At 37.7% G+C, this 72,089-nt stretch overlaps 2 protein-coding genes across 2 annotated transcripts in view; one reads left to right on the forward strand and one right to left on the reverse strand.

Moving 5' to 3' along the window:
- Nucleotides 1-3,169: 3,169 nt before the first annotated feature.
- LOC121386831 (SID1 transmembrane family member 1-like) lies at nt 3,170-59,747 on the forward strand. Its single transcript, XM_041517845.1, has 23 exons — nt 3,170-3,551; nt 5,601-5,722; nt 9,673-9,834; nt 12,939-13,083; nt 17,335-17,418; nt 18,553-18,697; nt 22,448-22,541; nt 24,962-25,005; nt 28,441-28,503; nt 31,708-31,782; nt 33,585-33,733; nt 34,300-34,440; nt 35,203-35,351; nt 37,172-37,220; nt 38,138-38,255; nt 39,583-39,719; nt 40,443-40,545; nt 43,885-43,958; nt 45,684-45,730; nt 49,860-49,965; nt 54,426-54,536; nt 56,108-56,221; nt 59,255-59,747. The coding sequence occupies exons 1-23, from the start codon at nt 3,264-3,266 to the stop codon at nt 59,315-59,317; spliced, it is 2,583 nt and encodes an 860-aa protein (XP_041373779.1). The 5' UTR covers nt 3,170-3,263; the 3' UTR covers nt 59,318-59,747.
- Nucleotides 59,748-70,669: 10,922 nt separating this feature from the next.
- The window catches only part of LOC121386814 (carbohydrate sulfotransferase 5-like), a 5,313-nt gene continuing 3,893 nt past the window's right edge, over nt 70,670-72,089 (reverse strand). The window contains exon 3 of the mRNA XM_041517824.1: nt 70,670-71,491. Coding sequence (XP_041373758.1) covers nt 70,699-71,491 — 793 coding nt within the window. The 3' untranslated portion in view covers nt 70,670-70,698. The remainder of the gene's footprint in view (nt 71,492-72,089) is intronic.

The following is a 72,089-nucleotide window of genomic DNA, read 5'->3' on the forward strand; positions in this document are numbered from 1 at the left end:
CTTACTCTTTGTTCAAAAGTCTGTTGTATCTTCAGGGGCGTAGGCTGGGGGGTTCGGGGAGGGGGGGTTCGGGTGGTGGTGGTTCGGACGAACCCCCCCCCCCTTGCCGCTGAATCAAATGGTCCGCTTTCAGAACTAAAACATACAGGTTTATACATATGGAGTTTCTGGTGGTGCAAAAACAAAATAGAAAATATCCACTTGGTTCATATTCGACCCCCCCCCCCCCGCCTCCCCCAGGTCGAGCTCACGCTACGCCCCTGATCTTAATATATATACTAGTATCCGTGTTTATAATGTATAGGGAAAGGTCTAAGCAATGTTGACCAATCCCATTATGATTTTGCCAAATAAATATTGTCTAAACCAATCTCATTTTGACCCGTTTCACAAAATTTACGTAGGCCTAACGCAAACTAGCATTAAAAAAAGAAAAACCTGCTCCTAATAACGTTCGGACCACTCCCTCACCTCTCTAATAAAGATGATTTGATTTTCCTTTTGAATTAATATTTGCTTTGTTTGGAAATAAATGCTAGATAGAAAATAACCATGGCTGGCTTTATTTTACTTTATTAATACAAATGATCGAGACTCTAGGCCCGATTTCTCGTTGACCGCTCAAAGCAGCTAGGTTTAAACCTTCGGTCAAGATCAACTAAGCCTAGTTCATAATAAACCATGATTCATTTCAGATCCTATTTCACGTACGAAATCATTATCTCGCTCAACTAAACCAGGCTGTTCCATGAAGCGGACATTCCATGTACCCCTTCATATGTTCATGTTTTGTTTCTTTTTGCCAGTAATGACAGCCCGTAGTAACAATTATACCTTATATGAACGAGAAATACTTATTTCTATTATTAGTAAACATAGGGATGTTGTCGAGGATAAAAAAAAACCACCCAACAAACAGCAGAAGTAACAGGGAAATAGAACGTGCGTGGACGACAATAACCACTAAATTCAATGCAATTCAAGGCACCCGAAATCGTACAACTAAACAATTAAAAGGATGCTGGAAAAAAGTCGCCGAGTCTTGCGTCAAAATAGCAAAGATGTATAATATTGTTCTAAAGACTTTGCTAGAAAAGAGAACTGATTCATATTCTGCAGTTATAGTTGGATACTCTAGAAAACATACCGACTTTCAGACTTGCAGACAATCTGTATATTCAATATTGTCCAGATATATAAAAAAAATGTTTTGTTTAACAACACCACTAGAACACACTGATTAATTAATCATCGGCTGTTGGATGTCAAACGTTTGGTAATTCTAACATGTTTTCAGACGAAAGTCGATAGTTTCCATTAGTAGCAAGATATGTTTATATGCACTTTCCCACAAACAGGACAGCACATACCATGGCCTTTGTCTATACCAGTCGTGGGAGAGAAAAACACTAACATTTTAGTAACTCATTAAAGCATATTCAAGTAATAAAAAACACTTTATAACAAGATGTTAAAACATTTATGACCAATTTTCTAATTACGAATTGTTATAAACCTACATGTGACCTTGGGAGGGGTAAAAAATGATGCTAAACACATGTGTTATAGATCTTTGGAAAGGTATTCTAAAGCCTAACATGACAGGAATGGTTTCGTATTGAATTTCAAAATAATATTGTATCACCCCCACCCCCCTTACCCCCCCCCCCCCACACACACACACACTGCTGTTGAAAAATGTTTGTTTCGTAACATCTATCTCGTCTCCAGATAATGTATTCCCTGTGTTATGCTGCAATGACTAAAATGGTGTGACAGATAGCACGGTTTGTATTTGCTATACTCATAGAAGTCAAATCCGCACATACTATTTGCAATGATCCTGTTGCAAGAAACCTCAACGTGACCAATAGTTGTTGCATAAGTGTAATGTTATGGCCTCTCTTTATACGTTGTAATTGATTACGAAAGATAATTTCCAAGTTATGCACACCTTCTTTGGTAAAACGGAACCGCTGCAAAAATTCTTCGTCACTGTATACATCAAATGGGTTAAACTGTAATCCTAAAAACACGCGGTATGTTGAATATACGCCTATTTTCTAGCATTATTTCCATATCGTCAACGTCCGAGTCCGCCATATTTTCATGGATCAAGGCCTTAAACGCCCGATTTGGAGGTTTAACTTGAACGTGGTTCAAGAAGATTTTGATCCAAGATTCAAATTTGATTTGCAACGAGAAATGAGAATTTTAGTTAAGCCGAGTTTGAACCGAGTTTAAACCGCGAATCAGGTTTAAACCGGCGACGAGAAATCGGCCCTAAGTTAGTTTTAAAACCGGCCTCGGTGGCGTCGTGGTTATGCCATCGGTCTACAGGCTGGTAGGTACTGGGTTCGGATCCCAGTCGAGGCATGGAATTTTTAAATCCAGATACCGACTCCAGAGTGAGTGCTCTGCAAGGCTCAATGGGTAGGTGTAAACCACTTGTGCCGACCAGTGAACCATAACTGGTTCAACAAAGGCCATGGTTTGTGCTATCCTGCCTGTGGAAAGCGCAAATAAAAGATCCCTTGTTGCTAATCGGAAAGAGTAGCCCATGTAGTGGCGACGGCGGGTTTCCTCTCAAAATCTGTGTGGCCCTTAACCATATGTCTGACACCATATAACCGTAAATAAAATGTGTTGAGAGCGTCGTTAAATAAAAGATTTCTTTCTTTCTTTCTTAGTTTTAAAAGGTTACGTAACTCTTGACAAACACCGTCCCTCCCTCATAGGTTTGTGTAACGTATATAATATTATAATCCCTCGTCTTTAAAACACAATCTCGCTCGGTGGATCCATTCAGCTGATTGGGTTTTTCTCGTTCCAACCAGTGCACCACAACTGGACAAAGGCCGTAGTATGTGCTTTTCTGTATGTGGGAAAGTGCATATAAAAGAACCCTTTCTGCATTATGAAAAATGTAGCGGTTTTCCTCTGATGACTACGAGTCAGAATGACCAAATATTTGACATCTAATAGCTGATGATTAATTAATCAATGTGCTCTAGTGGTGTCGTTAAAAGAAAATAAACTTTTTTTTCTTTTTTTAAAGCGCAATGGCACATTTTTCATTACATGGGTTTTAGTATGATTACATATTTAGTTCATCATGTGCGCATGCGTTCGTTTCTTTTCCTATCAAAACGAAACAAGTCCACGTGACCACCAAGAAAAAATGACGCCTTACCTTGCAAGACAGCTAGAAAGTTAACAGCGGCTCGTTTGCCCAGTTACGCCTTAAACTGACTACAAATAGCATGATGGCCTCTACAAACAAAACATGCATTTTACAGTTGATCTGTGTTATTAGTTGTTTTATGCACAGAACTGAATCACGGAATGACATTGTTCCACTTCCTGATTCTAAAAATGGTGTTGCTACATGTTCGTCTGATAATGTGTTCGGTTTGTCGTCTGCTAACAACCGGGGTGTTGTTCTCAATACAACAGTTGTCGACGCGTCATTTGCTGTACATTACAACTGCTCTGTTGATGTCAAGTCACAGATTTTATTTATTTACACCTACAATGAAACGGAAAATGTGGTTAGTAGTAGTAGGCCTAGTTCCGATTCCGGGTCGTTTCATGCTATTTTATGCTATTCCGCAAATAGTAAATTTCGAAACAGAATAGTAAAACAATTCTTCCAATATTCTGTCATGAAAGTGAAAATCGCCTGCAACTATTCCGCTTACGCTTTTTCTTCAGACCGGCCTCAGTGGTATCGTGGTTAGGCCATTGGTCTACAGGCTGGTAGGTAATGGGTTCGGATCCCAGTCGAAGCATGGGATTTTTAATCCAGATACTGACTCCAAACCCTGAGTGAGTGCTCCGCAAGGCTCAATGGGTAGGTGTAAAACACTTGCACCGACCAGTGATCCATAACTGGTTAACAAAGGCCATGGTTTGTGCTATCCTGCCTGTGGGAAGCGCAAATAAAAGATCCCTTGCTGCTAATCGGAAAGAGTAGCCCATGTAGTGGCAACAGCGGGTTTCCTCTCAAAATCTGTGTGGTCCTTAACCATATGTCTGACGCCATATAACCGTAAATAAAATGTGTTGAGTGCGTCGTTAAATAAAACATTTCTTTTTTTCTTTCTTTTTCTTCAGCGAAATTTTTCTGCAGAATAAATCCTTGCGCTACTAAGACATTTCTCATGTACTTGCCGGTACAAAATAAATGTCTTTTTGATCGAGACTAATGTTTGGAGTGAGTTCGTTTGTAATTCCAGCTAGTACGCAGTAATGCATAGACTGATATACCATCGACGTCCCAAACTGCTTTCACCTAACGACAAAAACACGAATACGATATTTGCGGAAATACTATTCTACATTTTTCAGCTACAATACGTGAAACAAAATAAATTGCAATCAAGTAACGTAAAAAATCAACAGTGTGGAACACCCTCCGTTAAACAGGAAAGGGTGCAACGTTTCTAACTGCGTTCAGGCGCATGCGTTTTCAAAAACTATCGTACTGCACATGTGCGGTTCGTCATTTTCCATTTTTAAGGCAACTACATGAAAAAATATATGTTTCTTAATTATGCACAGTTGCTGAACACTTAATTTATTAATTTTTTAAAGGAAAAATTCAATTTATCAAGCGTTCTGGTCCGGTCCGCGTTTTATCAACACACATCACTCACACTTGATGTCAATACTGATAGGCATTACGTTCATACCTGCGAATAGTTCATAAAATATTAATTATAAGGAATAAACAAAAACAACTTAGTAAAATTAATGGTTTAAGGGGTTTGTAAAGTTTTGTATTTAGATACTTACTTTTCTCAAGTTTATTGTTTATAAAAATGTTCCTGAACTGTGAAGAAAAACCTCATAAATGAACGACATGCCGATGACAACAAATTGGATGTTGATTGCGCGAACCGTCATTTTTCAACAAAACACCAGTTATTACATGGAATTTTTTCGTCAAATGAAAATAAAATTTGCCAATTGATCCTAAAATTCGCAATTTGGCGAGTGGCAGAGCTATCCCTGCTTGACAGTTCATTGTAATTAATTATTGGATCTCCCCAATATAAAACCATTTTTATTAAGGGTCGTAATAGTGGATTTTCACTGTAATATTAATAAATAAAATGACACCAAAGTTGTAGATGTCCATTTTTAATTTTGTCACAATTATTTATGGACAAGTTGGTAGGGGGTGGGTTGCTTTTATGGCTAGTTGACCAGCATTTACTCAAGCTAAAAAATACACAATTTATAAATATGCTTTGAGTTTATAAATATCCTTTGTAAAACTTAATGGTATCTGCATGTTTATTACCATGTCAGTATAAATATTACCTAACTAGATTCAATAGTTTGCCTTATGCTAGACATCCACTAAACTACATCCTGCCTCTTGATTTGTTTGAAATTATTTTAAATAATTCTTCTTAGATCCCTTGCTGCCTGTTGTAAAAGAGTAGCCTATGTGGCAACAGCGAGTTTCCTCTAAAAACAGTGTCAGAATGACCATATGTTTGACTTCCAATAGCCGATGATAAGATAAAAAATCAATGTGCTCTAGTGGTGTCGTTAAATAAAACTATCTTTACTTTCTTCTTTGTTCACAGACGACAGCTGTACGTGTTTCCGTGACAACCCGATCACCAGACAAGGACTTTCCGCTGATGGTGGTCATTCGACAGCAGGAGGGATTGCTGTCATGGATGGTTCCGCTCTATATTGATTACTCGTATGTCGGATCACCTTCTATAGCTAGACTGAAAACATTTTTATTAATATATATATATAATAATTTTAATAATAATTCATCAATTACCATTGACATCAGGGCTAGCTCTGACACTTGCCAAATTCGCCATTTGGGTCATTCTGTGTCAAATCACCCCCAAAAAAAGGAAATTTAAACCCTACCTTCCCCAATTTCAATGAAATTCGGTATATAAAGTTATTGTGGCAAAAAACCCTGAAATTCCAAGTTTCAGCTCAATCGGACCAACAGTTTCTGAGTTATGGCCTTTTCTTTCTTTTAAATTTTGTCAAAAAAGGGTGTGGCTGCCCTTTTTTAAATTGCCATAACTCAGCAACCAATGGTCCAATTTTGACAAATGAGGTATCATTGGAAAGGGGGAATTACAAGGAATCCAAATCTGGCATTATTCCTGATATTTGGGTTACTTTTGGGCTGTTATCTACAACATATAAAAAAATTGGAGGTGGAAAATGTTTCATTAATATGTTTACCTGCTGCTGTTCTATGCTCTGTGTATAGACTGCACATGTATTTAAGCACTATTAAATGTACATGCATCAACACTGTAAATGTCATGAATGTTCTAACAATATAGTCCAGCATCCAACAGATTTAAGATTAATTTTTTGAAATATTGCCTAATTATCAAAAAAATCTTGTGACAACATCTCATATTGTTTAGAACAGGTTAAACTATAATACCATGGGGACTATATTGAAAGGAAGTTATGGTCCCTTGAATGGACTTTGGACCCCATGTGGAGGAAACTGCAGCCCCCCAACCCCAATTCAGAGCATGCTGCATGAGTATCTACAATCGAAGAAATTTATGTTTATCCATTAGATCTCGGATTTCCCTCCATTTCCAAGATCTATTAAGATGTAAGTATCAGAAAATCTCCAGTAGGTAACTGACAAACAAAAGAACTAATTGATCCTTATTACTTATATATGTAATTAGTATTGATAATTATTTTTAAGATTAATTACTATCTGTGGTCTGTAGGCCTACTGGCACACTTGTGTGTGTACATTTACATCCTTATTGATGAAGTGAAGAATGTTTATACTTTAAAATTTTGAGTCTACATCATGTCATTGAGCAAGTCATTATGGTAAGATTGCTAAATAATAATTTATTTATTCACAATTTGACACTTTATTTTCTAAGGTTTCAAGCATAGGCCTGTACCTTAAGCAGCAGAGAATCCAACTGAAAAAAGTTACTTATAGCACTTAGTGATAGGCCTACAATTTAGTACATGTATAAATAATGAATGGTAAAACACATTTTTTTAATGGATAAAGAATATAAAAAAAATGGAATTGTCACAATTCAGCAATAAATGGCAGAAAATAGTCATATATATGGAACTTTTTTAAAATGCCAAACAAATGCTATTTCATTGTACATAGTTAAATAGATGGCAGGGGCAGTGCATAGCCCTGTGGTAAAGCACTCGCTTGGTGCGCTGACAGTCTAGGAATGATCCCTGTCAGTGGGCTATGTTTTGCTCCATCCAGTGCACTACAACTGGTATATCAAAGGCCATGGTATGTGCTATCCTGTCTCTGGGATGGTGCATATAAAAGATCAATTGCTACTAATTGAAAAACGTAATGGGTTTCCTCTCTAAGACTATTATGTCAAAATTACAAAATGTTTGACGTCCAATAGCCAATGATTAATAAATCAATGAGCTCTAGTTAAACAAAACCCTGCAGTACCATCGTTTTGTCCCATTATCAGTCTACAATGCAGGTTTTCAAACTAAGTTTACAATCCAATCCACCCGAATTGGTACAAATTCAAGATACTAGCAATTTCGATGATAGTAATGACGATTCACAAATTCCACTAGAAATAAAGGCACAGAACTTTGTCGCAGCCTCTATGATGGTCTTCCTTGGATTGGTTTGGTGGATGAGGTTTCAGAGGAATTTGGAGACTATAACGTCAAGTTCATGCACCCTCATGCAGTTCCACTGGCCGTCAAAAGCAGACAGGTGTTGGATTCCAGAAAGGGATATACTTTGTGTTATAAACACCCCATCCTTGACATCATCTTAATCCAGGAATTACAGTATCTGCCAAAATGATCTCGTCAGAATTTCTAAAGTCTGTTCAACATGAATAGTTAAAGACTAGAAAGCTTGTGACTTCAATCAAGTAGTCAGACTCCTCAAATAAACAGAAATACAATAATATATAAAATTAACAAAAGATGAAGGAAACTACCAGTAGTGATTTATAGATTCTATTTTCCTTAATCAATTGGTTGCCTGGTTGCCACACTATATTGTATCATTAACATTCATGACATTTACAGTGTATACAGAGAGCATAGAACAACAGCAGGTAAACATATTTCAATCTGAAATTGCTGACTAATGAAACATTTTCCACCTCCAATTTTTTTATATGTTGTAGATAACATGTTGGGCTATAATTTTAATCAAAGGTCATCTCAAAGTCACGTGTCCCACAAGGTCAATTTCAAGGTCGAAATATAGGTCAAAAGGTCATCAACCCAAATGTCAGGAATAATGCCAGATTTGGATTCCTTGTAATTCCCCCTTTCCAATGATACCTCATTTGTCAAAATTGGACCATTGGTTGCCGAGTTATGGCAATTTAAAAAAGGGTGGCCACGTCCCTTTTTTGACCAAAAAAAAAGGCCATAACTCGGAAACTGTTGGTCTGATTGAGCTGAAACTTGGAATTTCAGGTTTTTTTGCCACAATAACCTTATATACCAAATTTCATTGAAATTGGAAAGGGTAGGGTTTAACCCATTGGGTGATTTGACATGGAATGACCCAATTGCGAATTTTAAATACAACTGGCGAATTTTATTTGAATTTGGCGAAAGAATTTCATGTAAAGATTGATATTTTCTTGAAAATAATGGTGGGTTTCTGCAATTTTTAGTGTTTAATGGATAAATTTGGCGAAATTTTCTACACACCCAGAGCTAGCTCTGATTGTTTAACGCCCTAGACATTTTTCATGCAGGAGTGTCATTCATTCATTCATTCATTGATGTATTTCCAACATTTTACCCCCATAATTAGTTGTAATCCATGTAAAAATGCATAATATGATTCATTGCTAACCCTATAGGTAGTACTAAACCAAATAACTTCCGACTGGGTCAAAGTTCGAGGTGCACCCAACTTTTGATAGAGAAGTGAACACCACAAGTCCTGTGATTGGTTATAAATGTGAGTGTGTTGGTTGTAAAAAATAATAGTTTCATCTGGGTAAAAAAAATGTGCAATTTTATTTCATCTAGTACCAATGTGTCAAGTAGTCTTGTGCTTGAAACATGTATGGGGTACCTGTAAAAAAAAGTACTCGAATTTTGTGCCAAACTAGGGTAGTCATAGACGCTACCCGTTATCTCAGAAACGAGCAGCTTGACCCCCATTTTTTTCTGATTCACTTTAAGTGTAAGGGGTGGTAGTATTTACATCCGTGGCGTTTATGTCGGTTGATATGTTGCAGGTAGGAGTTTTAGCCACATATGTTACTATTGTCGTATATGGGATTTGATTTGGTAGTATACACCCTATATAGCTGTTTGGTAGTAATGCTAATAAGAATAAATGTTATACAGATTCGGGCATTTTTGTTTAATTTGGGCAAAACTTAGTCTTCCCCACTACAAAAATAGGAGTCTGTATACCTATATCCATCCATCCATCTATCTATTCATCACTAACACGTTTATTTCCTTCCTTCTTTTCCTTCCTTCCTTCCTTCCTTCCTTCCTCCCTCCCTCCCTCCCTTCCTTCATTCATTCATCTCATCCATCCATTCATTCATTCACCACTGACACATTCATTCATTCATTGAGTTAATTTTACTCTTTTTTTTTTAAAAGACTTAAGAGTACATGTAAATACATTTTTTATTCTATTTTTAGATATCCGTACGATCTAGTGAGTCGTACACTGTGTCCAATGGAGAAGCAGCAGAGAAAAGTGTTGACCAGTCAGCAAACTATTTACGTGGAGCTGTCGACCATGAACAGAAATAAAACTTGGTTCGACTTTAGAGCCGAAAAATTGGAAGACTTCCAGTTAGGGTAAGCTTGTCAACCATGAACAGAAATAAAACTTGATACGACTTTAGAGCTGACATATTGCAAGACTTCCAGTTTGGGTAAGCTTGTCAACCATTAACAGAAATAAAACTTGGTATGACTTTAAAGCAGACAAGTTGGAAGACTTCCAATTAGGGTGAGCTTGTTATTCATGAATAGAAATAAAACTTGGTTCAACTTTAAAGCAGACAAGTTGGAAGACTTCCAGGTAGGGTTAGCTTGTTAACCATAAACAGAAATAAAACTTGGTACGACTTTAGAGCTGACATATTGCAAGACTTCCAGTTTGGGTAAGCTTGTTAACCATTAACAGAAATAAAACTTGGTATGACTTTAAAGCAGACAAGTTGGAAGACTTCCAATTAGGGTTAGCTTGTTATTCATGAACAGAAATAAAACTTGGTATGACTTTAAAGCAGACAAGTTGGAAGACTTCCAGTTGGGGTAAGCTTGTCAACCATTAACAGAAATAAAACTTGATTCAACTTTAAAGCAGACAAGTTGAAAGACTTCCAGGTAGGTTAGCTTGTCAACCATTAACAGAAATAAAACTTGGTATGACTTTAAAGCAGACAAGTTGGAAGACTTCCAATTAGGGTTAGCTTGTTATTCATGAATAGAAATAAAACTTGGTTCAACTTTAAAGCAGACAAGTTGGAAGACTTCTAGGTAGGGTTAGCTTGTTAACCATAAACAGAAATAAAACTTGGTACGACTTTAGAGCTGACATATTGCAAGACTTCCAGTTTGGGTAAGCTTGTTAACCATTAACAGAAATAAAACTTGGTATGACTTTAAAGCAGACAAGTTGGAAGACTTCCAATTAGGGTTAGCTTGTTATTCATGAACAGAAATAAAACTTGGTATGACTTTAAAGCAGACAAGTTGGAAGACTTCCAGTTGGGGTAAGCTTGTCAACCATTAACAGAAATAAAACTTGATTCAACTTTAAAGCAGACAAGTTGAAAGACTTCCAGGTAGGTTAGCTTGTCAACCATTAACAGAAATAAAACTTGGTATGACTTTAAAGCAGACAAGTTGGAAGACTTCCAATTAGGGTTAGCTTGTTATTCATGAATAGAAATAAAACTTGGTTCAACTTTAAAGCAGACAAGTTGGAAGACTTCCAGGTAGGGTTAGCTTGTTAACCATAAACAGAAATAAAACTTGGTACGACTTTAGAGCTGACATATTGCAAGACTTCCAGTTTGGGTAAGCTTGTTAATCATTAACAGAAATAAAACTTGGTATGACTTTAAAGCAGACAAGTTGGAAGACTTCCAATTAGGGTTAGCTTGTTATTCATGAACAGAAATAAAACTTGGTATGACTTTAAAGCAGACAAGTTGGAAGACTTCCAGTTGGGGTAAGCTTGTCAACCATTAACAGAAATAAAACTTGATTCAACTTTAAAGCAGACAAGTTGAAAGACTTCCAGGTAGGTTATCTTGTCAACCATGAACAGAAATAAAACTTGGTTTGACTTTAGAGAAGACATATTGCAAGACTTCCAGTTAGAGTTAGCTTGTTAACCATGAACAGAAATAAAACTTGGTTTGACTAATTTGGAGCACTCATATTGAAACACTTCCAGTTAGAGTAAGCTTGTCAACCATGAACACTGAGCTCGAACTTAAGAATTTGTCTCCCACAGCAATTTTTAAAGAATTGCCATGGGTGAAACAAGGACTATTTTCTTGTCCGGACCATATCTTGCATACAGAGGCATACAAGACCATCAAACCTCACATGTAGAAACAACTTGGGATGGCGGTGTGTCGCATACTATCACTAGGTCACTGTGACCTACTTATCACGGTCTACTGCACATAACAGTAAATCCTTGTCCGGACCATATCTTGCATACAGATGCACACAGTACCATCAAACCACACATGTAGGAACAACTTGGGATGACAGTGTATCACATCTGTTACTAATTCAATGTGACCTACTTTTCACGGTCTAGTGCACACAACAGTAAATCCTTGTCCAGACCATATCTTGCATACAGGACCATCAAACCTCACATGTAGGAACAACTTGGAATGGCGGGGTGACATTCTGTTACTATACCACTGTGACCTACTTTTCACGGTCTGCTGCATATAACAGTAAATCCTTGTCTGTACCATATCTTGCATACTAATACTACACCATCAAACCACATGTAGGAACAACTTGGGATGATGGTTGGTCTAAAACAAACTGATCATCCATCCCATTGCAAAAATTTCACATACCCATAACATATTCATTATATAGATCTGGTTTTCCATCAAACTCCTGATAGGCGAATTATGTACCACACCGGTACTGTTGTTTTAGAATGCCTTGAGATATTGAGCGGAAATTTTGTGTATCGCTTTATCATGTACTGTTACAGATCAAGTTTGAGTTTCATGGCAATTTAACCATTTTTGATGGAGTTATGGCCCTTGAACTTAGGAAATATGAAAATTTGTTTTCCGGACTTTTTTTCAGAAAGCCTTGAGATATTGAGCTGAAATTTTGTGTATATCTTTATCATGTACTGTTACAGATCAGATATGACTTTCATGGCAATTTAACCATTTTTGACAGTTATAGCCCTTGAATTTATTTAGGAGATACCAAATATTCTTAGGTTTGGTAAGGGGACATGTATTGCTTTAGAAGTACTCTCTGAATGCTTCTTTATAAGTAGCTATTAGTTACATGTTTTACTTATTTTAAAACATTGCGTGTTTACTGTTGTTGTTTGTAGTCACGAAGGGCAGGATGTAGCCCAGTGGTACAGCATTCGCTCGATGCACGGTCGGTGTGGGATTGAACCCCGTCGGTGGTCCCATTGTTATTTCTCGTTCCAGCCAGTACACCACGACTGGTATATCAAAGGCCGTGGTATATACTCCCCTGTCTGTGGGATGGTGCATATAAAAGATCCCTTGCTGCTAATTGAAAAGAGTAGCCCATGAAGTGGCGACAGCGGGTTACCTCTCTCAATGTCTGTGTGGTCCTTAACCATATGTCTGACACCATATATCCCTAAATAAAATGTGTTGAGTGCATCGTTAAATAAAACATTTCTTTCTTTTTTTCTGTAGTCATGAAGAGAAGAGGAATGTGAGTGTTACTCCATCCCAGCCCCAGTATTTCATGTACTCATTCCCGGACGGTGTGTCATCCGTCCACATCAAAGTGACGTCGTCATGCAAGACATGTATGGTGGTGTCCATTCAGGATATTCGGGTATTTATTACGTCATTTATCTTTCAAAATATTGCCTATTTTAGTGACTTCCCTAGAAATTAGGCAAGGCATCGTAGACCAAACACTTTTAGGAGATTTTCACCATTTTTGGGGCACTTGTTTTTCATTAAAAATACTCCCAAATTAATTGAAATAAACATTAATGTAATTTATGTGCTTGCTTTTATAAATGAATTGCAAAAGATATAAAAGGCATATTTTATTAATTAATCATACCTTTTTGGGTGTTTTATAAAGGCAATTTTAGAATTAATTAGTGAAAAAGGCTTGTTTAATCTCAGGGCAGCATGGTGCTGATTAAGACAAGATGGTGCTAGACTATTGAGGCATGATGCTGATTAAGGCAAGATGGTGCTAGACTATTGAGGCATGGTGCTGATTAAGGCAAGATGGTGCTAGACTATTGAGGCATGGTGCTGATTAAGGCAAGATGGTGCTAGACTATTGAGGAATGGTGCTGATTAAGGCAAGATGGTGCTAGACTATTGAGGCATGGTGCTGCACCGTGCTAAAACAAGCTAGGGAAAACACTCAGGGCAGCATGGTGCTGATTAGGGCAAGATGGTGCTAGACTATTGAGGCATGGTGCTGCACCATGCTAAAACAAGCTAGGGAAAACACTCAGGGCAGCATGGTGCTGATTAGGGCAAGATGGTGCTAGACTATTGAGGCATGGTGCCGCACCGTGCTAAAACAAGCTAGGGAAAACACTCAGGGCAGCATGGTGCTGATTAGGGCAAGATGGTGCTAGACTATTGAGGCATGGTGCTGCACCATGCTAAAACAAGCTAGGGAAAACACTCAGGGCAGCATGGTGCTGATTAGGGCAAGATGGTGCTAGACTATTGAGGCATGGTGCCGCACCGTGCTAAAACAAGCTAGGGAAAACACTCAGGGCAGCATGGTGCTGATTAGGGCAAGATGGTGCTAGACTATTGAGGCATGGTGCCGCACCGTGCTAAAACAAGCTAGGGAAAACACTCAGGGAAGCATGGTGCTGATAAGGGCAAGATGGTGCTAGACTACTGAGGCATGGTGCCGCACCGTGCTAAAACAAGCTAGGGAAAACACTCAGGGCAGCATGGTGCTGATTAGGGCAAGATGGTGCTAGACTATTGAGGCATGGTGTCGCACCGTGCTAAAACAAGCTAGGGAAAACACTACAGTTATCCTGTAACCACCGTTTCTATTGACAGAATATGATGACTGATAAAGCAAAGTCATATCCGTATAGTAGCAGGATATGAGTTTGGACGTCGCTCATGTGACATCACACGTATAGCTACATTACAAAATCACTCATTTGACCTCTAGGTCATCATACAATGTGGCTGAAATAACAGAAATAATAGCTTTCCCCCATAATTTTTATGGTCTGCAGGATAAAGATAATAACTAGTTAATGACGTTGGATATCTGCTTTATTCTATTCAGGCCGAATGAGACATTCCGCTCGGCAGAGCCTTGTGGAATTTCCATTCTTACATTCACAGGATAAAGCAGATATCTGACATCAGTAACTAGTTATTCTCTTTTTATCCTGTTCAGGCCTAGTGAGAAATTTCCCATTTTTACCTTCACAGGATAAAGCAGATATCCGACGTCATTAACTAGTTATTCTCTATATGGGTACCTTTGTTTGATGCCCAATAGTTGATTTATTTTTTTATTTTTGAGCTTTTGATAAATATCAATTTATTTAATGCCTTTTCAGGATAGTCAGGTATTTCTTCTGTTGTAACAATGTTTATCTCTCTAAATATTGCCTATATATGAAGAGTTCAGGCGCAAAATGCGATATAAACCATTTTCTATCTAATTTTTAGTTAAAGCCATTATTGTATGTCAGTAAGGGCTAATCGTAGGCCCGCTGTTTTGCTGCATAACGTGATTGATCCTTATGAAATTGTATTGGGTAAATCCCATTTTTGTATATCAAAACGAGATATACGCCAATTAATTTTTTTTACTGAAAATTAAAAATGGATATATCGCCTTTTGCGCCTGAACTCTTCATATGTACCTTTGTTTGACACCCAATAGTTAAATTTAGAATTGATGTTTATGATGGCTCCAGAAGTAAATTTCACTTTTAAAAACATTAATGAACTGTGTATTCAAATTTCACTTTTAAAAACATTAATGAACTGTGTATTCAAATTTTACTTTTAAAAACATTAATGAACTGTATATTCAAATGTTATTTTTCATTGTTTCTGTTTTTTCACAATGATGATGCATTTGTTTTGTCAAAACAAATGTTCGACATCCAATAGCCGATGATTAATGAATCAATGTTTTCTAGTGGTGTCCGTAAACAAAATAATTGTTAACTTTCATTTTGTTAAAATGCTGTATCTGTGCCATTTGTTGTGTCATTTCATTATTATATTTAGCACAATAATTGCTATAAAAAAAGTCTGCTAAAAGGGTGCTATTTTCAAGTAATTTGCATGAGCTCTGTTTTAAGGAACAATTTTCAAGCTTTTTTAAAAACACAATAATTAAATTTCCTTTACGTCTATACACTTTACGGCAATCCGATTGGTCCAGATGTGTTTACTTTTTTCCGTTTATATCTTGATGAACCGAAAACATTTAAGCTATGCCTACTACTCCCCCCCCCCCCCCCCCCTCCACTGACTCGCACTACTTTTTTGTAACAAGACGGATTATTCAGGCAACCATATTTAGATATTTTTAAGAAAACACATGTGAAAGCTACAAAAGCAAAAACATTAATTAATGGAAAATACTATAGCAGAGTAGACATGTAGAAGTATACACATTGGTTTAAACCCCCCCCCCCCAAAAAAAAAAAAACCCCACCTCTTTGCTAATCATGACATGAGACTCGGTCGGTGGGAAAAGAAATCATGTCGGAAACTCTACACTTGTAACTTACTTGTAAGCGATGTTCTACAGCTGTTGGCAAAAATTAAACGGTTCCACCGACAGCATAAATGTTAGACATTCTTACACAACACAAGTATCAATGAAGTTAAACAAAAAATACTATAGGCGTATTTAAAGCTAAACAAAATAAATTCAGTTATGTATTGTTAAAGTATGCATATAAATTTAATTATAAGATTTGACCACAATCATTTTTTGGTTCATGCAAGTATGAACCAAAAAACCCGATGTGCACACTTTTTTGTATGACAAAAAACCCATTACAATGACACAGATTCCACATACCAGATGCTAACCATGTCATCTATATCGACTTCGCTGAGAGCGCATAGGGGAAAAAGCATGTAATTTTGTATCAGCTGCCATTTTGACTTTTTATGGAATATTCTTCAACAGGGGTGAAAGGATAGGACTTAATCTAACACGTCATAACATGTTATGATATAAAAGCAAACGTGATGACGTCATATTATTAATTTTTTTTGGTTAGTATTATTATTATTATTATTATTTTAATGATACCACTAGAGATCATCGATTTCATATTAATTGTGTCACATACTTTGGAGGCTTTCACCCCTCTTGAAGAGTATTCCATAAACAAACAACATGGCAGACGGCAGAAAACTGCATGTATTTTTCCCTATGCAATCTCAGAAAAGACAATATCGGCGACATCGTTGCAGTCTCGTGTGTGGAATCTGTATATTTGTAGTGGTTTTTTTTGCGATTTGTGTCTGGACAAACTTTGGAGGAAATCTAGCGGCAATTAAAGGTAGGAGAGTAATTTTTTGTAGTTGTTAACAATTTGGTTCGGACAATAGTTAGTTGGTAGAATGCTTGCCTGAAGTGCTTTGATCCTTGGATTGATCCTCTTCAGTGAACTCATTGTCTGATTGGGTGTTGTCTATGTAATATACGTAGGCAGCCAAGTTTATTGTATGAATATAGAAGAAGCCCTCATACGGTGTCCAATTCTTTTGTTCTTTGTACAATAAAATATGTTTGCAATCCCTTCCCAATCAGTGCTCCACGACTGGCTTATTAAAGGCCATGGTATGTGCTGTCCTCTCTGGGAAAGTGCATTATATATATAAAATATTGCTTACATTAAGACTACCGTAATGTAAAAATTACCAAATGATGACTAAATCAGTGTGCTCTATTGGTGTTGTTAAACAAAACAAACTATATTGTACTCATTGAGAAGGGATATACAGTGAGGCAAGTGGTCAGATTATGGATATATTTTCTGAAGAGAGAAAAATGATCAAAGTTTGGGGGTTTTTTTCATTCTGTTTATTCCGATTTCAGTGTCCTGTTTTTGACTTGGATAGGAATGTTGGCTACAGTGGTAAACATCAAACTATGGCAACACAGGCAGCCATGTTTCTCGAGGTGAGTGAAATAATATTATGTTGTTGTGATTACTTTTTCTAGTGTAGTGACTATTCATCTGGGGCCTAATTCACTAAACTCTCGCAACTTTGCGATCTCGCAGTGTAGTGCTAAAAGATTTGCAAAGATGATGCTTTGTTGTCTAGCAGAGCCTAAGAGACCTTTGTGAATTAGGCCCCTGGCTCTTTGTATGATATTCTGATTATTTTTTCCAGCGTAGTGACTATTCATCAGGCTCTTTGTACATTCTTCTGATTGTTTTTTCCAGGTTAACGACTATACATTGTTCTGATTGTTTTTTCCAGCATAACGACTATACATTGTTCTGATTGTTTTTTCCAGCATAACGACTATACATTGTTCTGATTGTTTTTTGCAGCGTAACGACTATACATTGTTCTGATTGTTTTTTGCAGCATAACGACTATACATTGTTCTGATTGTTTTTTCCAGCATAACAACTATACATTGTTCTGATTTTTTTCCACAGCATAACGACTATACATTGTTATGAATTTTTTTTGCAGCATAACGACTATACATTGTTCTGATTGTTTTTTCCAATGTAGCAACTATACATTGTTCGGATTGTTTTTTCCAGCGTAACGACTATACATGATTCTGATTGTTTTTTCCAGCATAACGACTATACATTGTTCTGAATTTTTTTTTGCAGCATAACGACTATACATTGTTCTGATTGTTTTTTCCAATGTAGCAACTACATGTATACATTGTTCGGATTGTTTTTTCCAGCGTAACGACTATACATTGTTTGGATTGTTTTTTCCAGCGTAACGACTATACATGATTCTGATTGTTTTTTCCAGCATAACGACTATACATTGTTCTGATTTTTTTTTGGCAGCATAACGACTATACATTGTTCTGATTTTTTTTTCCAATGTAGCAACTACATGTATACATTGTTCGGATTGTTTTTTCCAGCGTAACGACTATACATTGTTCTGATTGTTTTTTCCAGCGTAACGACTAGACATTGTTCTGATTGTTTTTTGCAGCATAACGACTATACATTGTTCTGATTGTTTTTTCCAGTGTAGCAACTATACATTGTTCGGATTGTTTTTTCCAGTGTAACGACTATACATTGTTCGGATTGTTTTTTTCCAGCGTAATGACTATCCGTCAGGCTCTCTGTATGTTATTCTGATTGTGAAGACTCAGGACTACAGCTGTGCTGGAATAGAAACCATCCGACAAGTGTCCGACAAGCGAGAGAAGAACGTAACGATCTACATACAGACAGCCCTGTCAAGTGAGATCTTATATTATTAGGGCTGGTCAGGGATCGAAATTAATTTTGTTATGGGCAAGTAGTCTTTGCTTGTGACAGGAGGGTAGGACATAGCCCAGTGGTAAAGCGCACGCCTGATGTGCGGTCGGTCTAGGATCGATCCCCGTTGGTGAGCCCATTGTCACATTTTAATCTGCCCATTGGGTTATTTCTCGCTCCAGCCAATGCACCACAACTGGTACATCAAAGGCTGTGATATGTGCTGCCCTGTCTGTGTGATGGTGCATATAAAAGATCCCTTGCTACTAAAGGATAAATGTAACGGGTTTCCTTTCTAAGATTATATGTAAAAATTACCAAATATTTGACATCCAATACCCAGTGCTCAGATTCTGTGGTTGTCAATAGCATTGATTTCATACCAGTCTGTTTTATTAGTTCAATTTTTTTATGTGATACACCCGCGCCTCATTATAAAACATGCACATTCAAAATGGCTTGTTGTCTGTTCCAACAATGAGCCTCCCTAATAAGGATAACTTGGAAATTGCTAGTAATTACGATGACTATATGGCTGATAAAATAAATTATTAGTCTCCTACCGGTCCAGCTGGAGGGGACTATAGGTTTTTATCTCCGTTCTTCTGTCTGTCCGTCTGTCCGTCTGTCTGTCCCACATATAGTTTCCCGGATATTTTTTTTTTTTAGAAGGCCTTGAGATATTGAGCTGAATTTTTGTGTATAGCTTTTTCATGTACTGTAACAGTTACAGATCAGGTTTGACCGTAGGAGATGTGGGATTTTTTTTCCCCAAATTATTTTTCTTCAGGCCTTAATATTGAGCTGACGTTTTGTGTATAGCTTTATCATATACTGTTACAGATAAAGTTTGACTTTCATGGCGATTTACACATTTTTGATGCAGTTATGGCTCTTGAACTTAGGAGATATGAAAATTTGTTTTCTGGACTTTTTTTCAGAAAGCCTTGAGATATTGAGCTGAAATTTTGTGTATAGTTTTATTATGTACTGTTACAGATCAGATTTGACTTTCATGGCAATTTACACATTTTTGATGGAGTTATGACCATTGAACCCTTGAAAAAAAATCCAGACTTTTGCTTGGCAATACCTCGAGATATTGAGATGATATATAGAGGTTATTACCAGAGTGTTTTTCGGTATCGACAATATCATATAGTAGGAATAAAAATTGTATTATGCGAGCCTCTGGTGAGCATACATTGTAATACATTATTTTTATTCCTAATATATGATATTGATGATACCGAAATACACGAGGGTAATAATCTCTTTATCATATAAGCTCAAGCTTAATACAACATGTTTTTGTAAACTGTACACGCAACTTTAATTCCAGTCCGCCATTACTAGATATTCATATGACGTAAGAATATGTGGCGCAGTGTATTTTTGAATGGAAATGACGTCAAACTCGAATGACGTCATTTTGGATGTCCTTACGTGAAAATAAAGTTATGCCTAACGTTTTTTGTTTTTTGAACGCTGGACAGCTTTCAGTGTGAAATTGCCATTGAAATGTTTTTATTTGATGACTATGAATGCATGCGTCAACCATGGAGTGTCACCCAAGTACGTTTGCTTAAATGTCAATAAACGTAGTGCCGAGACGTCGACTAATTTACATCTAATTTGCAAAGTTATCAAATTCTCAAAGTATGTGATCTGAAAAATATCACATACTTTGATTACACTGAAAATGTAAGATATTATATGATAAATAGCTTTATCATGTACTGTTAGGGTTAATGTTAATGGTGATTAATCAACTTTTCAGAGTTATGGCCCTTGAATTTAGGAGATAAGAAAAATTGTTGGGCTCGGTAGGGGACATGTATTGCTTTAGCAATACTCTCATAATGCTTGTTTTAAATGTGTCTGTGTTTACTCCATGTTGATATTAAACATACAGTAGAATCTTGTTAGGTTGAACTCAGAAAGGTCAAATTCACTGCAACGCTCGAACCAAAGTCCTGAGTTACACTTACATGTTACAGGCATCGAAATAAGCTTTGTGTCTGTTTACTCATTTACAGGTTACCACAAAATATAGCCTGGTTGAACTACTCGATGCAGGCATCGAAATAAGCTTTGTGTCTGGTAACCCATTTACAGGTTACCACAAAATATAGCCTGGTTGAACTACTCGATGCAGGCATCGAAATAAGCTTTGTGTCTGGTAACCCATTTACAGGTTACCACAAAATATAGCCTGGTTGAACTACTCGATGCAGGCATCGAAATAAGCTTTGTGTCTGGTAACCCATTTACAGGTTACCACAAAATATAGCCTGGTTGAACTACTCGATGCAGGCATCGAAATAAGCTTTGTGTCTGTTTACTCATTTACAGGTTACCACAAAATATAGCCTGGTTGAACTACTCGATGCAGGCATCGAAATAAGCTTTGTGTCTGGTAACCCATTTACAGGTTACCACAAAATATAGCCTGGTTGAACTACTCGATGCAGGCATCGAAATAAGCTTTGTGTCTGGTAACCCATTTACAGGTTACCACAAAATATAGCCTGGTTGAACTACTCGATGCAGGCATCGAAATAAGCTTTGTGTCTGGTAACCCATTTACAGGTTACCACAAAATATAGCCTGGTTGAACTACTCGATGCAGGCATCGAAATAAGCTTTGTGTCTGGTAACCCATTTACAGGTTACCACAAAATATAGCCTGGTTGAACTACTCGATGCAGGCATCGAAATAAGCTTTGTGTCTGTTTACTCATTTACAGGTTACCACAAAATATAGCCTGGTTGAACTACTCGATGCAGGCATCGAAATAAGCTTTGTGTCTGGTAACCCATTTACAGGTTACCACAAAATATAGCCTGGTTGAACTACTCGATGCAGGCATCGAAATAAGCTTTGTGTCTGGTAACCCATTTACAGGTTACCACAAAATATAGCCTGGTTGAACTACTCGATGCAGGCATCGAAATAAGCTTTGTGTCTGGTAACCCATTTACAGGTTACCACAAAATATAGCCTGGTTGAACTACTCGATGCAGGCATCGAAATAAGCTTTGTGTCTGGTAACCCATTTACAGGTTACCACAAAATATAGCCTGGTTGAACTACTCGATGCAGGCATCGAAATAAGCTTTGTGTCTGGTAACCCATTTACAGGTTACCACAAAATATAGCCTGGTTGAACTACTCGATGCAGGCATCGAAATAAGCTTTGTGTCTGGTAACCCATTTACAGGTTACCACAAAATATAGCCTGGTTGAACTACTCGATGCAGGCATCGAAATAAGCTTTGTGTCTGTTTACTCATTTACAGGTTACCACAAAATATAGCCTGGTTGAACTACTCGATGCAGGCATCGAAATAAGCTTTGTGTCTGGTAACCCATTTACAGGTTACCACAAAATATAGCCTGGTTGAACTACTCGATGCAGGCATCGAAATAAGCTTTGTGTCTGTTTACTCATTTACAGGTTACCACAAAATATAGCCTGGTAACCTATAGGTTATTTACCACAACTACATGTATATAAAAGTTAGAATTGAATTCCTGTTACTACTACTTTTAACGCCCTTACATGTGTGCCAGATGATTATTGTAGTATACTATGCATGTTGAAATTCTTGTCGAGAACTTATTTCGATGCCTGCGATGGGTCGAACATTTTCTTGAGCACCAATGGGGTTCAAACCAATGGAATTCAACTGTAATTCTGTTTTTTACGAATGTTTTTTTCGTTACAGAGTACCAGTATTACAAAGCAATCTTCTCTGCTCTGGCTGTCTTTCTGGCATTCTACCTCGCGGCGGCCATCATTGGATGCGTGTACCATGGCTGGTAGGTTTTCTTTGTTTGTTAGCTAGTTCTTCTTTGACTTTCATCACGGAAGACGGTCGGTTTGGGATCTATCACGGTCGGTGGGCTATTTCTCGTCCCAGCCAGTGCACCACGACTGGTACATCAAAGGCTCGCTTGAGGTGCTTGCATCACAGGATCGATGCACATCAGTGGATCCATTCAGCTAATTAGGTTTTTTTTCTCGCTGTCTGTTAAAAACAACTAATATATGTATACTATTGTAATAAATCAAGCCTTAGTTACTTCATGTGATCTAGTGTTTTCAACTCTTCCTCTTGATCCATTCAACTGATTGGGGGTTTTTCTCGTTCCAACCTGTGCACCACAACTGGTCAAAGGCCGTGGTATGTGCTTTCCTGCCTGTGGCAAAGTGCATATAAAAGGTCCCTTGCTGCATCAAGAAAAAATGTAACGGGTTTCCTCTGATGACTACGTGTCAGAATTACCAAATGTTTGACATCCAATAGCTGATGATTAATTAATCAGTGTGCTCTAGTGGTGGTGTTAAACAAAAACAAAGTTTAAAAACAAACTTGACATTTATCACAGCAGATGTTTTCTCTCAGGTGTGTCTCTATCTTTCGTCTACTTTTACTGGAAATCTGTCTTCTCCTAGATTGGGAGTGAGACGTAACCCAGTGGTAAACTGCTTGCTTGGTGCGTGGTCGGTCTAGGATCGATCCCCGTCTGTTGGCCCATTGGGCTATTTCCTGTACCAACCAGTGCTCAACAACTGGTGTAACAAAAGCTATGGTATGTACTATCCTGTCTGGAATACTGCATATAAAAGATCCCTTTCTGCTAGTCGGAATGAGTAACCCATTGAGTTTTCTCCTCTCTCATCATCTGTGTGGTCCTTAACCATATATCCAACACCATATAATAGTAGACAAAATGTGTTGAGTGTGTCATTAAATAAAATATTTCTTTCTTTCTTTCTCCTAGATTGATTGAAACATAATTTTATTTTATTTTATTACATTATTTGGAAAACAAATGGATTAAGCACAAGTTTTCCAACGAACTGGGCCTTCTTCTTGTTTGATTATTATAGGATATTAAACAAGCTTCCATTTCATATCATGTTTATGTCCTGAGTGAAATAATTTTCAATTATATTAGTTTAATATCCTATTTGTTACCCATAATTGATCTTAATTTTTATCACTCATCTCATTTGATTGATGTTTCTGTAAGGTTGTAGTGTGCCAATCAGTGACATTACCATGTGACGTCAAAAGTGTTACGTCACACTTGACATTCTAGTGGGACATATCACTTTGATATGTACCAAGATATTTTTAACCATATGGGTAATAAAAATCGTTCTGGGTCTGTGAAAATAAAACTTTACTCAAAGTTTAATGACATTCTTTAGTGACATTACATGCATGCACTTTTTATGATGTTTTCATGATGTACATCACAGAAGAGCTTTTTTCTTACCAGTTTGTCTAGCATGTCTCCATCTTTTGTTGATCTATTTCCAATTAAGGTTCAAGCACACTGTCCTGGGCACACACCTCAGCTATCTGGGCTGTCTGTCCAGGACAGTGAGTTAGTTGTTAGTTGGTTAGTGATTAGTGAACGGAGAAGGTGTAGTGGTCTTACAGCCTTTAAGAACTCGCTCTGGTTTGGAGACGGTACCGGGCTTTGAACCCTGTACCTACCAGCCTGTAGTCTGATGGTTTAACCACTGTGCCACCGAGGTCGGTTCTTAGAGTTCTGGGGTTATACTTATATACCGTTCGAGTCTTAGACTCATGAACAATGGGGCCATGACCCCCAATCAAACCTTCTTTTTTAAAACTATTACATTTTATAAAATCATACATAAATACAGACATAACACACACACACACACACACACACACACCACACACACACACAGACTCACACACACACATAACTACACAGACACACACACCATAACTACACATTCACACACACATTCACACACACACATAGAGAGAGACGCACACACATTCACAAACACACATAACACGACACACCTACACACATATTCACACACACACATTCACAAACACACACATAACACAACACACAGACACACCTACACACATTCACACACACATTCACACACACACATAGACACACACACAGACACACACACAAACTCGCACACACACACATATATACACACACACAGACACACACACATATACATGTATACACACACACAGACACACACATACATGTATATACATACATAGTGTATACACACACAGACACACACACACATGTATATACATACATAGTGTGGGTGGGCACCCCCTTATATGGGTTGCACCCCCACTCCCCCCATATAAAATCCTGGCTACACAAGTTGTTTCTAAGTCATAAAATGGACAACATATTACATTTTTTAATATTTTCAGTGGATGGAATAAAGATCTCTCCCAGCTGACGGAGACAGAAAGAGGTAACTTTAAATATTGTAACTTTTAAGTATCAACTGTTTTAAGTTTATTTATATGACAGTCAGAAAGGGGTAAGTTTAAATAGAACTTTTTTTTTAGTAGTTACTGTTTTAAGTTAAATTTATATGACAGTCAGAAAGGCGTAACTTTAAAGCTGCAATGTCTGGTTTCAATCGTATACAGTCAAGTTCTAAGTTCAAATACAAGCATAACTGCAGTTTAATTCACTCGCAAGTTGTCGTCATTAACGCATATCGTCAAATGCTTACTAGTCAGTTAGAACAATTCTCGCCATTTTGTAATACCGAGCACATTCTAGCAGCCACTTCCTAGCAGCCAATTACGCTAGCAGCCAATTTCAGCAGACACGCATGGCGACGTTCTAAACACTGGACCATTACGCCTTTTATAATGTGTGTTGTGGTGTGGGCTATACGATACTAGTTGGACATCCTATATTACCGTAGTACAGACGGATTTTTAAAGTGATACTTCAGATATTATAAAAGTGCTTAATAAAACGGTTAAGTTGTATTTATACGGATATTAGTAACAATAAGACTGTGAAAATTAGTCTTGGTTGTTATTTTGTTGTTGTGTTGTTATTATATAAAGATACTCTTTAAAACTCTAAAATTCTTAAGTTGTAGTGAATAATTAAAAATTAGCATAACAGTGTGTATAAAAGTGTGTGAAATACAGGTAACAATCGAAAGGAGTATGAGTCCGGTGTTTAGATCGTCGCCATGAGGGTCTGCTGAAATTGGCTACTAGCGTAATTGGCTGCTAGGAATTGGCTGCTAGAATCCGCTCGGTTTTTGTAATGACACAATAGCCGAACCGTACTATTTTTAGCCCAGAGGGAGCCCGGCAAAAGTGTCCCATTTTCAAAATAGTGGGTTAATTTTTAACTTGGAAAAGCCAGTGTAGTGAAACCAATTCGGAGTGCGGCGTCTTGTATGCACCAAACGTAATTGGATTTTCTGTTCTAAATGCTTAAATAATAAAAATATTCCCGACATAGCCGCTTTAAAAATAACTTTTTAGTATTTACTGTTTTAAGTTTATTTATATGACAGAAAGAAATATCTTTAAATGTTATAACTTTTGAAGTGTCTAGTGTTTAAGTTTATTTATTTGAAGTTGGAAAAGGGTAACTTTAAATTTTGTAACATTAAGTTTTTGCTGTTTAAGTTTACATGACAGTTAAAAGAAGTAACTTTAAATACACTGTATAAAATTTTAATTAGCTACTGTTTTTGATTTATATGACAGAAAGGTAACTTTAAATATTATTCCTTTTTAAGTATCCACTTTTAACTTTATATATGTGTCAGTCAAATAGAGATCTCTTTGAATATTATTATACAGTGAAACCCTCTCTAAACTGGACATCCTCTATACCAAGTAAAATGTTTGGTTTTAAGAGGTATCTGTTTTAGAGGGATTAAGCTGAAAAATGTTTTGTTTTTGAAGGTTTCCCAGTTTACAGAGGGTCCGGTTTTGAGAGGTTTCACTATAATACCCTTTTGAATATTCATAATTCATATTCATTTTTTTAATATCTACAGTTTATATTTATTTATATAACAAATTAATAAAAATGTAACTTTAAATTTACCAACTTAATTTTTTGTTGTTGTCTGTTTGCCTGTCCATTTGATTATGCAAACAAATATAATTTAATTCAAAATACACACCAATCTAATTAGCACAAACCTACCTGTATAATACATTTAATATACAGTACTATACACTTGCTTTCTTGCTGTATCCTGTTTCAAATGGCTTGCTGACACTGAAGATAAAATTCTTACTCCATTTTGCTTTGCATTTCAAGAGTCCATGGTCAAAATTATCAAAACAGAAGAAGTTTGTTTTCTTTAACGACACCACTGGAGCACATTGATTAATTAGTCATCGGCTATTGGATGTAGAACATTTGGTAATTCTGACACCATGTAACCTTAAATAAAATGTGTTGAGTGCGTCATTAAATAAAACATTTCCTGACACGTAGTCATCAGAGGAAACCCACTACATTTTTCCTTATGCAGCAAGGGATTTTTTATATGCACTTTCCCACAGACAGGAAAACACGTACCACGGCCTTTGTCTAGTTGTGGTGCACTGGTTGGAATGAGAAAAAATCCAGTCTGCTTAATGGATCCACTGATGTGGTTTGATCCTGCGACGCAAAAAATTATCAAAGTCACATTTTATAGTTTTGAGAAATATTGATTTTAGAGACTTCCCAAATATGTTCATATTCAGAGAAAACTAAACAACATTGCATACTTTACTGCTGTAGAATAATATTGATATTAATTTTATTATCCACATGGTTCAAGATATTCAGGGAAATATAACCAGTATGACCCACGTGTGTCATAATGATTTCACGTGCACAGCGAATGACGTAATTTTGTGAAGCAACGTCATAACTTAATACGGCTTCTACTTACCAAAACGACGTCATTTCGGAAAATGACGCCGTTTTGTCGTCTCTTTTTAGTTACGTTTGAAACGTTTTCACATGGTCCTAGATTGTTATTCATGCAAATAATATTTTGGATAATGTGGATAATAAAGAAATTATTACACTCGCGTGTGAATCGTACTGATTTTACGAAACTCGTGTTGGGATTTATGTATACAACTAATAATCCATTACACTCGTTTCGTAAAATCAGTATGACACACATGCTCATATAATAATGTCTATACATGATATTTAAAGTCTTTGTTGCTTTTATTATTTTTTAAATTAATAGAATAATTATCACCGAAATGTGACATGATTGTTATGCTCCATTTCACCAAAATATGACTTTGATTGTTTTGCTCCATTTCACCGAAATGTGACTTTGATTGTTTTGCCCCATTTCACCGAAATGTGACTTTGATTGTTTTGCCCCATTTCACCAAAATGTGACTTTGATTGTTTTGCTCCATTTCACCGAGGACTGGCCTCGGTGGTGTCGTGGTTAGGCCATCGGTCTACAGGCTGGTAGGACTGGGTTCAGATCCCAGTCGAGGCATGGGGTTTTTAATCCAGATACCGACTGCAAACCCTGAGTGAGTGCTCCGCAAGGCTCAATGGGTAGGTGTAAACCACTTGCACCGACCAGTGATCCATAACTGGTTCAAAAAAGGCCATGGTTTGTGCTATCCTGCCTGTGGGAAGTGCAAATAAAAGATCCCTTGCTGCTAATCGGAAAGAGTAGCCCATGTAGTGACGACAGTGGGTTTCCTCTCAAAATCTGTGTGGTCCTTAACCATATGTCTGACACCATATAACCGTAAATAAAATGTGTTGAGTGCGTCGTTAAATAAAACATTTCTTTCCATTTCACCGAAATGTGACTTTGATTGTTTTGCCCAAGGATTCTTCATATAATATTGTAATGATCCTATAATCCTTGCTTCTCTCCCAGACAAGCTGCTACCCTATCATCCACACCACCAGGAAGCCAGTCAGGTTTCGTCCAACCAAACAGGTGAGGCAAATATAGGGGCTGTTCAACACTTGCATGTTCGTGGTACTCTAGGAAATGTGGTATAAAATGATTACGGCCCAAAACACATTGTCTGGGTATGAGCCCAAGACTGGGTCTGGATCTGGGTCCAAGACTGGGTCTGGATCTGGGTATGAGCCCAAGACTGAGTCTGGATCTGGGTATGGGCCCAAGACTGGGTCTGGATCTGGGTCTGGGTCCAAGACTGGGTCTGGGTCTAGATCCAAGACTGGGTCTGGGTCTGGATCCAAGACTGGGTCTGGGTCTAGGTCCAAGACTGTGTCTGGGTCTGGGTCCAAGACTGGGTCTGGGTCTGGGTCCAAGACTGGGTCTGGGTCTGGGTCCAAGACTGGGTCTGGGTCTGGATCTGGGTATGAGCCCAAGACGGTGTCTGGGTCTGGGTCCAAGACTGGGTCTGGGTCTGGGTCTGGGTCCAAGACTGGGTCTGGGTCTGGGTCTGGGTCTAGGTCCATGTCTGGGTCTGGGTCCAAGACTGGGTCTGGGTCTAGGTCCATGACTGGGTCTGGGTCTGGGTCCGAGACTGGGTCTGGGTCTGGGTCTGGGTCCAAGACTGGGTCTGGGTCCAAGACTGGGTCTAGGTCCAAGACTGGGTCTGGGTCTAGGTCCAAGACTGGGTCTGGGTCTAGGTCCAAGACTGGGTCTGGGTCTAGGTCCAAGACTGGGTCTGGGTCTAGGTCCATGACTGGGTCTGGGTCTAGGTCCAAGACTGGGTCTGGGTCTTGGTCTGGGTCTAGGTCCAAGACTGGGTCTGGGTCTAGGTCCAAGACTGGGTCTGGGTCTTGGTCCAAGCCTGGGTCTGGGTCTAGGTCCAAGACTGGGTCTGGGTCCAAGACTGGGTCTGGGTCTAGGTCCAAGACTGGGTCTGGGTCTAGGTCCAAGACTGGGTCTGGGTCTGGGTCTGGGTCCAAGACTGGGTCTGGGTCTAGGTCCAAGACTGGGTCTGGGTCTAGGTCCAAGACTGGGTCTGGGTCTAGGTCCATGACTGGGTCTGGGTCTAGGTCCAAGACTGGGTCTGGGTCTTGGTCTGGGTCTAGGTCCAAGACTGGGTCTGGGTCTAGGTCCAAGACTGGGTCTGGGTCTTGGTCCAAGCCTGGGTCTGGGTCTAGGTCCAAGACTGGGTCTGGGTCCAAGACTGGGTCTGGGTCTAGGTCCAAGACTGGGTCTGGGTCTAGGTCCAAGACTGGGTCTGGGTCTGGGTCCAAGACTGGGTCTGGGTCTGGGTCCAAGACTGGGTCTGGGTCTGGGTCCAAGACTGGGTCTGGGTCTAGGTCCAAGACTGGGTCTGGGTCCAAGACTGGGTCTGGGTCTAGGTCCAAGACTGGGTCTGGGTCTGGGTCCAAGACTGGGTCTGGGTCTAGGTCCAAGACTGGGTCTGGGTCTGGGTCCAAGACTGGGTCTGGGTCTGGGTCTGGGTCCAAGACTGGGTCTGGGTCTGGGTCCAAGACTGGGTCTGGGTCTGGGTCCAAGACTGGGTCTGGGTCTAGGTCCAAGACTGGGTCTGGGTCTTGGTCTGGGTCTAGGTCCATGACTGGGTCCAAGACTGGGTCTGGGTCTAGGTCCATGATTGGGTCTGGGTCTGGGTCCAAGACTGGGTCTGGGTCTGGGTCTGGGTCTGGATCTGGGTATGAGCTACTTCCGGCCTCTGTGGTATCGTGGTTAAACCATTGAACATAAGGCTGGTATGTATAGTGTTTGCGGGCCAGTACCGGCTCCCACCCAGAATTAGTTTTTAATGACTCGATGGGTAGGTGTAAGATCACTACACACTATTCTATCTCACTAACAATTAACAACTAACCCACCATCCTAGACAGACAACCCAAAGAGCTGAAGTGTGTGCCCATGACAGTGTGCTTGATATAAGCACGTAAATAAGTTGAAATGAAATGGAGAGAGAGAGAGAGAGAGAGAGAGAGAGAGAGAGAGAGAGAGAGCGGGGAGGGAGGGAGAGAGAGGGAGAGAGAGAGATAGGGGGGAGAGACAGAGACAGACAGACACAGAGACAGACAGACATACACAGAGACAGACAGACAGACAGAGACAGACAGACAGACACAGAGACAGACAGACAGACACAGAGACATACAGACACAGAGACAGACAGACAGACACAGAGACCTACAGACACAGACACAGAGACATACAGACACAGACACAGAGACAGGCCTCAGTGGTGTCTTAGTTAACCCATCAGACATAAGGCTGCTAGGTCGGTACCAGCTCCCACCCAGAGTTAGTTTTAACAACTCAATGGGTACACTGTAGGTGTGAGACCACTACACCCTCTTCTCTCTCACTAACCACTATTCTACAAAATGTTTTTTCCTTGGAGAGACACGGCGGGTGTTACTCTATACTTACTTAAGTCTTTTTCACTTTTTCAAATACTCATTCTGCATGGCTCAACCGTGATTGTCCATGTCGCCAAATGCAAATTTTAAAGTTCAGTTTGGCAAATACATTTCAATTAATTTTAATTATTAACTTTCAGTAAACCTAATTTCAAAATTGCATGTACATGTACATGTTGTTTGTAAATTTACCATAATTTTGACTTTTAAATTTGTAATTGAAACTTGAATTTGATTACAGATTTTCTGACCAAATACACCATGTTGCTGATATTTGTTATGGATGGGGATCCAGATTAAAGGGACATTCCTGAGTTTGCTGCATTGTAAGATGTTTTCGACTAATAAACTATTTCTACGATTAAATATATTTTTTTGTTTAGAATATCTATATATAGTCTGTATATTCAATGTGCTTCTGGTCATCTTAATATTTGTAAGAAGCCCAAACTGGATATTGTCTTCAAATAATTTCAGTGACACCCAATAGCCGATATGTATTTTTGTACTGGGGTGTTGATAAACATTCATTCATTCATTCATTCAAATAATTTCGTACGTACGAAAAAACATATACATGTATTAGGAAATAAAATGAAATTTAACCTACATTTAGTACCAATATTAGAACGATCAGAAACACATTTAATATACAGCCACTAATATTTTACGCAGAAAAATATATTTGATATGTAATTACAATCGTTAAAAAGTCTCTGTTAGTCAATAATATCTTAAAAATTGCAGCAAATTCAGGAATGTCCCTTTAATACCAGAATTATTTGATTATGAGATTATTATTATTTTTTTTTAGATGCAGATGAAAATCGAGCATTTTCCGAGTTCAGGTCACACTCAGGATATGGTGCAATAGAAGATTCAAATTCAGGTACAAGAATTAAAGTCCGAACCGCATTGTTAACAACTATGATAGATTAATTTATTACCCATATGGTTAAAAATATGTTGGTACATATCAAGATGATACGTCCCACTAGAACGCCAAGTGGGACGCAACACTTCGACGTCACATGATGATGTCATCGATTGGATCACTACACCCTTACAGGAATGTAAACCAAACGAGTTGAGTGATATAAATTAAGATCGATTATGGGTAATAAATAGGATATTAAACTCGCTACCATTTCATATCATGTTTATGTCCCTTGTGAAATAAGTTTCATTGTCACTCGCTAAAACTCGTGACAACTGAAAATTATTTCACTAGGGACATGATACGAAACAGAAGCTCATTTAATATCCTGTAAATCCTACCTTTAATTACCGATATATTTTCCATGGCTTTGACATTGGGAATTTTAGCTGCATTGTTTTACAAAAAATTGGGAACTTTCATTTTCATTTCAAAAACATTTTATTAAAGGGACACACCCTAGTTACAGTTACATGTATTTGTCAACCATTACGGCGTTGTTTTTCGCTATTAAACCCCATTTTTCAAAAATAAAATTCAATAAATAAATTTTATTATTTAGAATACACATTTCCATTCACCTGAAGTGCTTTTTTGTAATCCTGATGTTTGTAAAACCACGAAATGCATTTTTTGCATTTTTTCACAAGACGTGCTATCGAGAAAAAAACGTTAAGCAAGCGAGGTCCAATCTATTTTTAGAGGGAATATTCCTGTGTAAACGTCACAGATGTTGGTATACCACGTGACCGTTATCATTTTGGTTCGGTTTGTTTTCTCGTGCACGGTTCACGCAATCAACATCCGATTTGTTGTTGTTCATTTGTGAGATTTTTTTTCACAGTTCGTGAACATTTTCAGTAACAATAAAGTTCAGACAATTAAGTGTCTCAATACAAAACGTTACAAACCCTTAAAACCAATAATTTTGCTAAGTCTTACGATATCTGGAGAGGGGATACAACCAGGACAGAACAGTTGGAACATGTCCAGGAGAGGTGAAAAGAACGCACCCCAAGTCTGTGAAATTTGTCGTGATGTAGGCATTGTTGTGCTTCGAGCGACATCTGCCGGTGACATCAGAATACTAACTTTCAAAATTATTTAAAGCAATTGGGACATGGGGATTCCCATGGTATTTATCGATATAAAACCTGCTTTTTCACTCCATTTGATAAAAACGTGATCTAAGTGTGTTACAGGTTTGTAGATTAACCAAATTATAATTTATTTTCACTAGATGGAACTAGGGTGTGCGGCTTTAAGCTCAGTTGGAATTTAAAAGAGTAATATTATACAATGTATTTATTTGTATTCATTCAAATTAATATATCAATTTTGCATTACGAAACAGTATAGGGGAGGAAAGGGCCGCGTTGCATATCATTTTCAAAATATATCTTTATATAATAACAAATGGGAATTATTTACATTCAGATTGGGAATTTTTTGCTCCAATATTGGGAATAAAAAATGACGTGATAGCCTTTGGGGAATGGTGCCGATTATCGGAGTCTAGAAATATACATGTAGGTGATTAAAAAAAACCTCTCTAGTTTTTAATAATATGACGTAATATTTCTCACACAGAAGTCCCAGTCCTGAAAAAGTTGCATTCTGTCTAAAAAAAAATTAGTTTTTAATAATATCATTTGTAATAATTCTCACACAGAATTCCCAGTCCCGAAAGAGTTAAGTTCTGTCTAAAAACTTTTTAGTTTTGAATAATATCAATTGTAATATTTCTCACACAGAAGTCACAATCCCGAAAGAGTTGAGTTCTGTGTCATCGAGTACAACCAACAGCAGTCACGACACTGCGGTGCTAGCTGCCTCACTCAACACATCCGATATCGACTTCCTGCCTGATGCCGATCAGGAGAAACAAGTCATCAGAACCAAAGTTTGTCTTAAGCCATGTTCACACTAACACAACTTATGAAATGGTTTAACGATACTGGTTTAGCTAAAAGACTAAGGGTCGAATTTACGCATTTAATGCAAGTGTTTAAGCACTGTAAATGTTTGTACACCCAATAGCTGATGTATTTTTCATGCTGGGGTGTCGTTAAACACTCATTTATTCATTCTTTCATGTAAATGTTTGTAGTTACACTCGTGTAAGACATAAATAGGCTTCATAAATTTGGTGCTAAGTCTTTGAGTTGCAAATGACGAGCATTTAATTTTACACATGCAATAGTTATATCAGCATAAGCCGACCAGGAGAAACTTGTCATCAGAACCAAAGTTTGTCTTAAGCCGTGTTCACACTAACACAACTTAAATTGCTTTAGCTATATTGGTTTAGCTAAAACACTAGCGGGTTTACTAAATCTAAGACTCTATGTCAAAATTACCAAATGTTTGACATCACGAGGAAGAGTTGAAAACACATGTTCACATGAAGTATCTAAGGGTTGAATTATTACAACACTGAAGTATACATATATGTGCTGTTTTTAACAGACGGCCATGTTTGTGACGGACCTTGCAAGGAAGAGTTCCAAGAGGCTGGGCAAGATGTACAAGATTTACCATTGGAATCTGCTGACCATCGCCATCTTCTATGGGCTACCGGTTGCCCAGCTTGTTTTCACGTACCAGAAGGTGATGTACACTGTTTAGTAGGATGTTAGCCAGTTAATCAGTGTGGTGGGTGGGAGTTGGTACTGGGCAAGATGTACAAGATTTACCATTGGAATCTGCTGACCATCGCCATCTTCTATGGGCTACCGGTCGCCCAGCTTGTTTTCACGTACCAGAAGGTGATGTACACTGTTTAGTAGGATGTTAGCCAGTTAATCAGTGTGGTGGGTGGGAATTGGTACTGGGCAAGATGTATAAGATTTACCATTGGAATCTGCTGACCATCGCCATCTTCTATGGGCTACCGGTCGCCCAGCTTGTCTTCACGTACCGGAAGGTGATGTACACTGTTTAGTAGGATGTTAGCCAGTTAATCAGTGTGGTGGGTGGGAGTCGGTACTGGGCAAGATGTATAAGATTTACCATTGGAATCTTCTGACCATCGCCATCTTCTACGGGCTACCGGTCGCCCAGCTTGTCTTCACATACCAGAAGGTGACTATACTATTTAGTAGGATTTTAGCCAGTTAATCAGTGGTGGGTTGGTGGGAGTCGGTACTGGGCAAGATGTACAAGATTTACCACTGGAATCTGTTGACCATCATCATCTTCTACGGGCTACCGGTCACCCAGCTTGTCTTCACGTACCAGAAGGTGATGTACATGATGGGGAATGATATGACCTGTGTTACTACAACTTTGACTGCTGTTTTTTTCAGGTTCTCAAACTGATGGGGATTGGTGACCTGTGTTACTACAACTTTGACTGCTGTTTTTTTTCAGATTCTCAAACTGACGGGGAATGATGACCTGTGTTACTACAACTTTGACTGCGCTCATCCTCTCGGCGTGCTGAGTTCGTTCAACAACGTCTTCAGCAACATCGGCTACATCCTGCTCGGAATCCTCTTCATCTTCCTCGTCCGGAGAAGGTGAGTGATGCTGGTTTACCAAAACACCCCGGGTCTGGGTCTAGGGGTCTGGGTCTGGGTCTGGTGAGTATGGTGCCAGTCCAAAATAAAACACATTGAATCGACTGTGACTGTGACCCTGTGACAGTCTGTGATGATGTTAACTACAGATCTGGCAACAGTGGTGTTAAAGAAAACCCTTTTTTTTGGTCATTCATTCATTTTAAAGTTATTTTTGTCTGAATTAAGATTCAAGCAAGCATGTACTGGGTGGACATCTTGACTATCTGGGCTCTTAACCGTAATACTACTGGATTAATGTTAGACAAAAACCACATGGAGTGGGTACACGTTTATAATTTTTTCTCACATATATTCACTTAAATGTTTTATAAATGTATAAAATAAAGTGGTAAGTATTATTTTCTTGGGGTTTTCGAAATTTTATGATATTTTAGATCAGTTTATGTGGATTAAAATTAGGCCAGATGTCCCGTATTTATGTCCATTATTCTGAATAACTGGGGTTTTTTTACCAGAAATTTTATTAACAATTTATATCCCAATATTTGGTGATTTTTGTTATTGGTAAAATAGCTAAAATACTTGCCGAAAAACCACTTTGTTAACTCAAAATTCCAATGTATTTTCCATTGAAAAACTAAAAACTAAAGCTGCCATACTCTTAATTAATCTATTTTCTGTTTTCTGTTATTGTTTTCGGTGAGTGTCGTGTGCAAAACTGTGGGAAATATGAATTGGGGAATGCACTGTATACAGTGTACTGTATGTCGACTGGCGTGACGTCGGGCGAGATATCTCGCCTGCAGTAATCAGAAGGTTAAACTAGTACAAGGTTAACAGTTAGTGGTTAGTGAGAGAGAAGCTGGGGTAGTAATTGTACACCTTCCCCCTGAGCTGTGCACACACTTTGGTTCGAGTGATTAATGGAATATGTAACAGTATTTATCGAATATTAAACAAGCTTCTATTTCGTATCATGTTTATGTCCCTCATGAAATAATTTTCAGTTGTCACAAGCTTTAGCGAGTGACAATGAAAATTATTTCATGAGGGACATAAACATGATACGAAATAGAAGCTTGTTTAATATCCTATTTATTACCCATAATCGATCTTAATTTATATCGCTCAACTTGTTTGGTTGACATTCCTGTACAGTTGTACTGTGCCAGTTGATGACGTCATCGTGTGGCATTGAAGTGTTACGCCCTACTTGGTGTTCTAGTGGGACGTATTACTTCGATATGTACCAAGATATTTTTAACCATATGGGTAATAATAAATCTTATTGCTTAAGGTAGTACTAAACCAAATAACTTCCGGCTGGGTCAAAGTTCGAGGTGCACCCAACTTTTGATAGAGAAGTGAACACCACAAGTCCTGTGATTGGTTATAAATGTGAGTGTGTTGGTTGTAAAAAATAATAGTTTTATCTGGGTAAAAAAAATATGCAATTTTATTTCATCTAGTACCAATGTGTCAAGTTGCCTTGTGCTTGAAACATGTATGGGGTACCTGTGAAAAAAAGTACTCGAATTTTGTGCGGAACTAGGGTAGTCATTGACGCTACCCGTTATCTCAGAAACGAGCAGCTTGACCCCCATTTTTTCCTGATTCACTTTAAGTGTGAGGGGTGGTAGTATTTATATCCGTGGCGTTGGTATACGTCAGTTGATACGTTGCAGGTAGGAGTTTTAGCCACATATGTTACTATTGTCGTCTATGGGATTTGATTTGGTACTATACACCCTTAAAGACTGTTTAATTGAAAAGGGTAGTCAAGATAGAAGCTTTAAAACATTGTATTGGTTTTACAGGGACTTGTTGCATAAGCAGATGGTAGCCTCGAATGAGGAGCTGGAAAAGGTAATGGTGTACTAGCATTTATAGCAATATGTGTCAGTAATTTCTCTTCCTGTCTGTTAATCTGCCTGCCTGCCTGCCTGCCTGCCTGCGTGCCTGCCTGTGTGCCTGCCTGTAGATTAATCTCATTTTTAATACACGGGTGAAGAAAAAATGCTAGAACAGCCTTAATCGATAATGCAGTACACTGAAAGTAAAAGTAGATCTACGCATTGTTAACATTGGCTGTTCCATCAGTTGTCTTCATACCTGCATTGTAAAGTAAGATTTAGCCCATGCAATCTGATGATAATTTGTAAATAAACTTTTTTATTTAAACTGATTTTTATTTCAAAAAAGGTTATTTGGTATGGGTTAAAAACTTAATAAATTAGATATATTTTTATCCTATAACTTACCCATGATATCCATGTCATAAACCCATGTGATAATTTTAGTATATTAACCCGGTTAATAATGGTATGCAAATTTGCAAGGTCTCTAGGTAATGTGTTGCTGTGGGTGGGTAATTTGCTTACAAGTCAACAAGACCTGTGTACCTGAGCGTAACGTTTTCAAAGCTTTAGTTAAAATGCGTGACATCAAACTAATTTGTGCTAATTGTGATGACATCGTATTACCGAGGATAGGATATACATGTATATAATTCGCTACTCGTGTTTTTTAATATGTAAAATATCAACCTCTTCTAGAGCCTCGACAGATACCTATTAACGTAGACTTGGTTGATATTTTCCATATTAAGAAACACTCGTGACGAATCCTCTATGTATATCAATTTTAACTTTATTCATTATAGAGTTATTTGCCATTAATTCATCTGTTTCCTTTCCACGCAAACGGACTGAAGTCAGCAACACCTTAATAATGGCAACAAACTAAAACAGTCCGTTTAAAGAAAGATTTCTTTCTCCTTACAGCTGCTGGGAATTCCTCAACATTTTGGACTGTTCTATGCGATGGGTCTTGCCCTCGTAATGGAGGGCATAATGAGTGCCTGCTACCATGTCTGTCCCAATTACTCTAACTTCCAGTTTGGTCAGTATAACCACAGACACATTATATACGTAAACCAGAGACACATTATATACGTAAACCATAGACACATTATATACGTAAACCATAGACACAACCATAGACACAGTATATACGTAAACCATAGACACATTATATACGTAAACCAGAGACACATTATATACGTAAACCAGAGACACATTATATACATAAACCATAGACACAGTATATACGTAAACCAGAGACACATTATATACATAAACCATAGACACAGTATATACGTAAACCATAGACACATTATATACGTAAACCAGAGACACATTATATACGTAAACCAGAGACACATTATATACATAAACCATAGACACAGTATATACGTAAACCAGAGACACATTATATACATAAACCATAGACACAGTATATACGTAAACCATAGACACATTATATACGTAAACCATAGACACAGTATATACATAAACCATAGACACATTATATACGTAAACCATATTTTCATGTTAGGAATTAATTATGATATTAATTCTTATGTTTTCACATACTCTTAGAAAGGAACCCGCTACATTTTTCCTTCTGTTTTTTTCAGTTCGACTTAGTTTCGTGCTTATATCCATTTAAAGTTCAAGCATGCTGTTCTGGGCACACACCTCTGCTATCTGGGCTGTCTGTCCAGGACATTGGTTTATTTGTTAGTGGTTAGTGAGTTAGAAGAGGGTGTAGTGGTCTTACACCTACCCACTGAGTCGTTAAAATTCGCTCTGGCCGGGAGGCGGTACTGGGCTGTGAACCCAGTACCTACCAGCCTTTTTGTCCGGTTGCTTAACCTCGACACCACTGAGGCCAGTATTTTTCTATTAGTAGCAAGGGATCTTTTATATCCACCATCCCAAACACAGGATAGCACATACCACTGCCTTTGATATACCAGTTCTGGTGCACTGGCTGGAACGAGAAATAGCCCAATGGGTGCACCAACGAGTATCAATCCCAGACCAACCGCACATCAAGCAAGCGTTTTACCACTGGGATACAACCATTTCGATTCCATCCAGACCTTTTATTACAATTTTTACGTGATACTGACTTTTATTGTAAATTTTAATATTACCTATCTGTGATATTTGTATTGTTTTGCACAGTTCTTTACACTGTGTTTTTATTAACTTTTGAATTTTTATATTGATGTTTCTCATCACATTAGTTTTGCATTTACCATAGTTTGACACCCAATAGCCGATGTATTTTTCGTGCTGTGGTGTCATTAAACATCTGTTCTGTTCTGTTCTGTTCTGTTCATACATGTAATTGTGCATCTCAATGTTTGTTTTTCTTTTAGATACATCTTTCATGTACATCATCGCATGTTTGAACATTCTGAAGATCTACCAGACGCGCCACCCGGACATCAACGCCAAGGCCTACCAGACGTATTTCTTCATGGCCATCGTCATCTTCATAGCAGTGGTTGGGGTGGTGCGTACACATTAGTGTTAAAGGCATACTGTCACAGATTTAATGACCTTATTTCTCGAAAAGTGGATAATAAATTAAAATTATATCAATGTTTGGAAACCAAATCTGGCTGTTGAATCACCTTAACCAAACCATGATGGAGTGAAATCCATGTCAATCCTTTTGGCAATATTAATTTTTACAAAATATCATTAATAAGTGGAGTATGATGGTTACGTAGATTGTTGAATAAAATACATTTAGGGACAAATCAAATACATATGTTTCACATAATACTTTGTTAGGTCATTTAATAGGTCAGTGGTATGGGGCAATTTGCCTTTAAAACGCTAACTGTATAATGAGTCAGGGCCTTACCACTTTTCAAAGAGGTACCACTTATTTTCTGTGGGTTATATTTGTTGTATCTGTGAAAATGTCCTTAGCAGGTGAATTTGAAAGGAGAGTCTGGCAACCTTGAGCCATACCACTATTTTTTACACTGTGCCACTGTGCAAATGTCCCACAGGATTAAAGTAAAATAGAAAGTGTTGCATAATTTCTTGAAGGTAATTTTGACACATATAACCAGCTTCAGTGGTGACATAAGGCTGGTAGGTACTGGGTTCACTGATTGGTTGATTTGAAATTAAAAATGGAGCTGATTGGTTGATTTGAAATTAAAAATGGAGCTGATTGGTTGATTTGACTTAGTTGATCGAAATGTGGCTCCTTCTGTTTCAGGTGTATGCCGCGAGTTTTGTGTGGATTCTGTATGGAATAATCCACATGTTTGCAAGTCTGATCCTCACCGGGCAGGTCTATTACATGGGCACATGGAAAATAGGTGAGGCCGATCTTTTTTAAAGTCCGAAACAAATTGTTAACAACTATGATAAATTATTCTCCTACCTTTAATTACCATTAGATTGTCTCAACACTGTCCAAACACAGATTGTGAAAGTAGACGATAACTAGTTAATAACTAGTAAAATTTAAGGGGAAAAGCTATTATTTCTGTTATTTCAGCTAGAGGTCAAATGAGCGATTTTGTAATGTCGCTATGCATGTGACATCAAAAGCCTCGGTGGCGTCGTGGCAGGCCATCGGTCTACAGGCTGGTAGGTACTGGGTTCGGATCCCAGTCGAGGCATGGGATTTTTAATCCAGATACCGACTCCAAACCCTGAGTGAGTGCTCCGCAAGGCTCATTGGGTAGGTGTAAACCACTTGCACCGACCAGTGATCCATAACTGGTTCAACAAAGGCCATTGTTTGTGCTATCCTGCCTGTGGGATGCGCAAATAAAAGATCCCTTGCTGCCTGTCGTAAAAAGAGTAGCCTATGTGGCGACAGCGGGTTTCCTCTAAAAAAATCTGTGTGGTCCTTAACCATATGTCTGACGCCATATAACCGTAAATGAAATGTGTTGAGTGCGTCTTTAAATAAAACACTTCTTTCTTTCTTTCTTTCTTTCAAAAGTCATATCCTGCTACTAGGGTTTCCACGAGTACTTGGGTACGGGCCGAGTCTAGCAAAACTCAAGTCCGTTCCCAGTACTCGAGTACCCGTGCAGGGAAGAGCACTCTCATTTAATTATATTTATTTACGTCATTCTGCCGTATTATGCTTGCCGCTGATTACACTACAGAGCTATGAGACATGGAGGGAAAAGAAAAGCTGAATGTGACAGTGTGGAATGCAATATAATGAGTCAGTGTATCAATTGCATGATTTGGCATCCATGTTCAGCGCCCCTGCGTGTGCTGTAACCTCACCGTGGTGCAGGGGTGTAACATTCTCTTTGAGAATGGCCAATACAGCACAAAATTGAAGTTTTGAGTAAAATTCAGTATCCGTAAAATTCTGTGATATTTGTGTTTTTGCACAGTTCTTTACACTGTTTTTGTTTAAGTCTTGAATTTTTATATTGATGTTGATCATCACTTTATTTATTTGCATTACCATAGTTTGACACCCAATAGCCGATGTATTTTTCGTGCTGGGGTGTCGTTAAACATTCATTCATTCATTCCATGTTCGGCGCGGGAATTAAGATCCATAATGCTATTTTACTTTATTCCTTAGTTATATTATTATCCAGTGTCGGGTACTCGGGTCCAGGTCGAGTTTGACCCGTAAGTACTCAAGTCCAATATTTTGGACTCGTGGAGGCCGTACCTGCTACTGTACGAATATAACTTTTCTTTATCCATTACCGTAATCTGTCAATAGAAACGGTGGTTGCAGGATACAAACCATTACAATGACACAGAATCCACCATGTCGCCTATAGTGACTTCATTTAGATCTCCTAGGACAAAACATAATAATGTAATTTTTGATGGAATACTCTTCAAGAGGGATAGATCGACGTGACGTAATCTGACAATGTCAGGGGTGAGACGTAGCCCAGTGGTAGAGCATTCACTTGATGCACAGTCGGTCTGGGATCGATCCCCATCGGTGGGCTCATTGGGCTATTTCTCGCTCCAGCCAGTGCACCACGACTGGTATATTAAAGGTCGTGGTGTGTGTTATCCTGTCTGTGGGATGGTGCATATAAAAGATCCCTTGCTGATAATAGACAAGAGTAGTCCATTTAGTGGTGACAGCGGGTTTCCTCTCTCAGTATCTGTGTGGTCCTTTACCATACATGTATGTCTGATGCCATATAACCGTAAATAAAATGTCTTGAGTGCATCATTAAATAAAACATTTCCTTCCTTCTGACAACGTCATGACGTGCGCTAAGGTTTAACGCAATTGTCATGACATCAACTTACATTTGTGTAATTACGTCACATACTTCGGAGGGTTCCACCCCTCTTGACTAGTATTCCATAAAAAAGCAAAACGTCAGACGGAAAAAAAAATGGTATGTGTTTTGTCCTAGGAGATCTTAGCGAAGTCGATATAGGTGATGGATAGTTTCAGTCTAATATGTGGAATCTGTCTTTTTTTACAATTTATGTTTGGACAAAAAATGGAGAAAATCTAACCGTAATTAAAGGTAGGACTAGTTTGAACCCATGAAAATGGACAATAATGGAAAAAGTTGTAAAAGAGTGACTTTGTATGGTTAAAACAGACTAGAGCTCATCATCATAACCATTACTTCTCGGAGGTACTTACATTTTTTAAAATGTGTAACGTTCATATTAGAAACAGCGGGATGATCAGAAACACAATAAAATGTCAGTAATGGTTCTAATAGTGAAAAATATGGTTGTTACAATTACTGTTAACTTTAAAAGTAGTAGTATAATTATAGCGTTTAAAAACTAAGGTCGGGGCTGGATGTAGACCAGTGGTAAAGCACTCGCTTGATGCGCGGTTGGTCTGGGATCGATCCCCATCAGTGGGCCCATTGGGCTATTAGTTGCTCCAGCCAGTGCACCACAACTGGTGTATCAAAGGCCATGGTATGTGCTATCCTGTCTATGGGAAGGTGCATGTAAAAGACTCCTTTCTACTAATGGAAAAATTGTAGCGGGTTTCCTCTCTAAGACTATATGTCAAAATTACCAAGTGTTTGACATCCAATAGCTGATGATTAAAAATCAATATGCTCTAGTGGTGTCGTTAAACAAAACAAACTTTTAACTTTAAAAAGTACGGTCTGTCACTTTAATATTTTATGTTAACACTTACTTTTGATACTGGCTTTGCTGTGTAAAATACTCTATTGATACTAACTTATAATAGATGTTCGTTCGTTCGTTCGTTCGTTCGTTCGTTCGTTCGTTCGTTCGTTCGTTCGTTCGTTCGTTCGTTCGTTCGTTCGTTCATCCATCCATCTATCTGTCCATCCATCCATTCATATGTTTATTCTTTAATTCATTCATCCATCCATCCATTCTGTTTTTATTCTTTAATTCATTCATCCATCCATCCATTCATCTGTTTTTATTCTTTCATTTTTTCACTCATTCATTTATTCTCTTAATATAACACACTCTTCTTTCACAAATTACCCTCACAATACTAACTCACACTTGCTCAATCACTCATTCACTTGCTCAATCACTCACTTGCTCAATCACTCATTCACTTGCTCAATCACTCACTCACTCACTTGCTCAATCACTCATTCACTTGCTCAATCACTCACTTGCTCAATCAATCACTCACTCACTCACTTGCTCAATCACTTGCTCACTAACCACTCTTTATTTGTTTTCAGATCGCCACATCTGCAGAAGAATTTTTCACATATTTCTGACAGATGGTGTTCGGTGTGCAAAACCAGCATACACAGTACGTTGATTGTTTAGATTTTAAAATATTTTAAAATTGTATTTTAAACTTGGTTAAACACACACGTGTATCTCACATGTTTGACTTGGTGACACTTGCTATACTGTTGATGTGTTATTTTAGTTAAAAACATTTACTTTTGTCACATTGTCGTCAGAGTTAATTACATCCTCTTTCTCCTGGAATAATTTTGATAATAATCAACAATAGTAGATGCATAATTTTGATTAAATAGGCATAAGCAACAAGTCTCTTCTTATTTTGCCTACAAAAACGTTTATACGAAATACAAGCAGACTCGTGTTTTAATTGAACCGGAGATGTTATTGGTCTGACATCACAGCAGTTCCGGTTTTGCTGAACCGATCAAAGTTTTAATATTATTTTTTTTAATGAAGATTTCAAGATATACGAAAAACATTAAAGATGTTTGTAAAGTGATCCCCTAATTTCGGATACATTTTTTGTTATTTCCATCTTCATCGAATGAATCGATTGCTGTGATAAAATATTATCGCCAGCTGATAAAAAGTAGATTTGTTTTTGTACAGACGGTGTATATATTATTTGGCACCCAAAATAAATTATTTTAATGATAAACACTACCACTTCCGTTGTTTTTATATCTCCCCAAAATGAAAAGTTTATAATATTTTATAAAGAACTGATGAATAAACAGAATGACAGAAATGACAGAAAGTAAAAAATCATCAGTTAAAACCAATTATAGGACAAAATATCAGACGCTAGTTAGTGGAAATAAAAAACAGAATGACCGTTCTGATCACGTGACAAATTTGGTGCCAAATAAGTGGGGGTTTTTCAATTGGAGATTGTCGAATTCGTACAAAAATAAAAATGTTTTCATTGCTCAAATAAAATATAACTTTTCTTGTTTGTAATAAACATACAAATGGATACAGGTATGGGACAAAATAGAGGCTGTTAAAAATACTGTTAAATTACGTTGTACGGTAACTGTCGTAAATGTTTCGTCAATTGCTTTTTCGTACACAACACGGCTTTGTTCCTTTGATGTCCAGTGTGCAGACTGATCGTTGTTTTTTTGGGGTGTGTGTGTGGAAAAAAGTGTGCATTTGGAAATAGCGGTGATAGGTGCTGGAAAATATAGTAGGGTGCTGGAAAATAAAGAGGGGCGCAGAAAAATAAAGGAGGGCGGAGAACGTAAAAGGAGGACGGCAAAATGCAATAGCGGGGCGGTCCGCCCTGCTTAAATGGGGCAGCAAGAACACTGGTCTTTAACCATATGTCTGACGCCATGTAACCGTAAATAAAATGTGTTGAGTGTGTCGTTAAATAAAAGGTCTTTTTTTCTTTGCAAGTCTGCTGAGTTGTATTTAGCAAATTGTATATTCATTCCAGAATAGACTACCAGGTACAATATTATATTTATTTTATACATCATAAGTCACAATTTTAGGAAATTACATGTAGCTACATGTATAATGCTGGCCCATAGGAATGATATTTGGAGTTTGGGGGTGAGGGGGCCACAGTCTCTAGTGGAGGGTACACAGTTCCAGGCCCCCGTTCCAACTGGTCTGTAATATCTGGTGAAGAAATTATAGAAATGCTAAATTTTTGGTAGTTGGAGTTGTAGTACAAGTTTCCTAGTTATATGTAAATGTTTATTGTTAATTTAAAATTTCAAGAAAAAGGGTTCTTTCAGTTACGTCTTACATGGTATGTTTTTATATTTTTCAGAGCAGATTCTTGTTACTGTTTATAGGAAATGTTATCAACTGGTCTTTGTAAGTACATCTGAGCTGATAATCTAAGAACATTCAAAACATTAAACAATTATAGGATATTAAACGAGCTTTCATTTCATATCATGTTTATGTCCTGAGTGAAATAATTTTCACTTGTCACGAGCTATAGCGAGTGACAATGAAAATTATTTCATGAGGGACATAAACATGGTACGAAATGGTAGCTAGTTTAATATCATATTTATTACCCATAATCAATCTTAATTTATATCACTCATCTCTTTTGGTTGAATACCGGCCTCGGTGGTGTCGTGTTTAGCCATCGGTCTACAGGCTGGTAGGTACTGGGTTCGGATCCCAGTCGAGGCATGGGGTTTTTAATCCAGATACCGACTCCAAACCCTGAGTGAGTGCTCCGCAAGGCTCAATGGGTAAGTGTAAACCACTTGCACCGACCAGTGATCCATAACTGGTTCAACAAAGGCCATGGTTTGTGCTATCCTGCCTGTGGGAAGCACAAATAAAAGATCCCTTGCTGCCTGTCGTAAAAGAGTAGCCTATGTGGCGACAGCGGGTTTCCTCTCAAAATCTGTGTGGTCCTTAACCATATGTCTGACGCCATATAACCGTAAATAAAATGTGTAGAGTGTGTCCTTAAATAAAACATTTCTTTCTTTCGTTTGGTTGACGTTCCTGTAAGGTTGTAGTGTGCCAATCGATGGCGTCACACAGTGTTACGTCCCACTTGGCGTTCTAGTGGGATGTATCATTTTGATATGTACCAAGATATTTTTACCCATATGGGTAATAACTTATGTTATAGATTTAGCTCTTGTTATCTGTGCAAAGGAAATGTTATAAAATGGGTGTTTTAAATATCTCAAATTTCAAATGTGCAAAATCTATTACTGCACAAAATCCAAAAGGTGTGCAAAATTGCATGTAGTGTACAAAAGTAATTTAAAAAAATCAAAACAACTGAAAAGAAATAAAACATATTATTTACTTATTATAAAACGTTGGTCTTTTGCTTTATATACGGGTACTCTTCAAAAAAGGTATTCAAAATCATTATTTGGAGATTCAAATTTAAGTGTCCAAGAAAATATCTCTATATTTAAATCTGTTCAGAATTTTCTTATTAATAGTAAGCGTTTCGAGATCAATTAACCATTCTAACTGTTTGCTATTTATTCTTTGTTTCTTCTACACACTCCTCTCTTCTATTCCCCCAACTATCCATGTTATCTTTATTGTAATATTGTTCTAGCCACCTTGATGCATAACATGTATATTTGTTAAATGTAGGGAGAGGCTTTAATATAGGCACCTGCCTGTTGGCAAATCCCAAATTTGATTTGCTAATAAATATTGTTTTAACCAAAAAGGTAGGGGAACTCTAATAAGAATTTACAGTTGCCAAAATTGTAAGGTATATTAGCTGTGGGGAATGGTTATATGATAATAGTGAATTAATTGGGCAAACATTACAACTGGTAGTTCAGTATTACAGTAGGTTTTATTACCATCAAAACAAAACATATGTTCAGTCTAATAGTTGATATTAACATTAATATTTCAGGTTCCCCTACTTTTTTTGAAGAGTATATATCACAGTATTTGTTATTAATAACTACTGCGGAATTCACTTGTCAAAGCAAGTTTTTAAATCAAACCCGCTTTTTGGGTACTAAGCAAAACGTAACGAATAATCACACACTCCATTCTTGTTAAATGTTCAGCAATTGCTGTCTCTGGACCTTTATATATGATATTAGCGAAAACTTACTTTTCACAGATCAAAACTAAGGATGTAAATCACTTTATTACCCCAGCAGGCACTCATAACAGGGGAAAGAAAAGAAAAAAAAATTCTCACTGAGAATTGCTCATGCATTGGTTTAACGTACTCTACTATTGGACGATTTGACGCCAACAAACCAATCACCTTGTCAGTACTAAATATGACGGCATCACGATTTGGCAAAGCACACACAATGATGTCACGTAGTTAAAAGCGTTTGTGTTTACATCTTTCTGGTTTCAGTGTTAAACTTGTAATAAAATGGTAGTTTAATGCAATTCATTAAAACTAATTTTTTTACAGAATATATAGAACTTTGGGTTTTGAAAATTATCTGTGAACCGTGAATAAAATACAAAGTTAAAGGTACTTAGAGAATAACTAACGAGCTACGAGGAATTACGGATTATCTGTCCCGAGTGAATGACTGTTGTAAACCCGAGCCTCTGGCAAGGGTTTTACAGCATTAATTCACGAGGGACAGATAATCCGTAATTCCTCGTAGTGAGTTGGTTATTCTCTTTATTACCCATTGTCAATCTTTAACGATTTTACAAGTATATTTACGTTCTCGCTGCTGTAACAACTAACAAGCTCTACTAGCCATAACAATATATTCATATGCGCTGTTACTGGTGCACACCCAACAGTATCCACCAAAGAATAGTTCCAAAAAAACCCAGTCAAAATAATAAAATAAAAACATTTTTAAACATTTGTACATATATTTTGATTTTTAATTCCGTAAATGTTCGTATCGTAAAAAAAAAATTGAAGTTCGTAGTATAGTTTGACCGATGAATGGAATCGTGAATGAACAAAAAGTAATCCCGGCAGTATGTAATTGCCAATCAAATCTTGTCTTTTTAAAGCCAGCCAATCAGTGACTGTAGAAGCAATCTGCACACTGTGCAGAGATCGAAAAACATATTACCCCATATATCTGAGCCCATATGGGTAATAAAATGTAGTACTAAACCAAATAACTTCCAGCTGGGTCAAAGTTCGAGGTGCACCGAACTTTTGATAGAGAAGTGAACACCACAAGTCCTGTGATTGGTTATAAATGTGAGTGTGTTGGTTGTAAAAAATAATAGTTTCATCTGGGTAAAAAAAATATGCAATTTTATTTCATCTAGTACCAATGTGTCAAGTAGCCTTGTGCTTGAAACATGTATGGGGTACCTGTAAAAAAAAGTACTCAAATTTTGCGCGGAACTAGGGTAGTCATAGACGCTACCCGTTATCTCAGAAACGAGCAGCTTGACCCCCAATTTTTTCTGATTCACTTTAAGTGTGAGGGATGGTAGTATTTATATCTGTGGCATTTATGTAGGTTGATACGTTACAGGTAGGAGTTTTAGCCACATATGTTACTATTGTCGTCTATGGGATTTGATTTGGTAGTATACACCCTATAGCAATACCCAGAACAGTCAAGTAGTTTACGTTGTTTCTATATACATGGACGTGTAGTCGATGTAGGCTATATCGAAAATAAAGGCTTTTAAAAAACCCAAACATGTAGCTGGGGTAATAAATAGAATAACAAACTCAGAACCAGTTATCATCAAATTTATGTCCCTTGTGAAATCATTTTCACTTGTCACTTGCTAAAGCTTGTGACAAGTGAAAATAATTTCACTCTGGACATAAATTTGATAATAACTGGTAACTCGTTTATTATCCTCTGTTTCTAACATGTTCTGTTAACGGACCAGGAAATATTGACATTATTGTTTTTATCTCTTGTTGTTGATAAATGTGACATCACTGGTTTGCGCATGCTCGTGAGCTTTAGAAAAAAACCATGATGACGTGCAAGACTATTGATGACTCTACGATAAATGATGTCCTAAATTTTATGTGCAAATGAAAAATTGGAAATGCAAAACTAGACAATCACGACCATCATGCAAACATTCTGATTTCTGAATTACACACAATTTTTAAAGTCATACTCTCATGGATTTAAGGACCTTATTTCTCTAAAAATGGATAATAAATAAAAATTACATTAATTGTTGGAAACCAAATCTAGCTATCGCATCTCCTTAACTGAACCATGATGGAGTGTAATCCATGTCAACCCTCTCGGGAATTTTAGTTTTTGAATTATGGACCATTGCCATAATTCAATTATTTTTACAAAATATCATTAATAAATGGAGTATGATGGTTATGAAGATGGTTGAATAAAGTACATTTAGGGACAAATCAGATATATATATTTTTAAGTAATACTTTGTTAGGCCATGTAATAGGTCAGTGGTCTGTGACAATATGCCTTTAAGTCCTGCATACTTCTCTAAAATAATTTACAAAATGAAGAAAATAAATTATTGAATACTTTCGTACTTTCAGTGCTTTATATGGAGCAATAGAACAACCTGGAGATTTTGCTACCTACCTCTTGGCCATCTTTATTGGCAACTTGTTGCTGTACAGTTTATTCTATATCCTCATGAAGGTAGGTGCAGTATGTTTCTTATAGTGGTCGTAGCCCAGTCGTAAAGTAAAGTAAAGTTTGTTTTATTTAACGACGCCACTAGAGCACATTGATTTTTTATCTTATCATCGGCTATTGGACGTCAAACATATGGTCATTCTGACACTGTTTGTTTTTAGAGGAAACCCACTGTCGCCACATAGGCTACTCTTTTACGACAGGCAGCAAGGGATCTTTTATTTGCGCTTCCCACAGGCAGGATAGCACAAACCATGGCCTTTGTTGAACCAGTTATGGATCACTGGTCAGTGCAAGTGGTTTACACCTACCCATTGAGCCTTGCGGAGCACTCACTCAGGGATTAAAAATCCCATACCTCGACTGGGATCCGAACCCAGTACCTACCAGCCTGTAGACCGATGGCCTAACCACGACGCCACTGGTCGGTGCAAGTGGTTTACACCTACCCACTGAGCCTTGCGGAGCACTCACTCAGGGTTTGGAGTCGGTATCTGGATTAAAAATCCCATGCCTCGACTGGGATCTGAACCCAGTACCTACCAGCCTGTAGACCGATGGCCTAACCACGACGCCACCGAGGCCGGTAAAGTGCTCGTCTGATGCGCGGTTGGTCTAGGATCGATTGCTGTTGGATATGAAACATTTAGTAACTCTTCATAGGAATGCGGCTACATTTTTCCATGAGCAGCAAGGGATCTTTAATCTATATATTTTTCCATAAGACAAATAAAACACGTACCATATACCAGTCATGAGCATTTAGTGGTACAGGAGCACAGGATGTAGCCCAGTGGTAAAGCGCTCACCTGATGCGCGGTCTGTTTGGGATCGATCCCCGTCAGTAGGTCCATTGTACTATTTCTTGCTTTAAACATACATGTATGTCCGACGCCATATAACTGTAAATAAAACATGTTGAGTGCGTCGTTAAATAAAACATTTCCTTCCTTCTGATAGTGTAGCCCAGTGGTAAAGTTCTCGCCTGATGCGAGGTCTGTTTGGGATCGATCCCCGTCAGTAGGTCCATTGTACTATTTCTCACTCCAGCCAGTGCACTACAACTGGTATATATCAACGGCTGTAGTATGTGCTATCCTGTCTATGGGATGTATGCATATAAAAGATCCCTTGCTGCTAATGGAAAAGAATATCCCATGAAGTGGCAACAGTGGGTTTCCTCTCTCAATATCTGTGTGGTTCATAACCATATGTCTGACGCCATATAACCTTAAATAAAATGTGTTGAGTGCGTCGTTAAAACATTTTCTTCCTTCCTTCTGGTCAAGCACTCACCTGATGTGCAGTCTGTCTAGGATTGATCCCCATTGGGCTGTTTCTCGTTCCAGCCAGTGCACCACAAATAGTGTATCAAAGGCTGTGGTATGTACTATCCTGTCTGTGGGATAGTGAATATAAAAGATCCCTTGCAACTAATGGAAAAATATAGCAGGTTTCCTCTCTAAGACTATGTCAAAATAACCAAATATTTGACATCAAATAGCCGATGATTAATAAATCAATGTGATCTAGTGGTGTTGTTAAACAAAGACAAAACTGGTCAGCCATATATTGGTATTGGCCAATGTTTTATCTTACCAACGTATATAATGATTGCAGGATAAATCGGTGTATATTGGTATTGGCCGATGTTTTATCTTACCAATGTATATAATGATTGCTGGATAAATCGGTGTATATTGGTATATGGCCAATGTTTTATCTTACCAATGTATATAATGATTGCAGGATAAATCAGTGTATATTGGTATATGGCCGATGTTTTATCTTACCAATGTATATAATGATTGCGGGATAAATCGGTGTATATTGGTATATGGCCAATGTTTTATCTTACCAATGTATATGATTGCAGGATAAATCGTTGTATATTGGTATATGACTGATGTTTTATCTTACCAATGTATATAATGATTGCGGGATAAATTGGTGTATATTGGTATTGGCCAATGTTTTATCTTACCAATGTATATAATGATTGTGGGATAAATTGGTGTATATTGGTATTGGCCAATATTTTATCTTACCAATGTATATAATGATTGCTGGATAAATTGGTGTATATTGGTATTGGCCAATGTTTTATCTTACCAATGTATATAATGATTGCTGGATAAATTGGTGTATATTGGTATTGGCCAATGTTTTATCTTACCAATGTATATAATGATTGCAGGATAAATTGGTGTATATTGGTATATGGCCAATGTTTTATCTTACCAATGTATATAATGATTGCTGGATAAATTGGTGTATATTGGTATTGGCCAATGTTTTATCTTACCAATGTATATAATGATTGCAGGATAAATTGGTGTATATTGGTATATGGCCAATGTTTTATCTTACCAATGTATATAATGATTGCAGGATAAATCAGTGTATATTGGTATTGGCCAATATTTTATCTTACCAATGTATATAATGATTGCGGGATAAATTGGTGTATATTGTTATTGGCCAATATTTTATCTTACCAATGTGTATAATGATTGCAGGATAAATTGGTGTATATTGGTATATGGCTGATGTTTTATCTTACCAATGTATATAATGATTGCGGGATAAATTGGTGTATATTGGTATATGACCGATGTTTTATCTTACCAATGTATATAATGATTGCGGGATAAATTGGTGTATATTGGTATATGACCGATGTTTTATCTTACCAATGTATATAATGATTGCGGGATAAATTGGTGTATATTGGTATATGGCCGATGTTTTATCTTACCAATGTATATGATTGCAGGATAAATTGTTGTATATTGGTATATGGCCAATGTTTTATCTTACCAATGTATATGATTGCAGGATAAATCGTTGTATATTGGTATATGGCCAATGTTTTATCTTACCAATGTATATAATGATTGCGGGATAAATTGGTGTATATTGGTATATGGCCGATGTTTTATCTTACCAATGTATATAATGATTGCAGGATAAATCGTTGTATATTGGTATATGGCCGATGTTTTATCTTACCAATGTATATAATGATTGCAGGATAAATTGGTGTATATTGGTATATGGCCGATGTTTTATCTTACCAATGTATATAATGATTGCAGGATAAATTGGTGTATATTGGTATATGGCCGATGTTTATCTTACCAATGTATATAATGATTGCAGGATAAATTGGTGTATATTGTTATATGGCCGATATTTTATCTTACCAATGTATATAATGATTGCAGGATAAATTGGTGTATATTAGTATATGACCGATGTTTTATCTTACCAATGTATATAATGATTGCAGGATAAATCGGTGTATATTGGTATTGGCCAATGTTTTATCTTACCAATGTATATAATGATTGCAGGATAAATCGGTGTATATTGGTATATGACCGATGTTTTATCTTACCAATGTATATGATTGCAGGATAAATTGGTGTATATTGGTATATGGCCGATGTTTTATCTTACCAATGTATATAATGATTGCAGGATAAATCGGTGTATATTGGTATTGGCCAATGTTTTATCTTACCAATGTATATAATTATTGCAGGATAAATTGGTGTATATTGGTATATGGCTGATGTTTTATCTTACCAATGTATATAATGATTGCAGGATAAATTGGTGTATATTGGTATATGGCCGATGTTTTATCTTACCAATGTATATAATGATTGCGGGATAAATTGGTGTATATTGGTATATGGCCGATGTTTTATCTTACCAATATATTTTGGTAAAATTATTACACAGACTTAAGACTGAGGAAGCCACATTAAGTTATGACGTTGTTTCCCAAAAGACGTCATTCGTTGTGGACATGAAATCATTATTACACAAATGTGTCATACTGGTTATATTTCCGTGTATATCTTGAACTATGTGGATAATAAATTTATTTATGGAAATTGGTACTAACTGTACCCACAATCTACTTGGGAAGCCATATTAAGTTATGACGTCGCTTCCCCAAATTATGTCATTCGTTGTGCACGTGAAATCATTATTACACACGTGTGTCATACATGTGTACTTGTTATACATGTATTTACCTGTATATCTTGAAAAATGTGGATAATAACTTTATTTATGGACATTAGTACTAACTGTACCCATAATCTACTAAGGAAGCCACATTATGTTATGACTTTGCTTCCCAAAATTACATCATTCGTTGTGCATGTGAAATCATTATAACACACGTGTGTCATACTGGTTATATTTCCCTGTGTATCTTGAACTATGTAGATAATAAATTTATTTATGGACATTGGTACTAACTGTACCCACAATCTACTAGGGAAGCCACATTAAGTTATGACACCGCTTCCCAAAATTTACGTCATTCGTAGTGCACATGAAATCATTATTACACACGTGGGTTATATTGGTTATATTTCCCTGTATATCTTGAACTATGTGGTTATTAAGTATGGTATATGACAGATGTTTTGTTTTGTTTTCAGCTTCTGTCGGGAGAACGGTTGTGCCCTCTTCCACTAACGTGTATTGTGTTTGCCTCGGTCACGTGGGCGGCGGCTCTGTACTTCTTCTTCGCTCATCTCACATCGTGGCAGGTTTGTACAGACACTGGCGATCACATATAGCAGCCTCTTTTATTGCCCATATCGGCAGAGAGAAGTGAGGAAAGAAAAAGTATCTTTCCCTAAGGAAGGCGTGGGACTACGGCCTCCATGAGTACTCGAGTACTCGGGCATGGGTCGAGTCTAGCAAGACTCGAGTCTGTTCACTCGAGTACCCGTGCAAGGAATAGGATAACAGGATAACGTAACAGTTTTACGTATATGTACCTATATCCAATTAAGGTTCAAGCGCTGTGCAAGGAAGAGCATTCTCATTTAATTATATTTTATACATCATTTTGCCATATGCTTGAAGCCGGTTACATCACAGTGCTATGAGAATGTCTGCAATGCAAAACAATGGCATGATTTGGCATCCATGTTCAGCGTTGCAATTAAGATACATAATACGTTTCTACTTTATTCCTTAGTCTCATTATCATCTACCGTAAGTGTCAGGTACTGTGGTCTGGGTCGAGTTTGACCCTCGAGTACTCAGGCCCAATATTTCGGACTCATGGAGGCCCTGTGTGGGACATGGCCCAGTGGTAAAGCACTCGTTATTGGGCTATTTCTCGTGACAGAGTACAAAATCTGGCCATCATTTCCCTAAGACGAGTTCAAGGAGAGTAATTTTTAGCGCCCTGGGGCGGGCGTGATTTAGCTCAGTTGGTTGAGCGTTCACCTGAGGTGCTTGTGTCACAGGATCGAACCACCTCAGTGGATCTGTTCAACTCATTGGTTTTTTTCTCTCAGTTCCAACCAGTGCACCACAACTGGTATATCAAAGGTCGTGGCATGTGCTATCCTGTCTGTGTTATGGTGCATATAGAAGATCCCTTGCTGTAATTAGGGTTTCCTCTGATGACTACGTATCAGAATTACCTAAGGTTTGACATCCAATAGCCGATGATTAATTAATCAATGTGCTCCAGTGGTGTTGTTAAACAAAACAACTTGGAGATTTAGGGAAAGAAAAAACTCTAGATATGATTTGATGTCATAATCAGTGCTTCTGACCTGTTGGTTATAGCTGATCATTTTAGTATGTGCAGCAGTTAATTAAGTGTAAGAATAGTTTCCATGTTTTCAACAACTAACTTATGTCATCAGCGATAAGTACGTCACAGTTATGACGAGACACTGTCTCATGTTCTCAACTTGTAAGCTTATTTTCAATAACAGTATTGTTTGAAAATCTTCCATAAAATGATAAACATTGATAATGGGTAATAAATAGAATACCCAACTCGCCACTCGGCAATACTGAGCTTTAGCGAGCTACAAAGATTGATTTTCTTGATGAGTGTCAGAAAAACCATCTACAAAAGGACAAGTGCCAGAAATATTTTTTAGTTCAGTGATACTTAATATAATTTTAGTTATAATTATAAAATTCACTTCATTTTATTTTTGTACTATGATGTCACAACCCTTTTCTCAGCTGATAGATATTGCATCACTAGACAGATACCAATTAACACAGACTCGGTTGATATTTTCCATATTAAAAAACACTGGTGATGAATCCTCGATGTTACTTGACTGCTGTGTTCTGTTTGTAGAAAACTCCGGCGGGTTCCAGAGAAGGAAACAAAGACTGTATTCTGCTGCAGTTCTTCGATCACCATGACATCTGGCACTTCCTGTCGGCCATTAGTCTCTTCTTCTCCTTCCTCGTAAGTATACTGCATCACCACGCAGTAGAAGATATTAGTCAGGAAATTAATATAATTAGGGGCCGTTAAAATATTACTTAATGCTTTTTTTTATCAAAATTAGATGCTCTCCCTCCCCCTGTAACGTTGGGCTATTTCTCGTTCTATCCAGTGCACCATGACTGGTATATCAAAGGCCGTGGTATGTGCTATCCTGTGTGGGATGGTGCATGTAAAAGATCCCTTGCTGCTAATCGAAAAGAGTAGCCTATGAAGTGGCAACAGCGGGTTTCCTCTCTCAATATCTGTGTGGTCCTTAATCATATGTCCGACACCATATAACCATAAATAAAATGTGTTGAGTGCGTCGTTAAATAAAACATTTCCTCCTTCCCTCTGTAACGCTCCATAATGTTAGACTATACACACACCCCAAAATATTATGTAATATTTGGAGACACAACACACACACACACACACCCTCGCACCCCTTCCATTCACAAACAAGTCATGTGATGTGTGTAATGTTATTTTAATGTACTGTTTTGCAAAGGGTGGGATTTAGCTCAGTCTGCTGAGTGCTCGCCCGAGGTGCTTGCATCGCAGGATCGAACCACCTCGGTGGATCCATTCAACTGATTGGGTTTTTTTCTCCTTCCAACCAGTGCACCACAACTGGTAAAAGGCCGTGGTATGTGCTTTCCTGTCTGTGGGAAAGTGCATATAAAAGATCCTTTGCTGCATTACGAAAAATGTAGCGGGCTTCTTCTAATGACTACGAATCAGAATTACCAAATGTTTGACATTCAATAGCCGATGATTAATTAATCAATGTGCTCCAGTGGTGTCGTTAAACAAAACAAACTTTGAATTCTAAGAATATACGTAAAAATTACCAAATGTTTGACATCCAATAGCCGATGATTAATTAATTAATGTGCTCTTATGGAGTCGTTAAACAAAACAAACATTTTAACTGTTTTGCAATTTGGGAAAGTGCAGATACGGATTTCAATTCTATTTATAATCCTTGTTGTGTGTATTCGTCTAGCTGTAACTACCTACATGTACACAAATGTAGGTCTACGTTAAACATTGTCGTTGTGACAGAGCATTTATTAAAAAAACTAAATAATTGGTAATAATAAAAAGTGCATTACATATATAGAGATTATTAAAAGAGCTTGTGTGTCATACTGAATTTACGAAACGAGTGTCAGGATTTTTGTATTGCCTGAGCGAGATCGCGTGTAATACATGAATCCTGACACGAGTTTCGTAAAATCAGTACAACTCACACGCGAGTGTAATAATTTCTTTATTATCCATATTATTATTGTGGGTTTTTTATGAATAACAAGGACAGTCTCAAAATGTTTCAGCCACAACTGAAAGGAGATGAAATGACGTCATATTTCAAATGCAGTCTGAGCTAGGACTGGAGAAGTAACGTCGCTTTCCAAAATTACGTCATTACACTTGTTATTACACGTGTGCTTCATATGATTATTATTAACTCGGTTATGTTGAACCATATGGATAATAATGCTGTTTAATACACCTACCCTCCCTCTCTAACGCCACATAGTGTTTGGACTACACTCACCCACCCCCTCGAGCATTACATAATATTTGAATGGCCCTTTACACATGAAAACTTACAACTTAGCATGACGTTAGAAACTGAGTAAACGTTAATGTTGAAAAAGTGATGTCATTGATGATGTGTGTTTACAAGATATGATTAAGATCAAATTAATGAATGTTTAATGACACAGTGATACCCCAGTACAAGAAATACATAGGCTATTATGGTGTCAATCTAAGGTAATAATTAAGATAGAGCTAATACCTGGGATTTAATTTTTTGAGGTTATTACCCATTATTTGAAAAATAGATATACTATATAGAGGATACTCCCCGAGTGTCTTGTGATATCATAATTTATCAGCACAAGTTGATAAAAGTATGAAATCCGAGGCTTGCCGAGGATTTTTATACTTTTATCAACGAGTGCTGATAAATTATGATATCACAAGACATGATGGGGGTATTCTTTTTATCATCCATTATCATTCTTTTCATTTACGACAGTTGTAAACAATGTCAGTAATGTGAGTTGAATGTCATTATTTGTCAGCAGTAGACTTTACTAGCAGAACGACAGTGGCATTACGTCTCTAATGATAGGTTTAGTGCTGAAAGATAACACAGTGACGTAACAAAAGAAGCGATATCTTCTAGGAGAATGTCGCTGGAGATATCGCAAATTATAGTGCCAGCCATATCTCCCACAAAAGCCTTTAATGGTAGCACTAAACCAAATAACTTCCGGCTGGGTCAAAGTTGGAGGTGCACCCAACTTTTGATAGAGAAGTGAACACCACAAGTCCTGTGATTGGTTATAAATGTGAGTGTGTTGGTTGTAAAAAATAATAGTTTCATCTAGTACCAATATGTCAAGTAGCCTTGTGCGTGAAACATGTATGGGGTACCCGTAAAAAAAAAGTACTCGCATTTTGTGCGGAACTAGGGTAGTCATAGATGCTATCCGTTATTTCTGAAATGAGCAGCTTGACCCCCAATTTTTTCTGATTCACTTTAAGTGTGAGGGGTGGTAGTAATTATATCTGTGGCGTTTATGTTGATTGATACGCTGCAGGTAGGAGTTTTAGCCACATATGTTACTATTGTCGTCTTTGGGATTTGATTTGGTAGTATACACCCTGGAAGATGATAAATACCAGTATACCACTTGCTTGTGGTGCTTGGGTCGAAGGATTTGATAGACCTGTATTCTCTGATTTGGACATTTTCGTTGCAAAGATCACCTACCCCCTACAAAAATGGGAGCCCATACGCCTATGCTACTTAGTAAAATGTATCAAATAACAGGGAGAGGTTATTGAGTTTAAAACATTTTTACTACCCAAGATCTCAATAATTGATGACTAAAATTGTTTTTTTAATGATATTCTTTAATATGAAAATATATTAAAATTTAGAAGAAAAAAAGAAAAGATTTTAACAAATATTTGTCTTTTGTTTCCTAGATTCTTCTAACCCTGGATGATGATTTGGTGCTAACACGACGGGACCGGATTCCAGTCTTTTAGACCAAACTGCTATATGTAATGTTTCCGTGCCAGACATGCAGAAACAGAGACAATAGTGGCAGTATTGTGAATAGTACATGTGGAAACAGTGACAATAGTGGCCGTATTGTGAATAGTACATGCGGAAACAGTGACGATAGTGGCAGTATTGTGAATAGTACATGTGGAAACAGTGACGATAGTGGCAGTATTGTGAATAGTACATGCGGAAACAATGACGATAGTGGCAGTATTGTAAATAGTACATGCGGAAACAGTGACGATAGTGGCAGTATTGTGAATAGTCTTTTAGACCAAACTGCTACTGTATATCTTCGCCTATAAATCAAATTTTTTTCACCCAAAAATTATTTTATAACTTGGGGGGTCGACTTACAAGAGGGTAAAAAAAATTCACCCAAAAATATTACCGTTTTGGGGATTATTTTACAAGTTTTATTGTTGAAGTATGCCCTGTATTTATACTCAAATATGTTAATTTGACACATTTATTTTTTTATAACCTTTTTTTTTTGGCATTGTAACGGTTTTGGTTATTTGAAAAGGCGTGCGATCTCACTCACATGCCAAGACAACAGTCCATTTAGTTAAAATAACAGTCATCACTAATAGCAAAAATGTAAACAATACTAACTACCTGTATATGTAATGTTTCCGTGCCGGACACGTGGAAACAATGACGATACCGGCAGTATTGTGAATAGTCTTTTAGATGAAACTGCTTTATTATATAACATGCAGTGAAATATCTGAAAATATCAGTGAAATAAAAGTGTTATCAGTCACTCAGTGACGATAACACATTTTAGAGTGAAAATTTCACTATTTCACTCTAAATTGTGTTATCATCACTGTAGAAAGTGTTATCTTCACTGTAAGAAAGCCGGAACTATTTTGCTGCTGGCAGTTTAAAAAATAAAGGTAAATTGCCAAAAGTTATATAATCTCGTGAAATTTGCAATCATATCACACTCGTCGTACATCGTGAGATATGATTGCAAACTTCACTCGATGAGATATAAATCATATTTGACAAAAAACATGAAATATCCTCTGTATATGTAATGTTTCCTTTCTGGACATGCGGAAACAGTGACGATAGCGGCAGCCTTGTGAATAGTACATGTGTAAACGGTGACGATACCGGCAATATTGTTAATAGTATCTCCAGCATAATTTACATACACCCTGTGTCTGTGTTAATATCCTCGCTTAAAAGAGATTACTCTCAGTTTACTGTTGTGATTGTAACATTTTAACACTAAGGTCCACGACAGTCACTTTTCTGACATTGGAAAATGATACTCTGAATTAATAGAGATGATTATATGAGCTTGCGTGTCATACTGATTTTACGAAATGAGTGTCAGGATTATTGTATTGCCCAAGTGAGAGCAATTTCTTTATTATCCACATTATTCAAAATATTATTTGTCAGATTTAGATAACTTGTTTTTGTTTTTTATTTGTGTTGATTCTTATTGAGTCTTAGCCATTGTTGGTCCCTCACAAAGAATTTGCACCTCCCCCCCCCCCCCCCCCCCCCATCCTCCCATCCCATATTAAAAATCCTGTGTTAGGGCCTGTTATTAATAGATGCTTGACAGGTTATAGATATTCAGAAATGCAATGCAAGTTCATTTAATGTAATTAAACCTCAACATTTGAGAGGTTTTGAGGTGAAATTATTTCAGGTCAACATGTTTGTACTTACATGTAATTTAGGCACAGCATTTATCAACTTGAGGGCAGGACATAGCCCAGTGGTAAAGCACCCACTTGATGTGTGGTTGGTCTGGGATCGATTGTCGTCGGTGGGCCATTGTGTTATTTCTCATTCCAGCCAGTGCACAATGACTGGTATATCAAAGGCTGTGGTATGTGCTTTCCTGTCTGTGGGAAAGTGCATATAAAAGATCCCTTGCTGCATTAGAAAACATGTAGCAGGTTTCCTCTGATGACTACGTGTCGGAAGTACCAAATGTTTGACATCCAATAGCCGATGATTAATTAATCAATGTGCTCTAGTGAGCTGTCGATGGGTAGATTATCTAAAACAACTAGGGCCGACATGAGTTCAATATTAAACTCGACCGGACCCAAGTACCCGATACTTACACTAGATGATAATGAGACTAAGGAATAAAATGAAACCGCATTATGCATCTTAATTCCAGCAACCGGCCTCGGTGGCGTCGTGGTTAGGCCATCGGTCTACAGGCTAGTAGGTACTGGGTTCGGATCCCAGTCGAGGCATGAGATTTTTAATCCAGATACCGACTCCAAACCCTGAGTGAGTGCTCCGCAAGGCTCAATGGGTAGTTGTAAACCACTTGCACCGAGCAGTAATAAAAGACTAATCGGAAATAGTAGCCCATGTAGTGGCGACAGCAGGTTTACTCTCAAAATCTGTGTGGTCCTTAACCATATGTCTGACGCCATATAACCGTAAATAAAATGTGTTGAGTGCGTCATTAAATAGAACATTTCTTTCTTAATTCCAGCACTGAACTTGAATGCATGCCACTGTATTGCATTTCACAAATTCGACTTTGGTTTTCCCTTCATATATCTCATATAATAGCCCTGTAATGTAATCATATGGCAACATGAAGTTTAAAAAAACATTATTAAATCAGCGTGCTCTTCTTTGCACGGGTACTCGAGTCCTGTGAACAGACTCTTAGACTTGCTAGACGCGAGCAATGCTTGAGTACTAGAGTACTCGTGGAGACCCCGAAAAACAATTTGGTAAGAGCAACCTATGTACTGGCAAGTTTTTTTTTCTCACTGCCTAATGGGCAGGATGTAGTCGTGTTGTAAAGTGAAGCAGTTTTTAGCTGAACACAATATTTTTTACTGATTCCATATACCACATTCCGTTCTCCATGTTCTGCTTTCAGCATACCACGTTCAGCTAACAACAGCTTTATGCGATTACGTTTGTGAAATCGTATATATTTCTATTTAATGTGAAATGATTGCATTTTAGCACATGTCCTACTTTCCGCGTACCGTCTTCAGGTGATAACAGCTTTATGCGATTACGTTTGTGAAATCGTATATATTTCTATTTAATGTGAAAAGATTGCATTTTTGTCCTACTTTCCGCATACCGTCTTCAGGTGATAACAGCTTTATGCGATTACGTTTGTGAAATCGTATATATTTCTATTTTATGTGAAAAGATTGCATTTTAGCACATGTCCTACTTTCCGCATACCGTCTTCAGGTGATAACAGCTTTATGCGATTAAGTTTGTAAAATCGTATATATTTCTATTTAATGTGAAAAGATTGCATTTTAGCACATGTTCTACCTTCCGCACACCGTCTTCAGCTGATAGCAGCTTTATGCGATTAAAGCTACCATGTTTGGTTTTAGTCTTATAAAATCAAGTTCTAAGTTCAAATACAAGCATAACTGCACTTTTAATTCACTCGCGAGTTGTCGCCATTAACGCATATCGTCAAATGCTTACTACGCAATTCGAAAAATTCTCGCCATTTTGTAATGCAACAGTAGCTAAACCGTGCTATTTTTAGCCGTATTTGACGTCAGTAGGAGCCCGTCAAAAGTGTCCCACTTTCAAACTACTGGGTTTATTTTTAACTTGAAAAAGCCAGCGTAGCGAATCCAATGCGGAGTGCGGCGTCTTATATGCACCAAATGTGATTGTATTAACTGTTCTACATGCTTAAATAATAAAAATATTCCAGGGACTGCCTCTTTAAGTTTGTGAAATCGTTTATATTTATATTTCTTGCCCACAGGACAGGGTTATCCAGCTTTTGCACGGTGCTAGAAAAATCTGTCTGACCCGAGTGCTAGATCATAAGACTCCATCATAGGCCCTATGCGGTCATGTGGGATAGAAAAAGTACACCCGAGGTGGTGACGGTCAAAATTTTCATCACCGAGGGTGTACTTTTTCTATCCCACATGACTGTTTATGATGGAGTCTTTTTCTCTCATTCATTCGGTAAATAAACCATTATTTTACACGAACAAAAAAATATGGCTTAACAAGTAACTTTTATTTGACCATTTTATTATAAATAAACTACACTGTCGTATTTGCCTTGTTTGTTTCATGTTAAATACAATTTAACACTACAACTTAACTAGATATCTTTTAAAATGAAGGTTTTAATAACAAAATATTAATTTAAAACTGTCTAATGACCTCACATCACCATCTCACATTAATATGACGTCATATATATTCAACGACGTCATATCCCATTAAGATATAGAGGATACTCCCCTCGTGTCCTGTGATATCATAATTTATCAGCACGAGTTGATAAAAGTATCAAATCTGAGGCTTGCCGAGGATTTTATACTTTTATCAACGAGTGCTGATAAATTATGATATCACAAGACACGAGGGGGTATTCTTTTTATCATCCATTATCATTCTTTTCATTTGCGACAGTTGTAAACAATATCAGTAATGTGGGTTGAATGTCAGCGGTAGACTCGTTAACTGGCAGAACGGCAGTGGCGTGACGTCACTAATGGTAGGTTTAGTGCCAGCGATATCTCCTACAAAAGCATTTAATGGATGATAAAGAAATTTCTTACATAACTTTCTTTCATGGGGTAGCTTTATAGTATACTATTAATTAATTTATTATTATGTTATTTATAATATTTATTTATTATTTGTTAATTCATTATATCTTAATTAGTTGATTTATTATTATTATTATTATTATTATTATTATTATTATTAATGTGATATTAAGCCATCGAACATAAGGCTGGTAGGTAGAGGGTTCGCAGCCTGGTACCAGCTCCAACCCAGAGCGAGTTTTAATGACTCGGTGGGTAGGTGTAAGACCACTACACCCTCTTTTCTCTCACTAGCCACTAACGATTACATGTAGTACACTGTCCTAGACAGACAGCCCAGATAGCTGAGGTGTGTGCCAAGAACAGCGTACTTGAACCGTAATTGGCTATTAGCATGAAAATAAGTTGAAATAAAATGAAATAAATAAGGTTTGGCATGGCCCAATTTATATCTTGTACCTAGTTCCATGTTTTACCTGTATACATATCTGTGTTAGTACTTTTTAATAGCTATTTATCTTAAAGGGACATACCCTAGTTTTTAAACACTAAGGTATATTTTTTACTATTATAACCGTTTTTGATAACTGAAATCATACTTTACTTAGATTTTATGGTTTAGATTAACAATTTCCGTACATTCGAAATGTTTTTGGCCATCTTGGTGTTTTTAATATCACAAAATGCATTTCTCATATTTTTAAAAACGCACGTGCGTCTGACAAGTAACAGTTGTGGAGTCGAATTTTAGTCCGTTTTCAGAGGGTATTTCACCATTTCAAAGTCACAGACTCATGTTTCACTCAATTATAACTTTATCCAAATGTGTTTCAGGTTTGTAGATTAACTAAACTTAGTGTTAATTTTCACGGGTTGAAACTAGGGTGTGTCCCTTTAACTGTGTAATTATGTGAATGCTTTGGCGTACAATGTGATCCGTGAGATATGTAACAATCAGTGTGAAATACAACACGTGTAAGTGATTCTAGGTCATGTTCCATTTTGTAAATAAACATAAAAATAAATATATTATTTACTTGCTATATCCTGATATCCAGGTGCATGGATAATTCACCAGTTCTACTGGCCTTGTTGTCCGAATTGGTGGAATGTATTAAACTATTTTTTATAAAATGTTCTGGTATTGTTTTGGGTTGTAAATGTAGCAGGTTTCCTGTCTAAGATCATATGTCAAAATTACCAAATGTTTGACATCCAATAGCTGATGATAAATAAATATAAAATGTGCTCTAGTGGTGTCTTTAAATAAAAATTACTACTTGTTTTGGGGTTGCCCCGATGCATGTTATAGCCAGTGAACCACGACTAGTGTATCAAAGCCCGTGGTATGTGCTATCATGTCTGTGGAATGGTGCATATAAAAGATCCCTGCTACTAATGGAAAAAATGTAGCAGGTTTTATAAGCGTACAAAACAGGGGTAAATCCTCAAATTCGGGCAAAATATGCTAAACTGAGGCCTTTTAAATATGTGTTTCCATCATTTAACCCTCACAATTAGTTGTAATACATGTAAAAATGTGTAGTGATTCGTTTGTAGCCCTATATATAGCTGTTAAGCAGTAATGCTAATATCCGCCTGCTACCGACCTTGGTCGGGCTGCTTGTGCTCCCTTGCACCTGCCAGTGCAGGCGGTCTCTCCTCTCTCTCTCTTCCTGTCCTGGACGGAAGAGCCGGCTGTGGGCGGCTCTTGCGCCCATGACAGGCGTGCACTACAACAGCTTGTTCTGAATGTGCACGTAAAGCCCTGTGACCTGACCTAATGCCTGTGACCTGACCTAATGCTAATATGAATAAATGTTATCCAGATGCTGGCATTTTCATTTAATTCGGGCAAAACTCAGTCTGTCCACCTATACAAATGGTAGCCCGTACGCCTATGCTCACGTGCATCTGCCCGTAGCGGGCGTATTTTTACAATTCGGTGAAGTGCTCGCCTGAGGTGCTTACGTTGCAGGATCGAACCACCTCATTGGATCCATTCAACTGATTAGGGTTCTTTCTCGTTCCATCCAGTTCACCACAACTGGTTAAAGGCCGTGGTGTGTGCTTTCCAAATTAGCCCATACCTATTTATACCGGGAAAGTGACAATGTGATTGCTTGATCTCAATCTGATTAAAATTAGTTCTACTGGTCTACCAGTAGATCTAACAGCATTGCGTGGACTCCCATGTCCAGGTGACATTTCATCTATAAATAACAATTTAAATATCGACCAATTACACTTCGCCTTTTATAGCGTTATTCGGGAGCATACAAATTCTAAAAATATTGGACGAGATTGTTTATGCAATAGGCGAGCTTGTTGGTCTATTTCAACATTGAAAAAACAGGAGGAAAAGTGCAGTAATAAACTTTGGATTGTATACTAGTATAAACAGATTTTATGGCTATACCATCACGGTTTATTTTTCCGTGTGGAAACGAATTTTACATAAAATGTTATATTGAAATTAGTTTCCGTCATACTTCGTAATTCACCCGAATCATTTCGTATAGCCTCGGCATAATCCCAAATGTTTTCAAATTCTTTTCAAATCACTGGCATGATTTTACAAGTAAGGTTTTGATTGGTCGAATGAAAGGTCAACTGGACATGAGCTTCAACGGGCTGCTGTTAGATCCACATGTAATAGTGGAGCTAATTTTAATTAGATTGGCTTGATCTGAGCCTAATTTTGCTAGGGACAAATACAGTAAAGGATAAAAGCTGAACCCTGCATTTGTTCAATAAACTGATTGGGTTTTTCTCGTTCCAATCAGTGCACCACAACTGATCAAAAGTTGTGGTATATGCTTTCCTATCTGTGGGGAAAGTGCATATAAAAGATCCCTTTCTGCACCATGAAAAATATAGTAGGTTTCCTCTGATGAGTACGTGTCAGAATAACCAAATATTTGGCATCCATTAACCGATGATGAATTAATCAATGTGCTCTAGTGGTGTCGTTGCAATGTTTAAGAACAGAGACTAACAGAGACCTTTTAACGATTGTAATTAAACGTGTTTCTGGTCGTTCTAATATTTGTACTAGGTTAAATTTCACTTTATTTCCTAAAATATGTTTTTTTCGTACGTACGAAATTATTTAAAGACAAAATCCAGTTTGGGCTTCTTGCAAATATTAAGACGACCAGAAACACATATATACAAAATATATTTAATATGTAAGTTTAATCGTAGAAACATTTTATTAGTCGGAAACACCTTACAATGCAACAAACTCAGGAATGTCCCTTTAAAAATGTGTCACATGTGTCACCATTTCTTTTCTTTCTTTTTTTACATTATTTACAAAACCTTTACTTTGCACGTGCCTCGGCTACGAGTCATTGACTTTTTAACTTTCTATTTGGTGAAGAAAGCTTTGTTTCCAGCAAAACATTAATTGTTATTTATGGACTATATTTTATGATCATCTTCGATTGCTACCCGTCGCACATGAATACATGAACCACATGTGTTTCAAGGTTATCAATGACGGATCTAAATGGTGAACGCGTTGACCATCAGAAACAGATAATTGACCCCATTTCAAAGTGACAGATGGTTAAACACATAAAGGTGAATCTATAGGCAGGAGGCGGGACGTATATGTATAGCTCAGTGGTAAAGCGCTCGCTTGATGCGCGGTCAGTTTGGGATCGATCCCCATCGGTGAGCTCATTGGGCTATTTCTGGTTTCAGCCAGTGCACCACGACTGGTATATCAAAGGCTGTGGTATGTGCTATCCTGTCTCTGAACATTGATTGTTGAACGTTGAATATCGAACCAACTTCAGCTTCATTGTGTGCCATATATATATGGATGTGGAGTTACCTTAAAAGTTGTCCCTGAGCCACCCCGTGTTTGTTATATATGTGTTGAATGTGCACTGCTGAACACCTCTTTATCAAATGATAAACATTCTATATTTAGTTTCAGAATTGCGTGTAGCTTTATTTTATACTATGTACCATATATATGGATGGGGCGTTACCTTGAAAGTTGTCCCTGAGCCACACCGTGTTTGTTTTATACATGTGTTGAATGTGCACTGCTGAACACCTCTTTATCATATGATAAACATTCTGTTTAGTTTCAGAATTGTGTGTAGCTTGATTTTACGCTGTGTACGGTTTTGTATATGGATGGGGTGTTTTGTGGGAAGTTGCCCCTGAGCCACTCCGCGTTTGTTATGTGTTGAATGTGCACTGCTGAACACCTATTTATCATATGATAAACATTCTATGTTTTTCGTTTCAGAATTGTGGGTTGATTTTACACTGTGTACCATATATATTGATGGGGCGTTACGTAGGAAGGTGTCCCTGAGCCACCTCGTGTTTGTTATTTGTGGGTTGAATGTGCACTGCTGAACACTTGTTTATCATATGATAATCATTCTATGTTTAATTCTAAAGAATTGTGGGTCTAATTTGAATATTGAGCTGATCTCCTAATTTCGATATTTAACTGGGCAGACAGTCTTGAGCCACCCTATAGACTCTTAACATTTCCATAGAACATGCACTAGAGGATGGATCTGTAGAATTTCGTAAATTTTCTATGTTAAGTTTCAGAAGTGTGTGTCTGTAAACCAGTGCGGTGTAGTTATACTGTGTAATATATATATATATATATATATATATATATATATATATATATATATATATGAATGGGGCGTTACCTTGAAATATTTTTTTCCTTTTTTGGGGGGGATTTGTAATTTGTATTATTGTTGTTTTTGTTTTGTTTTTTGCAGGGGGTGGGGGGGGGTCTTGGAGGGTTTCTCCCCCACATGCTCAGGTAATCATTAGATGTGTAATCACCGTTACATATGACTTGGTACTGTTAACAATTAACAATTGAGCAATTAAAGATGACAGATTGGCAGCTTCGCAAATATGTTTCTAGTTTCCTTCAAGGATCAACAAAACAAAAAACAAACAAAAGCAAACAAATAAACAAACAAAAAAACAACAAAACAATGAATTTAATCCTGTTAATATTCCTGTTGAGGGGCGGGACGTAGCCCAGTGGTAAAGCGCCCGCTCGATGCGCGGTTGGTCTGGGATCGATCCCTGTTGGTGGGCCCATTGGGCTATTTCTCGTGCCAGCCAGTGCACCACAACTGGCATATCAATGGCTGTGGTATGTACCACCCTGTCTGTGGGATGGTGTATATAAAATATATTATTATCTGTTGGATAATATAAAAAGCCGAATTTGCTAGGGAAACGGAAAAAATAAACGACAGAGTACAACAAAAACTTATCAATGCAAACCCCTGAAAACCGGCCAAAATACTTGGGTGCACACACACAAAGAGAGAGAGAGAGAGAGAGAGAGAGAGAGAGAGAGAGAGAGAGAGAGAGAGAGAGAGAGAGAAAGAGAGAGAGAGACGCTAGCACAGACACAGACACATCCATACACGGACAGCACACACACACAGCAGTCTTGTCAACGTTTAAAATATTGAGGGCCTTTAAGGCCTTCTCTTTTAACATATTTTAAATGGGGTACAAAAGATAGCCTCCTGTCATATATAACCCCCAGACATTTGGTTTCCTCCACAATTGGAATCAGATTTTTTGTTTTGTTCAGAAACAGCTGTGGATATAAATGTCTGTCCTTGGACAGATTTCTGGCTATCCAGAGATCGGCCTTGGAACAGACATGCTCGAAGCCTAAAGTGGTATATGAGCATGATTAAACATTACCTGACCTGACCTGATCTGTGGATATAAATGTTGACCTCTTTTCTGGCAGATATACATACATATAGTCTTTGACTAAGAATCGAAAGTCATTATCAGTCGGACATCATTGAAGCTTATTCAAACAAAGTTGCAACTGACGTTCGATAATACTAAAATTGGATGATCTGTAACAAATCTGGAAATCATCGACATATAACAAGCTGTCAACACCAGGTTTTAAACACAGGGTGATGCTGTTTATTTTCACTGAAAATAGGGTAACTAACAGGATGCTACCTTGAGGTATACCTATCTCTTGACGGTGGATATCTGAGAACGTGGATCCCACTCGTACCTTTGTAGACCTATATTTTAGGTAATTAGAGATAAAATTAGGAATATGACCTCCAATGCCCATGCATGCCATGGAGGTCTTTCAAAATCCCATACTTCCACGAGGTATCATAAGCTTTCCCCAGGTTAAAAAATACCAATATCAAAATGCTGGTTATGGATGAAAGCTTCCCTACAAAACGTTTCAAATATAACAAGATTATCAACCATGCTACACTCGATTTCAACCCACATTGCACGATAGTGAGCAATTTATGAGACTCGAGATACCAGACAAGTCTACGGTTGATAATTATTTCCATGGTTTTACAAATGCAACTTGTCAAAGTGATCTATAGGGCGATAACTGGTAGGATTTGTTGGATCCTTACCAGGCTTAAGAATAGGAATGATACTGTTCTCCAATCAGAAGGAAAGTCACCAGAAATCCAGATTTTGTTAAAAGATATTTAAAAGAACCAACTTTTTTGGGGGGGGGGGGGGGGGGGGGTCCTGTTTCGCTCTTTGGTTGCCTTTTTGCATGTCTCATTGAATCATGGTTTACTGAAACGCTTCTGGAATCGGTACTGCCGAATTCTTAGGGGTAGTTTCCTCTGCAATATCTTTAAAACAAACATAAGCGAAACTCAATCGCACTTGACGTTCAGTCCATTTCAAGCTGCGTCTAACGTTAAACGATACATTTTGTTTGAGTTGCTAAGAACTCTTTTATCTTCATGAAAAGTAGATCATAGGGACTGGGGCTATCTTTCTATCGGTATCGTCAAAGGTATTTTTACATCCCTCAACATAGTCTCATTGTCGATGGCCCTGTAACCAAGGCGACTGTAAACATGTTTACATATATCGTCTATGACCTTAACTCTTTGATAATTAGCACTCACCCTCCAACGATCTACAACGCTGGACGAATTCGACCGCCGTGTCAAAAACCGATGTGCTTTTCGCACTTTTACATTCGTCTGTGACGTAATACTTCTGACGTAGGTTAAAATGTCCGCCGTGGGTGATCGGTTTAAGAACTTGTAGAGATCGTGTGTCTGATTAATGGTATGTTTGGCAAGTGTTTCATACTGAATATATTTGACTCTGTTTGGATAGAGAGCCTGCAGACGAACCGAATCGACCATGTCGCTTAACATAAGGGCGCACAACTCGCTTTCCTCGATCCCATTTTGTTGGATCTTATAGGACCTCCTCAACTCTAACCGCGAAAAGAACACAGCTCTCGGGTCTCTGACCAAATGGATTAGTCTGAACGTGGGGTATTTTCGAAGAAGGAGTTCCGTGTCGTTGTTGTGCAGCCGAAGCTCTTTGACGATTCGTAGAGACGACTGGTTGCAAACGCTTGCAAGAAGCGGCAGGCACCAGTCTAAAGCGTGCTCGTTACCAAACGCTTGCTTCATGCAGCGAGAAAAGTTCTGTGTCTTTCGACTGATTCTAAGATCTCTGGCTAACGAATAGAAGACATCGCGATTCAACTGATAAAAATGGCAGTTCAATAAATATTCAACTTCTTGCATATTCGCTGTCATGCTGAAAAAAACAAACAAACAACAACCTTCGTAAGTTGCATAATGGAAGATTCCCACTGAAAATAGTTGATTGTTGTTTAGAAATTAAATTAATATATTGAATTAAAATTTGTTTTGTTTAACAACACCACTAGAGCACATTGATTTATTAATCATCGGCTACTGGATGTCAAACATTCGGTAATTTTGACATAATATGTTATATTATAGTCTTAGAGAGGAAACCCGCAAATTTTTTTTCATTGAACATACCACGGTCTTTGATATACCAGTTATGATGCACTGGCTAGAACGAGAAATAGCCATATGAGCCCACCGAATCGAATTTCTAATACTGGATTGAAGTCAAAGTGCTAGAACAGCCAAGGTATTCAACTACAATGGTACCGAAGTAATCGATAATGCTAACTGCAGTACAAATTGTAACTGGTGGCGGCCATTTTGAAATTCAAAATGGCGGCCACGAAGGGGTGGGGGAGATATTAATATCTGTTTTCAAATTGATACTACTAAGCAATAGAAGATTTTCTGTCAAGTTTCATACTTTTTCTGAAAAGTTAACGATTCCATTGATAGTCAGGCGTTAGCCATCGGGCTAT

The sequence above is a fragment of the Gigantopelta aegis genome, chromosome 12, assembly GCF_016097555.1.
Source record: "Gigantopelta aegis isolate Gae_Host chromosome 12, Gae_host_genome, whole genome shotgun sequence".
NCBI lineage: Eukaryota > Metazoa > Mollusca > Gastropoda > Neomphalida > Peltospiridae > Gigantopelta > Gigantopelta aegis.

What these genes read in the sequence shown, in the direction of transcription:
- LOC121386831 (XM_041517845.1), top strand. Translation starts at nt 3,264, where the DNA reads ATGATGGCCTCTACAAACAAAACATGCATTTTACAGTTGATCTGTGTT. An exon ending in GGATGCGTGTACCATGGCTG is followed by an intron (nt 22,542 to 24,961) that starts GTAGGTTTTCTT and finishes TAATATTTTCAG; the next exon opens with TGGATGGAATAAAGATCTCT. An exon ending in GGTTTCGTCCAACCAAACAG is followed by an intron (nt 28,504 to 31,707) that starts GTGAGGCAAATA and finishes ATTTTTTTTTAG; the next exon opens with ATGCAGATGAAAATCGAGCA.